This window comes from Nyctibius grandis, chromosome 2, assembly GCF_013368605.1.
Source record: "Nyctibius grandis isolate bNycGra1 chromosome 2, bNycGra1.pri, whole genome shotgun sequence".
NCBI classification, from domain to species: Eukaryota; Metazoa; Chordata; class Aves; order Nyctibiiformes; family Nyctibiidae; genus Nyctibius; species Nyctibius grandis.
This window is the reverse complement of record NC_090659.1, coordinates 15,656,426-15,728,514: the sequence shown is the minus strand read 5'-3', so window position 1 is coordinate 15,728,514 and position 72,089 is coordinate 15,656,426.

Genomic DNA, 72,089 nt, shown 5'->3' with positions numbered 1-72,089 from the left:
AATTTTCAGACTGAAATCTCTGGATTTAGGTGACTGAATCCATTTTAGGCCCTCTGTTTTCTGTATCCAACATGAGCATAATACTTCCCATAAAATCGCAGAGGTGTTCTGCATTATACAGAACTGTGATGTATCCAGCTTCAGTGATCGTGTGGACCACATCATAGCTACGTGTGATAGGCTGGCCAAGGGGAAAAAACGACAACAACAAAAAAAAAAAACCCAAAGTGTAAAACAAATAGTATTGATCATTCAGTCATTACCGATTTTCACTCTACCCCGAAGACCATTGAGGTTAATAAGAATCTTAGACAATTTCTATTATGGGATGTTTGGGAGTGGGGGTTGGATAGTTGCTTGTTGGGAGGGGGCTTATGCTGAAAAACAAGGCAGTGAACTCACATGAATATGTCTCTAAAAAAAAGCAAAAATCAGAAGAAGGCATTTTGATTGTGAAGTATGAAAGCTGACACCAGATAAACTGATTGAAAGGGAGAAAGTCAAATATCTCTTACCTGCAACTCAGACTTCCTAAGGAGATCAGCATAGGGCAAAACCAACACCCAAACCAAAACATTTTTTTACTTCAGTGAGCTTGAAGGTCTCTCCTATCTCTTAGAAACCTCAATCCTACAGACATAGGGAAAAGGTCAAAATAATTTAGATACTGTGGCGTTCTCAATTTGCTTAGCATTCAGGTCGGTTTTTCCTTAGCTTCAATCAAAGACAAAGAGATGTGGAAGTTGATGGAAGTGGAAAAATACTTTCTGGCCTTAGGCATTTGTTTACTAATCATATGGTGTTGCTCAGTGAAGTGATTCACTTTTAATGGGTTGCTTAACTGTGTAGACCAAAGGAAAATGAAAAAAACTGAGAACAGTTTGGGTTATAATTACCCCAGTGGCTCCATGTGAAATACTCATAGACAGATACTCAGCTGATATAGACTGTGATAATTCCTGTGAAATCAAAGGAGTAATGTCGAATTACATCATTAGATTATTATTTATCATGAATTTATTATAATTTATCATAAATTTGGAGGAATTCATAAATAGGTACTATTAAGGGTATCAGTACGTGGCATCTACTGTAAAGTTATAGATCTGATTTAAGCACAGATGGTAATTTGGGGTACTTAAAGAAAAACTGAATCAGTTAATTTTGAAAAAGCATGAAAAATCCCACCTTTTTCCTTTTCTGCACTAGGATATACACAGAGAATGCTGAATTTTTGCCTTGTTTACAGTTTCTGTTGAATGGGGGTTCCTGGCTTTGAAAACACTTCTGTACTAAAGTATTTGCTCTCATTGTCTCAACTCATGTATTTTCAGTTACCTTGTTCGTGCCCTCAATGGAAAATGTCAACTTACTTTCAAACAAAAATTCAAAAATAATTTTCAGTCCTTTTTTGAAGAAGAGTTAGAATTTTCAGTGAAAATCAATATTTCCCATTAAAGCTTTTTTGTTAGTCAAAAAATCAACCACATGTTGTTAAATAATTTCAGTTAAAAGTTTACCATGACTTGACCATGATAAGATATATAAACATAAATGAAGGGCAATTTTTCATTCAATAGACAACATGGAAATACTCATTTTAGGTTTGAGGAGGTATCTTTGTCTTCCTCTTTTTCAGTCAGAGAATACCTCATTTCAACAGCTTTAGTTCTCTTTTATTTCTGTTGGTTTTGTGATTAAATCAATGTCACCTGGAGAACACAGAGCTTTACATCTATTGCATTTTCTAAGGTGTAAAATCTTCCTTATTTTATTCAGTTTTCTTAATTGGATTATTGAAGTTCATATTTTCATAAGTGGCATCCCACACTTTTTTTTTCTTAAGCTTTGTTATGGTGAGTTTAATTTATGTTTTTTAATAGACGTTAATTTTCGTTCTTGGCCATTATATAGTTGTATTGTCAACACTGGCTTCATGATGACTGCAACTGATTACATTTTATGGACAAAAAAAGAAAGATCATTATTCCTTAAATGTTCTCTACTAATGGGATGTGCTGAATAGATCTTATAATGATTATAAGGAAGTTTAGTAATATCTCAGTACAGTGATGCTTCTTTTATAGTTAGAGGAAACAGAACGTTTGAAAAAAAACATGAGAATTTAAGCTTCTGTGTGGAACAGAAGGTCACTTTGTTCATGGATGATGGAAAAAGTATAATTGAATAAATGATTTTGCTTGAATTAGAAGTTTTATATATGTATTATAATAATACATATATATGTATTATAATAATACAGCATTATCAGCAGTTAGCAAATACGATAAAAATCCCTCTCTTATCTTCCTATGAAAAATAAAAGAAACAACTCCACAATGTGCAGTTTCTTTTTTTTTTTTAATTTTGTTAAGTTTTTATATTTCACATATGTGTTTTGTTGATAGCTGTATGTAATTCTCCAAGTGTCTGAAAGCTATTGTATAACTACTCTGTTATTTAGGTTAATAGTCTTCATATGGTTGGTACTGGTTCCTTTCAATTTTTGATACCTCTGAATGCAGGGCATGGACTGAAATTCATTAAAATCACATGGGGTATTTAATTATATAGATATAGATATGTATTTTATTGCTAAGAAATTTAATGGAACATGTACTGAAATTCAGAGAATGCTAAGTTTTAATGTAATGAGATCAGTTATGATAAAAGTAGAAATTAAAAGATCAAGGGGGGGGGGGATGTGTCAAAACAGAAACTTCCATAAGAAGCTCCAAATATTGAAGATGAACCTGTTACAAACAAGTTCCTTTATTTCTATAGCTGTGTAACAGCAAAAAAAAAAAAAAAGCTGATGTTTGCTTTTTGAAAGCAAATCAAAAAAAAAAAAAGGAAAAATATCTGATTATTTGAAATTCTCAGGTGCCACATGCTACATATGACAGAATTCCATAAGCTAACTCTAGTATATGCTATCCCCCAAATCCAAACATGTTTATTAATTCTATATTATCTAAATGTCAGATATGCTTGTATTCATTTAGATTCTCAGAATAAAGACTGCAATTTCTACTAATATCAATAATAAACACACATGGACTGTAAATCATGTAATGTTATTAAAAACTTCCGATATTATGAGTGGAATTGATCTTTAGCACTATTTTCTACAAAACTAGATTCTTTTTTAAATTAGATTACACAAAAATATTATGGACCTTTCTCATAATGCTAAAAAGATTTTTGCATCGATAGCTGATGTTCTGCTGTCTAGAGACTTAGTTCAGGAATATGACAATTTGGTACTTTTGAAGCTAATACACCAAAGAAGAAAACAAAATGTGACAAGCAAGGCAGAAAATACTGATTATTGTAGAAATTCAATCTGAAAACTTGGTACTATAATATTGGTATTTAATGTCTTTAGAAGCATAGTTTTTGGTTCACAGAGGAAGCTTTGAATGATTTATTGAGCAGCATTACTATTATTGTCGTGTCAAAACAAAATGGTCGTTTAAGTACAATACTTTCCCTCAAGGAGTACTTACAAAATGTTTTGTTACCTCAGATAAAGGATTTTTTTATTATGTTCTATGACAAACCAAAAAACCCATGTTCTGCCCTATATTGCCAAACTAATACAGGCATCTATTTTAGAACTGTAGAAAACATACACTTCAACAGAAGACTCATGATTGAATTTGTACCAACAATTGAAACTTTATAGAAAAAAGCACTAGGACACTGAAAGGTTTTATTGTAAGGGATACAAAGGATTTAAAAAGTAACAGAGACATCATCCTAGCTAAAATGATCTAAGAATATTGGTGCTTATTAAAAATATATTAATTGCAAGTGCTTGTACTTGCAGTGGGGAAGCACATTCTATGAGACTATACTTCCGCAAAAAATGTTTGGAAAGAAAGAAACTTTTTCTCTAATGAAGAGTGAAATTTGCACCTACTTAACATTTTTTTTACACTGTGTTTAACTTTCTGCATTGTTGCTATACTAACTGTAAGAAGTGTTTAATTCAACAGTGTGTTTCCATGCTTCAAAATCTGACTTAGGAGAGCTGGAACATGCAAACTAATTTCTCCTGCATTTTTTTAACTCTAAAGTTACAAACAGGTAAGTCAGTTACTCATGTTATTTAAAGAGGGCACTGCACTGAAGCACTGAAGCTGACATTTTCTGATTTTTGAGAAGTGTTCACAGTGTAGTAGGAAATGAAGTTTACTACTTCTGTTTCACATGTCCCTGTAATTCAGGCACCATAACACAGGCAGCCAGACCACAAGAAGCTACGTATAATGGACTAGAATGTTTTCATCGTCTGGAAACATACATATGTAAGACTGTATGACAACAAACCCCAAAAATGAGATGGCCTGGGAGTTCCTTATGAAATCACATTTTCAAATTAGAATTAATGAACAAAGCTTAATTAGAAGCTAAAAATATTTTAATTTTTATTTTATTTCTTTTTATATTAAGCACAATTAAAAAAAAATTATCAAAAAATATTAGTATTTCAAAGTGAAGCGATTGAATATTAGTAAAAACAAGAATTCCCCCCTCAGCATATCCATAATGACACATACTCCAATTATACTGTCACATCCTTCATTTTCCACAGGACTCCCAAGCTATAGCAGACTGTATTCATTACAGCTCATTTCATTCCGGTCCATTGAGGTGGGAAACAAGGATAACCACTGCAGACATGAGCGATCTGGTGTCCAGCCAGCACAGATTGGGTTATGTACTGAGTTCTTGTTAGCTATCTGCAATATTAGTGTAGTTAGTGCCTGAGGTTATTTACACTGCAAGTGTAAAAACAAAAACATGGACTGATTTTTTTTTGTGTGAATGACAGAGAGAACAAAGGTGTAAAAGTCCTGCTGAGCACCAGCAATCATTCATGTTCAGAGGCTTTATGAAGACGGCAAATGTGCAGTTGTATAGGAAACTCTGAGAAATATCTAATTATGTAATGAAACTTGAAACTCTTTTTGAGAACGTGTATCAATGTAATTCTAGACATGTATGAAACTACATTTAGACATCTTTTAGCAGAAATGAAAAAAGCAAGCCTCTAGGAGCACTCAACACTACTACTCACAAAGTTAAAATATCATTGACAAAGTATGGAGGGTCTCAGTTTCCAATCATGTGTGCAAGATCTATTTATTGATTGGTATGAACAAAGCAATGCATTTTTTCTAATCCTGTTTTGAAAAGAATGAATATATTGTCTGAAAATTTAAAAAATCAGTCTTAGCTGAAATGGAAAACATCAGCTGAAGTGCTCTATGTTTTGTATATTTGTAATCATCTGAAAACAAAAGCTTGTAATGGAAAGTGTCAAATAATCTTAACTGCCTTTAAAGCATTATTATTTAACAGCCTACAAAACTCTTATTTTGGGAGAACACATAGCTCTTTTTAGAAGCAGCATTGGTTTGGAACACTGAAGAAGTAATGAACACTTAAATAAGGTGAATAAACTTGTATTATTAATCTCCTTTATTTATATTGTATGTGGATATATGGATCCACATATATGTGGATCCTTGCAGCATTATGCAAGCTGTTCCACAATCCTCAGATGACAAACATGCACGAGACACAAAGCTGACTTTTGACCACCTTCACAGTCTCTGTTTATTAGCCACTTACTATCTAGTTTCAGGCAGGATAGAGAAAACCCCACTCTTCATCAAATGTTTGTACCGTAGTAAAAGAAGGTAAGTGAACAGACAGAAGTAAGAATGAAAAATCTACTATCCACAGAAAAAAGGTTGGAAAAAAAGTTTTTGAAGGATTATATTACATACTTTGTGACATACTGCCAAAGAAGCGTGGTTTACATGGAAGTCTACTACCAAGGAAGAGAAGGGAAACTCAAAATTAGAGCTACTGGCCAAGAATGGACACTCTTGGCAAATTGCCTTGGCATCTGAAAATGCGGGTGGCAACAAATTTTGCGTGGGAGCTTACCACACTCTCCTAAGTGAGAGACAAATGCAGTTACTCGGTACCCTAACAAGGTAAAAGGAAAACACTGGAGAGGGTATCTTACTGAAATGCTCTTTAATACAAAAAGTCTCATCAACATGGGACGGTCTGCATTGCACATCCTATTTATTAGATAAGACTTGATAATATCATAATCTATCTTTTGTAAGTTAATTATCTAATTTCTTAGAATATAGCCAAACTTAAATTTGGTGAGTTGCTGTAATTTGTATGAAATTTACTAATCATATTGCTTTTTAACCAGGGGAATTGCACATTTTATTGTTGAGGCATCATATTAGTTAATAGTAATTATTTCAAATGAATACTACTAATTCCATTTTTCCATAGATAAACATATTTTTATAGCCATGAATAGGCACAGCTCTTACTTTCTGCTGACAATTTCAATACTAATGGGTCCCATATATTAGCAACTGATCTACTTGTAAGTGCTGAAATACAGCACTTAATGCACTATGCACAAATACTTAGAAAGTAATTTGTTAAAAGCCAAGTGACACATATTCAAGAGTTTTATATGCATTTTTGCAGGTTTTTTATCATATGTATCTATATAGACACATACACATACATCTAAAACTTAGACAACATAGCATTTTTATCACACATATGAAGAGGAAATTATCGTATAATACTCAAGTAGAATTAAAAGTAAACTTTATAAGTTATGCAGTAACCTCAGGAAACTAAATATAGCACATTTTTTCTGCACTGAAATGCTAAACTTTAGAAAGAGAAGGAATTAGTATGTTTTTCTTTCTTATTCAGAATTCCTGTTAAAGTCAATAGAAATAAAAGAAGGTGAAAAGATTAAACAAAAAAGGTGATTGAAATAGAAAACAGCTGAATGTATTACTGTGTTGTTACTACTCGGCACAAAGTAGCTTTCACTTCTTCAAGGTCTTTTGTAACGTCTTAGACTTGTCAAATTACTACAAAATAATTTTTCATTTAACTTACAAATACACAAGCAGATATACTAAAAAAGACTCTGTAATCAGTTGTTACAATGCTAGGTTATACTCCTGAATCCTGAATAGCATAAATTTGCCTAACATAGCAATGAATTCTTTTGGTTTTTTTTCTGATCATACCAGTAGCACAATCCTGCCATGTTGCTGGTACACTGTCGTTTGACTGGTTTGGAGTTTTCCTTTGAAAGGCATGCCAATGTGACAGAAATGGAAATAATTCATTGTAGTATCTTTGCTTTGGTACATTATTGAAGATATACACTGGGTACTGCCATCCTGCAGGATGTACTGTGTCTTGCCTGAATGGTCCCACTCTCTACACAGTCCATACTGAACACAGGCTGTGAAGGGGCGAGAGCTACCCCAAAGCACTGCCCAGATACGTGAGTACACAACTAACTAGATCTACCTAACTCTGACTGAGTAGATCCAATTGGTATTAGACAGAAAAAGAAACAGCAACAGGCAAACACTATGTAACCACTGTTAGCTTCAGGCTTCTGCGGCATATTTGGGGCGAGAGAGCACACAGAGACTGGGTAACAACTGCTAATTTGCCTTAGATATAGAAAAAGTAATGAGACTCCAGAGCTTCTAGCCTGTACATGCAGGACAGAGGTGACATGCAGTCTGTACCAGCTTGGCAGACCTCAGCATGCTAGATTGGACAAGAGATGAGCAGCTCAAAGAGCCTGTTGATCTTAAAACTTCAAGGACATCTGGTCTATGAGCCAGGGTAGCTTGCTTGTGCATTTTTCTTGAGGCCAAATGGACATAGATCCTGAGTGCTATTTTCACTGCTTGTGTTTCTGAGAAGCACAGAATAGTAGTTTGGTATCTTATTGCCTAATGTATTAAATATTTTATTCTGAAAATTCTGCTTCAAATTTTATGTTGCATTATAGCAGAAATTTTCACCATTTGGAAGTAAATAAATTTATGCAGCTCTAAGCGGCTTGCACATGAAAATTGTCACGCCAATATTGGTATTGACTGATGAGTCAGAATCACTCATCTATTAGTTTCATATTCTCTTTAAATTAAATCCAGTTTAGTTATAGACAGCTTCTCAAGTTTCCTGTCTTTTTTGACAAACCTGGGCAGTTCATTTTTCAGTTGTGGAGCTTATCTGAAACCAGGAAAAGCTTGATCCTGATAGCAGGACTACACTGACTATGAAGATCTTGCCAGCATAGAATCCTTAATGTCTTCCATAAATAGCTTTGTTCAGCCAGTTGACATATACAGGAGCACTATATAGTGCCATGTAATACTCATTTAGAAGCATACTCTCTTCAGAGACATCATCTTCACAGGCAACTGATGATCTTGATGCCTACTGCTAGCAGATAGGATTGTTCATTTGAGAAAGGACTGGAGAATATCCTGATTGGTGCCTTCTCTTCTCTTAACATGTCTGTGAAGCAACACTTGTCTCTGCTCAGTGTGACACTCGGATGAAACTGCAGTCCTGAATGTCCCTCCTGATTTCTTCCTCTACAGTCGTATTTCCTCTCTTGCAGGAGATATTTAGTGCCTATCCCTCTCTGCATGACTATGATCCTGCTTGTTTTACCTTTTGCCTTAGTTATCATCACACTGGATAGACCCCCCGAGTTCCTTAGACAAATTCATGGTCTCTGAAATTGTTTTTGTCTCCCTAATCTTGACTGAACACAACCTAGGGTTCCTCTGGTTCCTGACTTCAAAATCTCCTTAGATTCCAACAAGTTTTTATGTTCAGCTGAGACCCAGTCAACCAATACCTCAGCATGAGAGCAGGCCAGTGGATGCATGCAGGAAAGACTCCATGGTCCCCAACAACTTTTCTTTCGCCAGCCATCTTCAAGAAACTCCCTGTGCAGCTTAAAAAAAAAAAAAAAAGTTTATTTTGCTGTTGTTCAGTGGTTTGGGTTTTTTTTTACAGACACTGTTTTTCATATAGACCCACACACTCCAAGGAGTTTAGCAGGCTTTGTACTACCTCATCTGTGCAGTACTCCAAGAACCACATGGCGGCAGAATCAAGCCTACAAACTCTCATAAAAAAGATCGATACAAGGTTTCTTATTTCCTTTAGTACTAGTTTGCATCTGCTTGACTCCTGTCTTACCTATTTAGATTATTCTGGACTGTTGCTATCTATGTGACTTCATGTATTTGTGCCTCACACAAAAACTACACAGTATTCTCTGAGTCCAGTATACATTGCTGTCAAATAAATAATTGATAGTGACAGTCCAGAAAAAAACAAAATAATCTATCCTTTGTTGATTCAGAAAAAAGATGACAGATATCTTTTATATCATGAGACACTGGGACCCAGGAATACAAGGACAAGTATTTATATTTGCTTTAAAGTAGTTTTGATAGTCAAATAATTAAAAGTGGAAAAATATATATTTTAATATACATAAATACCTGACAGATACACAGACAGTCCCTGTTTGAAAAGTTGGTCTTTGCATTTCTGTATGTGTTGATCTTGTTCCAAAACTGCTACTCGTTTGAGTTAAAGCTCCTTTTTACCATGGCCTCTTTGTTATGCCAATGGCAAATCACCATGCATATTAGATAAAATTTTTACATTCTGCCACAGCAAGTTTAGAAATAAAAAAATACATTTTGTGTGTTCTTTTTTTTTGTGTTATGTTGCATCTTTTACCTTGATATAAAAAAAAAAAATAAGTTTATAGTGTTTCAATATTGCAATAATTTTTTTGTAGTTATAAAATATCTCAGGTGTGCCCCAGCATAAAATAAAACTTAAAACCCATTTATAGTAATTCGGTACATATCATCTCTTAAACATAAACTGCCTGGGGATTGCTTCACCTTGCACATCAAACTCATTTATACTCTCTGCACTACAGATTGAAAATTTTGCATTCAAGTAACATTCTTGCTTTCTTGAGTTATATGGCTTGATTTCTTCTAATGTAATGACAAATAACTTTTGGACTTGATCATCTTAAAGGTCCTTTTCAACCAAAACAATTCTATGATTCTGTGACCCTTTGATTCCAGATTCCCTGTTAATGTAAGTAACCTCTGACGTATTTATTATGTGGAACCATTAAAGACAATTAGCCCTTCTTTTGAGATTCAAAAGATGTTTGGTTTTCATTTTTTTTCCAAAGATTTTTATACATGAAATAGAATATATATAATTACACATACATGTATGTATATACACAGTATATATAATATGCTACATATACATGTATATACAATATAAACTGTATGACTAGATACTAATTACTCATAAGTTAAGGTCTAATGCTTTCCTCTTCTTTTTCAACCTCATCTCCTCCAACACAAATACACCCAGAATACTGTATGGGAGACAGTGTAAGTATTTTTAGAATGAAGTCACTTATACACTCATAATATAGAATCACAGAACCACAGAATCATTTTGGTTGGAAAAGACCCTTAAGATCATTGAGTCTAACCGTAAACCTAACACTGCCAACTCCACCACTAAACCATGTCCCTAAGAACCACATCTACACATCTTTTAAATATCTCCAGGGATGGTGACGCAACCGCTTCCTTGGGCAGCCTGTTTCAGTGCTTGATAACCCTTTCAGTGAAGAAATTTTTCATCATATCCAATCTGAACCTCCCCTGGCACCACTTGATGCCATTTCCTCTCGTCCTATCACTTGCTACTTGGGAGAGGAGACCGACACCCACCTCGCTACAACTTCCTTTCAAGTCTCCCCTGAGCCTCCTTTTCTCCAGACTAAACAGCCCCCGTTGCCTCAGCTGCTCCTCATAAGACTTGTGCTCTAGACCCTTCACCAGCTTCGTTGCTCTTCTTTGGATGTGTCAGCGTATATTTGTTTATACTTTATATACATACAAATAAATATGATTATATATAAACTGGTATACACTACTAATATAATTGGCCAGTACTTTTTGAGAGCTAGAAAAGAACACCATGATTATATGGTCTGATGTCTTTAATCAATTCTATTTGATATTTTGCATATCAAAATTATAAACTCTATGTAAGCTTTACCATTTTGAGAAGGGTGTGTCTAAACGCAATACAAGTGATGAAAAAATGTGCTCTATCCTTAGCTAAGTCATTCCATTTGTTAATTTCTATCATTCCTAAATAATTGTATCTTATTTCTAAACAGAATTTTTTAGCAGTAAATTCCAAATAGTTATTATCAGTATAGTCACTTTTTTTTCATAAGTACCGTGCCTCTCTTTTGGGCACTGAATTAACAAGAGGACTAAATTGCCAGGATAGTGGCAAGGAAGCACTTAAGTATCTTAAAAAATTGTAGTTACTCATAATAGGTGGATTTAACTAGGAAAATTAACAGACTTTTTTTTAGGACGTATAGGGGAAAGAACTGGTGTGGAGTTTTTTGAGGTGGAGTTAGTATTTCTGACGAATAATTTACATGGCATGAGGACATGAGAAAGAGCTCACTGAGTCATGAAATCCTTATGAGTCTTTTTTCTTATGAAAGACTAGTCCATGTAAGATTCTTTAAAGAAGCTGTTAAAAAGGTATTCCAGACAGAAGAGGATTGTAGGTTTCTGAACAAGCGCAAATCCTGTTCCATTCACAGATGTGCATCAGGCTAATTATCAGAAACTTCATCAAACTTTTGCTCACATCAGTGGCAAATCTACTTAGTTTAGAAGAAATTCAGCCCTGGCTTGTTTTGTGGAAGAACTGCTGTGGAAAGCATGATAACGCCACAGAGATCTATCAAAAGACAGACCAATATCTGTTATGAATATTTATGAAACAAACCATCAAGATGCATTTGCTAAGCGATTATTGACTTATTCACTCAGAATTTAGGATAAAGGGCTTTATAACTTGAAAGGAAAATGCTTTTACTTCTGCTAATCTCCTTCAGTGGAAGTCATTGAGCTTTGCCATTGACTTTGCATAGGAGCAAAAGCCATCCCTCTGAGAGTCTCTGATACCTAATATTGCAAAGATGTAAATTAATAAATGAGCATTTATAAAAGCCTTCAGTTATTAACTGCCTTCACTGAAATGTTGAGTTCCCCTTGACTGACAGGTATGTACCCAGAAAAAATTACCACCTTATTAAACTTTAGAATAATTAATTACTCTTATTTACAAATGCTTCAAAATGAAGTGCAAAGTGCACTATACTGTTAAACAGCATAAAAGCAAACATGTTGGGTTTAATGAGTTTAAAAGGCATTTTGTGAGGATGCAGGCAATCATTCATAATACCAAATCTAGAGAAAAACAACTTAATGGATTTACTGACCTGTGAATAAATCGTGAAAAAAAAAAAACTTTTAAAATTTGTCATAGATAATTTTGTTTTCAAAACTTTCATTTTCAGATTCTGTTTTGAAGATATTACCGCTTATAGAGCTTTTTTCCCAAGGAAGATTTCACCATTTTGCAGCTCTAATAACCCAGGGACAGAGGACTTTTAAACTTCTATATCTGAGTGTGTGCCATCATCTTGCTTAGGTTTTAGGGCTAATGTAGCTCCCAATGTTTAATAGAAAGGAACAAAATGAGCATTGAAGCCCCTGCTGAGCAAGTCAGCAAAAGTTAAAGGTATCTGAAATTTTAAGTAGCTATGAAAAGTGATTGCGAGTTAAAAGCCTGCTGTTTTCTCTTAACACACTGCAATAATGTGTAAATTAAGCTGTATAAGAATGGGATAACTCTTAAGAAGAAGCTTGGGTTCTCTCTACATTGAGATGAATTGCTAAGCCATATTGGATGATTTTATATGGAGGAGAGAGAGGGAGAGAAAGACCAAAGGAGATGTCAATTATTTTATAGCATTAACTCATTAAAGGATGGTTTTCGCTATAGTTCCTTGTCTTATGGAATTGTACATACCACCATTAAATAGTACACATAAGAGTAAAATTAATGACACACAGAGCTGCTATCTATGTTTTCCTACAAGAAGCACACAGAGGATTGGACTAGCAGGCATCTGAGTCTTAAACTGGTTAGTTCCATTCATAGCTTTGAAAGACCTGAGGGAATCCCAGTACAAGCTGAATAAGGGATTTGGCTTTACTATGTGCTTATAACGATAGTCTGGAGGGCTGGGATTTTCCAGCCCCTTTGACTAACTGACAAATAAAACAACTATCTAAAACTCTCTACAAAATCTGTAATCTAGTAATATTTTTTTTATTTATATAGAAGTAACTTTTTTCAGTCACAGGTTATATTGATGTTGTATCTCTGTGTCACTATGTTACTGTGGTCTATGAAGGTTTAAACTAAGATATTTCAGGATTCTATATAGATATGTTATTTGGAGCAGAAACAATTCTTCAGCAAAGATATTAATTTAACTCTTTTCCTTTCACTTTGATGTGGTTCATTGCTATTATCCTACTCTTGTATGATGTTGACACTTGACACTTGTTTTGTTCGTCAGGTAAGCAAGTGTGTAAGTGCAAGTAGCTTCACTGAGTTCTATTAAAAAAATTAAAAATAGAGGAATTTTGAGTTCTGTTGTGATTTAATAATCATATACATATTTACTATAGCAATTCCATCTGCTTTAAGTCAATGTACTACACATATTTATACTTTAATTTTGCATTTCACCTCACGTACTAAGATATTACATTATGTTGCTGACTAAAGCTCCCATGAGATCAAAGTATAAGAGCTCCTAACATTATGTTTTCAAGATTACTATGGTTTGGCTGTCTTTGAGTGCACCCAGAGTTCTGACAACAATGCCATACTGCCAAATCAGACGTGGAATCTATACAGAGGAAATAAAACTGAGTTACATGGGAATATACAGAAATGTGCTTACTAAGATTTTAGTTGATTGTGTTTAAAATGGAAGACAGATTTTGTTAGGGTATATGGTAGGATTTATTTCCAAGGCTGTCTCTTTAAGTTTTTTAGGAGAAACAACTATTGTCCTTAGGCACGTAACTGTGGGAAATAAGGCTGCAGAAAACTTGTGGATAAAATCATAATACATTGAACCCGATGGTACCTCACTCAGTAACTTCCATATTACCATAATTTTAAGCTGTAAGTTTGACAACAAAAAGAAGGAAGGTATTAGGACTGCCTTTTCAAGCTTCCTTTGAATTCAAAATTTAAAATGTCGCAAATGCTACTTTTTTAATAGGTTAATAACTGTTGTAAGTATGCCAAAAGTGAGTCTCACATGAGCAAATGTTTTAAAGGAACTGCTCCCATTTTGCTATCCAAACCTTATGATAACTTTCTTTTATGCAGTAATGTTGTCTTTTGCTTAGTTACCTTTTCAATCAAGTTCACAATTACTGCAAGATTCTACGCAAGCAGGTCACAGCTGTGATTTTTGTAGAAGAGATCTGTGTTGGTCTGAAGTATCCTTCTATTCTTTTCCTATCAGAAAGAAAATCACTTAATAATGTTCACAGGAAAACTGAAAGAAAGAAAGGGATAAATATAAAATAGAGACTTGATATCCAGATGAAGAAAGTAATTTACCTGGTATTACAGTTTTTTTAAACCTGACATTTCACTCATAATTCCTAACTGCATAGCTCATTTGTAGATAAAAAATATTACTAAATCTAGATAAGTATTTGGAAGAGGGAACAGAAGGAAAGAATATGGTCAAATACAGAGGAGGTAGAGTAAAAATACCTCTCATGTCTCCCTAACAAAAAAGCACCAAAACCTAAGACTGAATAAAATGAGGAAAAAAGAATGAAAGTGTAATTAAAATGACAGATAAGAAATTAGAAATAGGAAATATGTAAATTAATATTGGAGAGAGTGATCAAAAAAAAAGTCGAGTGTTACTTTAATAGTTTCATTGCAGAATGTGCATATATTCGTTCATTTTTGTTTCATTCTTATTAGGGGATTGCTTTCAAGAATGTAATTTATCACAATTTTATTCTCTCCTTGTCATCATATTTTTCTTCCTTTTTTCTTGTCTTGAATCTTTTACAGAATTGTTATAATATTCCCCGTTATGGGAATCTGTATGCATAAAGCAGCCTCTGCAGCTAAGGCAGCTGCGTGGGAAGCTTTTCAAGAAGCTGATGGAAAGATTTTAGATTACTCAGGTGCATTTTTAATCAGATGTTAAAATTTAAAATCAATGGTAGGAATTAGAATTTGGAAGATATTACTTTAAGTCTTATCCTTTAGCCCCACTTCCTTTTTGTATCTTTAATTGAAACAGAAAATAAATTTCATAAGAGGACATACAGCAGATGCTCTCAACGTGATGCATATTCAGTGCTGTTAAAGTAAAGCAATAATTAGTATACCTAAAGACTTAAAATAGGTAGAAGTATAAGGATTATTAAGTAGAGTATATAATTGAATCTGATAAGGTTCATTTATCCAAATACCTTGACCTTAGTCTTCTTTTGGACATTCATAACTATTGCATTCATTACCTATTCTTCTTAAGTTTTAATTGAAATCTAGAAAGGATGTTATCAAAGAAATCGCTAATGTTCTTTTGGTGGTGGTTTTTGCTGTGATTTTTCTTCCTATACAACAACAAAATTGGTAGTATGGCACGTTTCATTGAAGAGCTAGTGATATTCATTAAAACAAATGCAATTTGATCCATCTTTGAAACAAACCTGAAGAAAAGTATCAATATTTTCACAACTTCCTGTTGCTTTTAAAAGCTTTCCTTCTTTGACAGTCTGCTTTGCACACTTTCTTTAACGGGTTACTATGGCTGAAAATGCCTGTGAAGTAAACAGTCTAGCATTAGTGTATAAAGATGGTGAAAATATTGAAAAAAAACTTTAAAAATTAAATTGGCAAAGGAAGCTTTTTGAAAAAAAAAATATATTCCATATTTCTCATTAAGTTTTTGTTTTAAACTTATTACTGACTCTTATCCATATTTAATAGCAGAAATATCACATTTGTGATTTAAAAGAGAAGAGTTCAGCAAACAAAACTGAAATTCGGATGCCTGGATAGCAATTTCTAGAGAACCTCACTCAGACATGCATGTATGCCTGTGTTAGGTAAGGGTTAAACAACACCTGAGACACTCCACTAAGGAAAACATAGAATTTTAATGCTTGCTGTAGTCATGTTTTCTTGTTAATCTGCCCCTGCTTCGCCTTCTTCCCATTCTCCGTTAATAATGCCATTATTTTCATCTGATTCTTTCAGTTCTTCCATTTTTCCAAGAATAGTTGTATAAGTCTATGGTTAATGTATCAGGGCCTCAGAATCACGTTAGCACAGTGATTTAACTGATTTTTCAAACAGGCACTGATTCGTATGCAGACATTTGATCCAGCTCTTCTCTAAATTTCACTGATTCCCATCTGGTACGATCACAAAAGGGACTGTAAAAGGTTTAGAGATGGTTCTTTGAGACCTAATGGGCAATTCACCTGTGTAAGAGAAGAGAAGATTACATAATTACAGCAAATGAAATTAATATTAATTGAAAAGGGTCCTTGTCAGATATTAAATTAAATACAAATTAAAAAAATAAAGATAAGTTTTCACCATCTTATTTTATTTTGCAGTAATTTTTTAGCTATGTGTGTAAACATGCAACACGATATTTGAAGAAGTACCTTAAGAAGCTCTAAAAGGAAGAAAATGTCATTGAGATAGTTTGTTAAAAAGTTAGGAGATATTTAAATACGTAAGTGTTTAAGTAAGATAAGTCAGAGGAAAAGAAATCAGAGTTAGCCCAAATCTAAATGCAATCATTCAGTCTATAAATTTGTTTTTAGGTAGTTGATTATAACAATGCAAGTAGATAAGACTGATAGAAGCAGTGGCTAAAATGCATTTACTGGTGTTTTGAATGATAATTCTGAAAAACATCAATCTCCAAAAGGACACAAAATATTCTATCGAATTTTTACTTATCAGGTATGTGTTGTAATAGGGAACATGGACCCTTCAACAGCTGAGAACAGTCTGTGGATCTAATTGCCATCTGGCAAAATTATATAAGATTGTAACATAGAAATAAATATTTAGGTCCTTGCCTCTCAAGCAGAGTAGGTCTGAAAAGAGAGGTGAATGACTATGAATCCAGAGATACAAGTAGTTGTAGAGGTTTCCTCTGAGAGAACTTGGAGTGTGTTGCTTCTAAATGCAAGGCAGGGTCAGAGACATGTAGAAATCTTTTGGACTAGGGTTAGTTTATTTGGTGGCAGGTGTGTGTTTTCTATTAACTGGGTACAGTTAATCTAATTTTTTAAAGTGACAAGACATATTTAGAAACTTTACATCAGAGTGACTGTGGCACATGTTGTCCTGACTAGGGTACTAGTATTGGTTAACACCGAACCGCACAGCTATCCATCCATGGCTTTTTGTTGACAGAGAGGACCTTCATACAATACCAGGTGGACTCAAGCTCTCTCAGGGTAATAAGAATGACTGTTCTCTGTATGTAAGATAATAGTGCCCTTGAGTTCTGAGAGGAATGAGGCCTAATTAACCTCTACTTATTTTTTCTTTGTCTTCTCTCAAGTAGCCATCTGTGTGACTAAAACTTGATTAGTTTATGCTTTCCTGTACAACAGTAAAGCTTAGTCTGGGTAGCACATTACTGGACCTTCTGACATTTATGTGCCTCTCACAGACAAGATGAATTTAGATGGAGTTTCTCATACATCTGTTTTCACTAAAATGCCTTTTAAAGCCTAAGCTGTCAGCTGTTAACATGAAAAATTAAGAAGATCGTCCCTAGCTTCTGCTTACAGCTTGGCTGCTCTTATGTTGCCCATGGCAGTGGGTATGATGAGGAAATAATTGCTTAATTTATTTGCTTATGTATGCAGCCTCTAGGTGATGGTGTGCATTTGGCCGTGGTACCTCTCTTATTTCATTTCTGCAAAGAGCACAACACAGTCTTACTAGGTATGACATAGGATATCTATGATCACTAAGAAGCATTTGTCATCTTCAACCACATCACGTATAAAGTGATAGCAGAGTCTGGTACAGCTACAGGCCAAGGAATTAACATCAATTAACATGTAATGATACACACGTTTTTGAAACTGTAATTCTTCTACAGATGTGAGCTACAGCATACTACTTTGTGAAGTGCTAAAAATTACTCTAGTAGTATGGCATGTTGCCTGTGTAGCTCGCTTGGACCATGCACTCAAAGACTGTAAGGAATAAACAGGAAATTTCTGACATAGTAGCCAAATGAAAAGTTTCTCCTGCATCTTCTGGCTCCTGGAAAAGTACTTTTAAAGACACATTAGATGTACTTTGTGATTCCTAATGTATAGCAGTCCCCCAAAATTAAGAAGCCTATTATTTTAATATATATCTCCCTATCTGTCCCTGCCAAGAGACATGCATATCAAAGATGGATGTTTATCCTGGCTAGAAATGGGTGTGTTGACTGAAGATGCAACACATGAGACTATTGATGACAGCTGTAGTGAAGGGCAAAACTTATTTTGAGTTTGGTGCAACTCTGTAAGAGTTGTTGACAGAGGCCATGGAGGAAGATTGCAAGATGTAACAGAGCACAATGCCTGTCCTCAGAAGACTCTTCTATGTGTGCCATGGAGTGAAAAATGGTAGCCTCTTGTTGGTATCCTCTTGTCCAAACATTTAACTGAGATCACTGAAATGGGTTTGTAGTACTGCCACCATCAATGATTGTAACTAAAAAGGATTGCCTTCAGCATCCTGAATGTGAAACAACACTGGTCCCGAGATGCCCTGGCAGCATAAAGACAACTCTCTGCCTCCTAAAACTGCTACAAGGTGATTGCACCTCTGAGAAATGCTCAGTCCTTTAATGGAAAGCTGCTTCTACATGGAAGTCTGCTCAGAGACATAACTGCTCCTCTCTTGCACTACTTCTGTGCTGGGATCTGGAACATATCTACTAGGAAAAAAAGGACTGAAAAGAGATAAGAATGAGTTGGGAGGTGAAGAAGGGATTGTTAAAGGTCACAAGTAGATTACAGGAGTTTAGGAAATTTAAGAAAAGATAACTGGAAAAGATGAACAACTAGATGGTCAGAATAACACAGAAATAGACTTTTGTAAGGGTCTGGCAGTTGAAAACAAAGGGAGGCTGTAGCACCTGAACACTTTTTTAATATGAACCACCTGAAGAATCTGGGATCTCCTAAGGATCCCAGGGACAGCTGGTGTAAATGGGTGGTGTGGGGGTACTGGGCACATGCTGGGGGGCTTTCTGGAATGCACACAGAAAGTTCCCTCCAAAAGGAATTTAGACCAAATGCACCAAAACTGCTTTGAGACCAAAGAAATAATAGAAAGCAACCAAAAATCATAAGGGGTTTCTCATCAAAAATAATTATTGCTCTGAGTTAAGTTGCTAAGCTACATGTATTCTGAAAGAAATACAGACATGGAAGGAGAGCCCACAAAGTGAATTGAAAATGTTGTTTGAATTTAGAGTTCTAAAATAATTAGCTAAATTTTGAACTTATGTAAGTGACCAGCTATTAATTTAACAGGAACTAATCCATATGTAAAAAGAAAATTAAATTAGGAAAACATCAGGTGTGGTAACTACTGTGTGAAATGAGAGAGAGCAGCATGATCCAACACAGGCCTGAAAAGGCCCTGATACAACAATTCCTCTTGAAATAGCTGATGCTTTAAAGGTGGGAAAGGAGATAAGGTTTTATGTTTTGCATAAGAAAAGTTTGTCTTTGAGACAAAAATAAAGGGAAATGAAAAATACGGTAGATTGTTTGTTATATTCCAAGAACTATGTCCCTTTCCCTCCTCAAGACACACCATCAGCGTTTTTTTTTTGATTAACCAGCAAAAATTTTGCAATTTCTGAAATAAATATTTTCCATGAAAGCTAAAATTTGATTCCAAATAATCATTCTCTTTTTCTCTCTTGGTATATATGGTTGAAAATGTATTTCTTTGCTAACTAGCAAGTAAGACATGAAACTAATTAGCTTCCAGCCAAAGTGAATAATTAAGAAATCTTGGTGACAATTACTAATAATTGGTCATAATGAATAATTTTCCAGCTGTATTTCTTACTAATTGAATTTCATGAACAGACTATTAATATATAGCTAAAATAGTGTTCATGTTACAACTGTAGAAGGAGGCCCGTGTTCTCACTCATATTGAGGTAAGTCATCTGATATGCAGTTAGCTATTCTCAGTTTATATTGGCATACATGTGAAGTATTCAATATGGCTGTCAGAAAAGGTGAGGTGCAAAAACATCATCAGATGAATAGTAGACATCAGCTCTGGCATGCAAAGATAAAGTTCTACTTTCCACTTAGTAATGCTTCCACAACCCAAATACGTGACTTTCACTCTGATTTTCTTTCACCTTTTGCAGAATTTGAGGGTAGTCAGATTGTGAAGATGGATCAGGGGAAGAAGGGGGAAAAAGACAGAGATTCTATTACTTTGTTCTTGGAGAACCTTCATATTTCTTTATTCAGCAACATCTAGATTCAGCAAAAGATTTGACCATCTGTGAGAGACACACACATAGTCCCTGGAGATTGTATTCCCTATTTTGGGGCTTTCTACTCTGTGATTTGGATTCATAATAGCTAACAGTTCTCAGCTGGGATATGGGGAAGCTGAACAGTATGTAAGTCTTGAAATTTTCCATCCTCTAGAGGAAAAAACATGTGAAATGCCAGTTCACCAAATGAGCTGACATGTGATCTTTGGAAATATTATCTTGGTCCTGTAAGTTGAAGGAAGGAGACACCAACAGGCTGAAGAATGAAGGTGACCTTGCTGGCCTGCCTCCTAGTCAGCCATTACTATTACTTCAAGGGCGTGGCACTTCACATTGCAGTTCTGAAGCGAATCTTAAATCTAGTCTTGAATTATTTTACATTTAAGTACCTAACACCTACTTTAGTTGCCAGAGTTTTTATTGGAACTATTTCTGGATCTGTGTAGCTGGCTGGGTTACAACTATTGCCTCTAATCTGATCATAATAGAGTTTACTCTGCACCTATCACCTAGGAGAATCCTATAGAGTGGTTGCACATAAAAAATTAACATGTTACATTTTTCACATGTTGACAAGATTTTAATTACATTTTAAGTAATGTTAATGTTCATCAAATAAATACAGGTTTCCTGAATGACTTTAAAGAACAGCCTTTTGGAAATGTTAAAGCCTTTGTAAGAATGTCAAGAGTACTGAATATTAGGATAACATCTATTTTCAAAAAGGATGACAAGAGAGTCACACAGTTAATGGGTATACTTGAAGTCATGTATTTATATGGAAAAGGAAGCCAGCAAAGACACAGATAGAATTCAAAGGCTACTGATTTTATTCTCTTTACTCAAAGGAAATGTTATTCTGTTCCCTTCTTGGGGGAAGGGGGAGAACCATGGAGTACAGTTATTTAGAAATCCTTTATTAAAAATAATGCTGTATAAGGTAAATGTGCTTAAAAAGAACAGACACAAAACTAAGCAGATTACTGTTTCTTGCTATCCCTGCAACTCAGAAGGGAAAAAAGTGTTGAAAGACAGAGTTTTATTAGAGTGTGATCTCGCTGATTTACCCTATTCAAACATTATTTCCATAGTACACAATAATATTGTTATCACTTACTTCCTGATATCATTTATACTGAAGATAATGGTAGGTCCTCTTCCTTCTAGAGCTGGTTGTCTACAGAGGTCTTGGATTTTCTTGGGAGAAGGCTTGGCAAAAAGTGTGCCTAATGCTGAAACTCTACTCTTCCTTCCCACTCTCATCACAACCGTGGAATTGTTATTGATTCGTTCTCTTTTCCTCATTCCAGAATTTATTATGCTGTCAACAAAACACAATATAGCCTGTATGAGTATTAGTTAGGCTGGAAACTAATATTTTGTTATTATAAATGTGAAGAAAAAATGGGTTTTCATCTAAGACATGGGAATGGCAATCTGGTTTCATTTCTGACTCCACAATTATAGACATGGTAATTAGGACCACATACATATACATATTTAGGCACCTAATTCTGCAGATAGGCACCAAGGCTCCAATCCTCAAAGATACTTAAATCCCACATAAAATTAAAGGTAAGCATTTAAAATAATTTAAATATTTATATAGAAATTAATGGAAATACCTTCTTATTTACTCCTGAAATATCTTGTATCCTAACCAGCAGCACCCTTGGCTTCCTAAAGATTCTTAAATTCTTAAATGTTTTGACTCAACTCCATTCTCAAAAATGAGGGCAATGGTCCTTTGATCCACATCTCTTCTGTCAGCCTGTCTATTAAGATATAGCTTCATATTGCACAAGTCCATAAGCAATACAAAATGCCAATAATAATTCCAGTCAAATTTATGGAACGTGTCTGTTGATATTGAGTTTGGGGGGGTGTGGGTTCAGCTCCAGCATGTCAGATAAGCAGCAAAGGAAACTGCTCTGGAGAATCTTCTACCGGAATTATGAATCTGGCACTGAATCGTGAGGTCAAGATCACACTGAGCATATTTTTTTTTTTTTTTTTTTACTTTGAAATATTTCTGCTTCTTCCTAATCTAGTGGGGTTTATGTTGGATTAATAATAATCATTCTGAATTTGGCACGTACAAAGTTAGAGACTTGTACAATAAAAAGAGACGTTATTAATAATATGAAAACATGAGAAATGTAAACTGATACTGAAGCTGCAAAATGGTACATATTCATTACTGAAATGTGGATGTGGATATGTGTGCCATATATGTTTGTCAATATTACTGTGGCAAATACAAATTATTTGCTACAAACAGTCAGATAAAGAGGTCACAATTGTTTACTTTCAGCATGCTGAGGACACTTTTAGCCCTGACTGTCCTGTTCCCAGTCCCCTCAGGGATTCCCCCACTTGCCCATGGCCCAGGACCCTGTACCATCTTCCCAGGGCCGTCAGCTCCTGCCCCAGTGATGATGCAGTGTGGCCAGTTTCCAGCTCCTCACAGCTCTGCCATTCCCGGCCATGATGATGCAGGCCCACCTGAGGGTCCATGTTCTGGCCCAGCCTTGGCCTGTCCCCAGGGAGGTATCTGATGGCTGGGGCTGCCCCAGTGCCTCCTGGCTGCCCTGCTTCTGGCTGGGCCATGGGACGGACCTTGCCTGCCTTGGCACAGAGGGAGCCACTTGTTCTTTTGGTACCTTGACGTTATTTTTTTTTTGCTTTTCTTGTTACAACTCAGAAAGGGATGGCAAGCATGTAGTAGATTGGCTTCTTTCTTGGAGTGCTGGGGAACATTTGTGTGTCTGAGCAGCTGCAATATAAATTTCTCCACTGCTCACTTTTATTTGCCTCTCACAAGCACTTCCATTAAGTTCTCTCTTATGCCTAAAATAGATTTACATAGGCAAGGACACTATTCCTTGAATCTTGATGTCTACAGTAATCACATCTGTAATAAATTGTTAACTGAAAGTAGCTAGGCATTTTCATCACTTATTTCTCTAAATCTCTGTTATTGACTTTTGTACCCATAGTAATACGCAGTAAGTTTTCCAGCTATCTGTATTCTCTATTTTCACTTCCTGAAGGAAACCTCCATCAATATGCTCCCCTGCTTGCAGTGTTTCATTTATTCACTTTGCAGTGTTTCTTAGTTCATCTCTTCCTATGTTCTTACAGTATGCAGAGCAATTCTTAATCTTGATAGGAACTCCTTATCTACTGTATTTGTCATAATAGATACTAATTTCATGCTTTCTTCATATTGCATTGCACTCACTGGGGCAGAAAAACTTTTAAAAAGTTGCTTCTGTTAGGGGGAAAAATATTATTAGAGGACAGAATTTAAGCCCCAGTCCCATAGTAGTCACTCTGGAACAGCAATAATAAAATTTCAGATTGATACTGGGCTTGCATTAAAGTCTGCACATTTAATTCCCAAGGAGGTAGACTGATTACAAGTCTAATGTAATATGCATGGTACATTTTCATTAGCTTATTTAATAGGCACTAAACAGAAACCTAGATAAAAGGACTACAGACAACTGAGAAGAAAGTGAACAAATGTCTTTAAGCCATATTCTTAAATCTGTTTAGGATGGCACCTCAGTGCACCTGAGCTCACAAAATGGTAACTGAGAAACAAGAACTCCATGTGCTGCCACAACAGCACACTGATTTGCTTCTTTGAATCATATTAATGAAAAATGCATGCTCCCATTTTCTTCCTAGTCAATTGATTATAGGCTTCAGGCCCAGAGTGGTGGTAGTCTGGGCATGGAGTTGAGAATGGGTCAAAGTAATACTTTTAAGAGTAAGAAAATCAATGTTGATTTAGTCAGTTCTGCTAGAATTTCTGCAAAGCTTCACCTGTAAAGAAGCAATCAAGTTTTAAATTAATTTGTGTGTGATAGTAATTGTTTTGAACACAGAGAAATGTGCGGGCACAAAAAAAAAAAAAGACAAAGTTATTAGATGATAGCACAATATGTAGACCAATGAAAAGCTGAAGATATTAAAAGGATTGATCGCATAGCCTCATTTCTGTCATAATAATCACTCTTAAGAACTACTTATGTGACAAAATGGAGGAACTGTATTGGACAAAAATTCATCACTTTTTTTGATGGGCTGGCTGAATGTAGATTAATTATTACTAGAGTAAAAAGTTACAATGATCTTGTTCTTCAGTAATATGGTTCAGAATGGCCTTTATACAATATGTCAAATCCAAAATACAAAGATACAGTATTAGACAAAAATATATCCAAGAGTGCCCCAAAGCTATTGCTGTAAACAGAATAGCACAGGCAATACTATCGTTGCTTAGTTGTGTCAATAATTTGCACTCCAATTTACTGATGTTGGTATGAAATAACATCTTGTATTTCTGACAGTGATGTAATTCAATTGAATGATGTAGAGAGCTAAATTTTCTTTATCCTTTTATCCCTAATCATGCCAACAGTGATTTATGAATCTGAAAATAAGAAAAAACTAAAAAATAGTGTGTGTATTTCAGAGGACTCTGAAAAATACTGAAAATCTTTCTTCTTGAGAGTATGCTCAAAGACACCCCTCTATAAGCTGAGTTTTAGCTGATATCAACATGGTTTCATTGGTGAGACATTCAATATGTATTTGCTGCTTATGGTGCATATCAGGTTTTTAGTTTATTTATACTTCTAAAGCAGTATCACCACTACCTTATCAGCTGACTAATGTGAAGACCTCTTGCGGCTCATGTCTAATACTACAGGAGCAGATGTTTCACAGGAAATGTGGGAAATTTTAAAGCACTTATTTGGAAAAGAGCTTAATATCTAGGTTGAGTATGGTAGGTATAGTGCCTGGTGTTTTCACTACACTATCTTACACCTGAAGGTGAAAGCTTCCTCTTCACTTTCTAGGTATGACTCCAATTAACTAACTGTAATAGTATGTTCATACACATATCTAGAGATAGACTTGAAGCCTTAAATCATTTTTACTTCCCTTTGTATATTCTCCTTTAAGCTGTCATCACTGTTACTCTAAAACATTTCAAGTGATATGGTATACTTTCACACCATTGAGAGGCTCTGTTTTAGAAACCTCAAACCCTTCACAGTCTATCAGTAGTCAGTCAAGAGAAATATTATGCCAGGTGCTTTATTGCTGCTTTCTCTTTTTATTTTACTAGTGTTGAACAAAAAAACATGGTCCAGTAGTTTCAGGAAAAATGTGGCATTCAAAACCAGGACCCCTGCAGGGGCCTTCGGTAAGGACTGGGGATGAGTGAGAGGTGGGTAGAGAAGGAGATTGAGACTGTAACTGGCAGCCTCCCCTCCTGAAAAAAAAAAAAAAAAAAAAAAAAAAAAAAAAAAAAAAAAAAAAAAAAAGTGGACCTGGAAAGTAAAAAGAAATAGGAAATTAGAATATATTGAGGATTAAAATTAGATAAGGGAAGTCAGGAGGAAAGGAGAGCAAGTTTTGACAAGAAATGGGTGTGGAAGGAGAACTGGGTTTGCCCTCCCAAAACACTGAGGAAGCACTGAAAGTTATGTAAAGACTTGAGATAGGAAGGCTGAAGCCCAGGGGCATGGAGGACAGAAGCCAGGGAGGGGAGGGTTAAGGGTAAACTGATTGTGACAAACAAGATTCTTCTGAGAGGCAAATAGTGCTGGAACAGAAAGCCGGGGGTGAGAGACAAGGGAGGAAGAACAAGACACTGCAGGGACAGCAGGAGAAGTAGCTGCTGGGGCACAGCTTTCTCTCCCCGACCTGTCCCACAGGCCAGTCAATGGTCCTTGGGGAAGGCAGGACGCAGCTGGTTCCAGGCAGCTGCAAGGGGGTAAGCGAGGTGAGGTCTCCCTTGGGGCTGCTGCCGCGATGGCTGCTGCCAGCTCCAGCCTTGTTCTTGGGCCCAGCCATGCCTCAGCCCTTGAATGCAGAAAGTATCATTCTTTGAGACAAATAAAACCAGAAGAAATTGTTCAAATGATGATATTGACACATGTCATTGCTTGCTAGCCTTCCAGTACCACTTGATTCTTTGAGCTCCTCTCCATTTTCCTCCTTTCTTCTGTCCTCCAAAAATTAGGTGATTAGATTGTTTACTAAGCATGAACCAACAATGTTGTTTCTTTGCAATGCTTATTATTTACTTTAAAATAATCATGATAATATTATGCTTGTGGTAGAGAGGATTTGGAAGCTGGAATGCAAAGAAGTGAATTTTTGGGCCTGGGGAAAGCAGAATGGGTGAAATCTGAAGTGGGAGACCTAGGCCCAAATGAACAACTGGTGGCTAAGGAGATCACATTAGTACCTTTACTTGGCTGTTTGTGCAGAGTCAGGAGCTGATTTATAGTGATACGATAGAAATAGGAAAAGATTTTTTTTCCCATAGGATATCTCTGCCATCCCTCCACAGACAATAATATTTTTAAGAGACTTAAAAGGTATAGACAGTTGTTATTTCCAGTTAACATGCATGGTTACTGTTTAAAAGATGTGTCAGTTTCCTCTTTCTTTGACTGTTTTCTTGACTTTGTTTCTGTTACTGAAGTGGTTAGAATTTGGCAATATATGCTACTACTCGGTTTTGCTTAGGAAACTTTATGTCTTGGTTTCCCTTTAAAGACTTTAAACCCCAGTTAAAAAGTAGTTGCTGCCTGTGCACAATTGTTCCCAAGACATACAGCTATGAAAAAACCTCCAAACATACTTTAATAACTAATTATTAGATTCCACAGAAATCAGGAGTTAAACACTAAAGAACACAACTAAGAGCTCACAATGACACTGTAGCTTGACCACAGAACAATTACAAAATTCATGGTCAAATAATTCAAATTCAGCAAGGATACAAGAATATTTAAAAATTAAAAGATGAGTTTCCCACAGTTTCATGTAAGATAGAATATATTTTACACACATACATGCTGTAAGGAGTAATTAGCAAAGTTTTCCATGAATCATGTTCTCAGGTACGTTAATATTTTGATTAACTTATAGGTAGATTCAGTAGGTCACAGAGTCACAGAATCAACTAGGTTGGAAGAGACCTCTGGGATCATCGAGTCTAACCTTTGACCTAACACCACTGTGTCAACTAGACCATGGCACTAAGTGCCACATCCAGTCTTTTCTTAAAGACCTCCAGGGATGGTGACTCCACCACCTGCCTGGGTAGCCCATTCCAATGCCCTTCTGTGAAGAAATTTTTCCTGATGTCTAACCTAACAGCTATGAAACAGAAAGTTAAAGCATGTGCAAGAGCAATGAGCCTTTGGGCTCTTACAGGCATTCTCTGCTGGCCCTCCCTGCCTGCTCTGTCTCTCCAACAAGAGGCTACAGCTGTAAGGAGGAGGGATGCCAGACGAGATGAAGAAAGGAGAATGATTCTTTCTGTCTTTACACCTGTTTTTTTAAAGAAACCTCAGCATAAGGGTGGGGTAATCTTTGTTATACATACTAATTGGGGGACAAGAGACTGGAGACTGGCCACACAGAAAGAGATCCTGGGGGTTTGGGTTGATGGTGAGTTGAATATGAGTCAAGAGTGTGCCATGAATAGGAAAATGAAAAATCAGTGAGTTATAATTAGCAGATATTCAAGAGAGTTAGGAATTCTGCAGAAGTTCTAAGACTGTCAGAATAGAGACTTGCCAGGGTCCACAACCTCTCTGCAGTTCAGCTATTTAGCTACCCAACAAAATTAGGGAGAAATCTAGACTAACATGTGAGGAAACATGTCTGGAACTTGCTTTTTACAGAAAACTTATAATGGGACATGAAGTAAAGATCTAATAACCATAACATCCAGGCATAATATACTCTCCAGACTTTTCTTATTGCTAACTTAACCACTAAATACAGCTGCAATAGCTGCATTTTAAATAAAAGTAACTGAAAATCAGAAAATTCAGTATATTTTTTTTTCCTCTGGTATATAAATGTATAGACCTGATCTACCTAAGATAGCCAAATTACAACTAGAACTACTTGTCCCTTGATTATGAAAAAAATAGAATGAAATCCTGGCTATATGAAAGTCAGTATGACTTGTAATTATCTTGCAAAGTTGTGAAATATTACAGAGCTAGTCTATGATATTTCAGCTACAATGTTGATACCATAACTTCATTACATATGTCCTCTAAATGTTTGGAAAACAGTAAACTAATATGTGAATAATGTGAAATGATCCTGTTAGATGTCATGACTCTATAGGGCTAGACTCCTGATTTTAAATGCTAGGAGCTGCTCCTAGTACAGAAAAGGTCAAAAAGCCTATTTAAAAATTGGTGTCAAAAGTTTTTGTAGGCCCTTTCACGTTTTCTACACTCCTGAACACATATGCAGACCTAGGTGTTTTTCAGAAGTCTCTGCTTTAATTTAAGGGTTTTTCTTTTTCTGGTTTGGAGTTTGGTAAGTCTGGCTTTCTCCAGCAATTTTCAGGTTCTTCTATCGTTTGTGTTACCAAGAGATTAAAACTTGCAGAAGGGAAATTGAGAGTCCTTTCTGAGCACTTTCTGAGTCCTCAGCAGGCAGCCTCACCTGACCTTCTCAAACTTCCCTGTATCCTTTTCAGCTTTTTATTCTTCCCTTCTTTAAGAATGAAAAACACCCTAGAAACTTTTAACAGTCAAGAATTATTTGACAATTATTTCCATCTAAAATATTTAAAAGTAGGGTAACTAAGGCAAGGAAGATTGAGAAGAACCACAAATAAATAGTAATCCCTATGGGATATACACTTTATATGCAAACACCACTTCAATTAATATTATGTGTGTTTCAAGATTAAGAAAAAAATTATCAAAAGAATTATTACTCACTATAACAATTACTTTTCTTTTCTCCTTTTTGGAGCTGGTTGCAACACTCCTACTTGGTTGCTTCTGTTTACGTAGCCCCTTAGAAGGTCTTTCACCTAGATTCATGTCTTCCTGATGCTCAGGAAGACGCTCAGGCTCCAGCACCTCACACCTATTCTTCAGGGGCATGCTGGGAGGGGAGGAAAGTCGGGATGGGATTCGCCTGCCACCCCAAGCAGGGACCTGCCTCCATTCCCCCCCATCCCCTAGGTCTCCTCCTGCTCCTTGTGGAGGAGGAAGAGGATCCTCCACTACCCGGGGAGCATTAGGCCCGTCTGTTTCCCCCAAGGAAGGCAGGGAACAGCACTGCCCGCCAACCTCTTCCTGGGATGCTCTTGTGCTCCTTAACCTTTCCACCTCCTCCTTGAGTCGTGCCACCAAGGAGATCAGGTCATCGACCTGTTCACACCTCACACAGGCGAGGTCTCTGCTACCCTTGAGTGCCAGGGCCAGGCTCTGGCACTCCCTGCAGCTGCCGCCTGCAACTCCGCATGCTTCCGCGACAGCTCCATTTGGGTTGCCATGTCCTTTCTGGCACCCACAGAGGACTTAGGGCCCCGCCGAGTGGAAACTATTCCTGGACTGTCCTCTTGCCCCGATGGGAGGGAGACCGCACCTACCTGCCTACCTGCCTGCCTATCTGCCTACCTTCCTACCTACCTGCCTGCCTGCCTGCCCTGCTCGCCCCACCTACCTGAACTGCCGCGCAAACTGCCCCGCCCCTGTTTGCGCCCTCTGGGCCGCTCGCGCTCCCCAGGGGCCCTTCAAATCTCCTGCGGTGCCTCCGGCTCCGCCCCCTCCTCACCTGATTCGTTGCCGGGAACTTCCGGGTCCGGACGGGCTCAGGGCTGCTGCTCGGGGGGGCCCCGAGTACGGAACCCGCCTGGTACAGCCCGATCTCACCCTCGCCCCATGCTCACCTCAGTCACTGTCGCCGCTGCTGCCGACTCACCATGTAGTCCTGTAAGTGTCGTGTAGAGCAGAATAATCACTTCTCGCGTTCTGCCAGCTCTTTTTTCTGCTGATGTATCCCAGTGTCCTGTTTGTCTTCATCACTGCAAGAGTGTACTGCTAAGTCATATTTAGTTCATTGTGACTTTTGTCGTTACTGGAAGGACACAGGTTTGGGACTGCACATTTCAAATTCCAGGGGGTGGCTGGTCTGTTCTTGGCCTGAACAGGGCTGAGATGGGTTTACCAGGTTCCCCATGGGCAAGTGCTTATTGCCCAGACCGTCTGAATTTCATCTCTGTGAGTGCCAGAGGGGAAAGGGGCCGACAGCCTCAGGCAGTCCCTGTGGGACAAACAACCCCTGTGCAATACTGGGTATCTGTGGGCAGCTTTCACCCCTTGCCTGGGAGCAGGGGAAAGGGAGTAAGATGGAGTAAGAAAACATAAAAGTCGCCTCAGGCACCTGAAGACTGATGAGGAAGAGACACCTTCCATGACCCTCATACTCTGGTAAATACCTCAAGCTGCTGACCATTTTCTCACACAGCCTTCTTGAGCAAGTCTTAAACTGTCAATGTTGGGAAACAGAGTGATATTGGAAAGGTGAGCATAACATCAGAGAAAAAGAATAGACAGTAAGAAATCAATATAGAACAATTTTATCTCTTTAAGGCTTCTCAATAATTAGATCATTTGGATGTAGTGCTTTGTATCATTGTAAATAAAGTAACAGTAACTATTTGCTTTATTATTTAGACTCTTAAATCTGACTACCAGCAAATTCTTAGCTCCACATATAATTTGCTCTCTTTTTGCCCATAACAAGAATTGCAAGGTAATACATCTCTCATTGTTTTTAACTTCTAATGCTGTCTCTCCACACACACACACACACACACACAAAAAAAAACAGACACACAATGTTTCTATAATACTCCTCAACTCTAGCCTGTCCATACTTCCTCTTTGGTACACTTCTTTTTTGTGCTTCAATTCAGTTAGGAGTTTCATCTTTCGTGACACTGTCCCCCTGCTACTATTTCACTGTCCTGCACTTTGGAATGGATTATCATTATTTGCAAAGGCTGTCCTTCAAGACCTGAAAGCTTTCCCTGTCTTTTTACCCTGTACTGGTTCCTGCCTACCAGTTCCCTGAACAATCTGAAGCCCACTCTACTGAAATTCAAGGTCATTATTTTGTTGACTGTCCTCCTCAGAAAAAAGACAGCCATAAGACTGCCTCGATTTCAAAATTAGGAAAATCATACTTCTTATCTTCAGTGGAGATGTGAGTGTTAACTTCAGATAACATATGAGTGTTAATGGATGATCCACTCATTGAGCTACATATATCTATCCCAATACAATCTAATATATGAAGAAAGCCTGTTACATATTTCTAATGCTGCTTCTCTTATATAAGATATAAATTTGTCATTGTGAATTGAGTTTTGAACAAGGGAAAGTTAGTAGATACTGAAGGAATCATCATACACCATGGAAATGGGAGGCAGAATGTTATGTCACAAGTTTTATCAGAGCAAACATACTGCTGTAACCATGTGAATACTGCAAATATAGATGATACACATGAAATATTATGTTTAAATATTTTATTATTATATTACTAATACAGGGATTTTAAAGGTCACCTTGGTAAAGGCTTCTTGTCTCCCAGCAGCTGGTTCTTCTTTTCTTCAGTAGCTTTCCACTTATTTGGGGAACACTAGTAACCTTGAGAAGTCTCTTTTACCTGGTATGCAATCTTTAAGTGAATGCATGTGCATTTTCTCCATCAAATTTTTGGGAATGTGAATAACATTAGTGCAGTCTAGAAATAATGGCAATGGTAAAGTTATGTAGCAGTATATGTTAAATACATCATAGATGAAGGTTTTTATTATAAGAACTACTTTAAATATTTAAAATCCTTTTGAAGTTTGATGCATGTCACTACATTGCGAGTTTTCTTGAAGCTTTGCTTTCCTTTATCAGATGGATACATCTTTCTGCCAAACTTCTGATCTCTTTGTAGTGTAGTGAATATGGTTCTTTCTAGTGACAAACATCCAAATATATAAGATGTTTCTCCATAAGGTTCTAAACATACTCTGTTATCCATGTAGAGAGTGCATGCCCTCTTGCTGTAATCTTGCAGAAAGGCTACAGAGAGGTGAGGAAAAGCAATCATATTTGTCTTCTAAAGAGTCTAAGTGATTCTTTTAGTCCAAAGAGGCAGATTTGGATTGTGGATCTCCTTCCCTGTTAATTTCAAAAGTTTCTCCATCCTCAGATGAGCTAGAGGCTCCCAGCTCCCTCCTGCAAATCTCCTTTACCTTCCACATCCTTCATTCTCCCCAAACGTTATTTTCTTTAAGCAGGATCAAATGATTCCGAAAGGAGGGAGAAACATCCCTCTCTCTCCTGCAAGTTTCACCTAATTCCATCAGTCTGTTGGTAGAAAAACTACCATGCAGACTGAGAAAACACAAATAGAAGCAACACTGATTGCCACGATGCTCATCTCTGAGTGAGGAAGGGAGAGGAGTGGAACAAATTGCTACAAGAAGCAACATTAGCATCTTTGTGAGTAGCTACCGAGTATTGACCAGTGTACTCTGTCCGTGACTGCACACCTAGTAGGTAATGCCACTATTGACTAGCAAAAGGTTTGGCAGAGTAGACACTTGTGTAGTAGTAGGTTATAGTGTAGATGTGGATAATAATAATTTGTTGAATTGTTTTTTCGTATTTCTGCTGATTTAGTGGGAGATCAGTGGAGACCCACTGATAATGAAAGAAGGTAGGAAAATAGACTTATATTTCTATATCTGAGCTGCTTCATTTTTAAATACTTGCAGGTGGGAAGAACAGCATGGAGACTGCTAAATACATATAATATTTTTCACGTAATCCATCACTGTTCCTCTTTTTCATTTCCTACAGTAGTTTGCTTTTGAAAAGGATATGCTAGGTGTTCAGTAACATCTAATGGCCATTTGGCATCTCTTTTTATCTTTTTGTCTTTTTCTCTTTTGTTATTCAAAAGTTACATATAGGAACTAAAGAGAAAACAAGACAATTCTTTTGACATTTTTCAGGAAAGGAAAGAATGGGTTGTTGCAAAAAAAGATGGATGAATATAAACAAAGTGAATTTGTAGTGGGAAATCAGTTATCCATTCATTTCATAATGGAGAGGAAATGTTATACCTTTAAGTGCACCTTTTTAACAGTAAACATTTTAAAAAATGAAATATTTAACACTTCATTAAATTTTTTTGAGAGCTGCTTTTATAGATATAATGGAAACAATATTAAGAGTTTTACCATATTCATTGCTGCTGACGTCATTTAACGTATAGTTATCATAGAGGTAATTATTATCTTTCTTATATTATCATTTAGAACTCCCATCTTATTTATATGGAAAGTTATCTATAGATATGCACTGTGAAACTCTGTCTTGTTACAGGCAACTGTGTATTTATGAAAAATATAAATTAGCCATTAGTCATTTTTTTCATGTTGTATAACTGTAGTCAGGCAGTAGGTGTTCTTTAAGGAAGAAAAATAAAGAAATCTATAATGTACAACTGAGTATTGGAAACATTATGTGCTGTTTTTACATCAAGACTGTGCAACATAAATTCACAGTGACAAATACTTTCTTATATAAAAAGTCTTAGTGACTTCAGTGTGAGCAGTCATATGAGTAAATGAACATGAACGAGGGTTACGTAAGGTACACTTCTGTAATTATATTGCTCAGCTTGAAAAAGGACAATCGGCTTTCATGAACAACTGGTTCCTTGACAGAAATACAAAAGGCATATTCAGATCCATCAGTATCCAGAAGGGATAGTATCTTAATCCATGTGTCATAACAGTTGTAGGAAGCCTCTAATAGTTTTAAAAAAGCAATGAGCCTTTTATGGATAAGGCATATAGTGAGTCTAAAACTGACATAACATCTGCAGGTATATAGACACACTTCTTAACATTTGAATGCCTAACAGGAGATACAATATGGTTAACAGCATAGCTCAAAATAGAGACTAATTTGTCATACAACTGGTCTGCTGCATGTGGTCAGTTTCATACTTCAGTGTTTTGATTATATTTTAATAGGTGAAAAATAAATCTAGATTTGTGTACAAGATAAATTTTGGTTTAAACTTAGGGCAATCAATTGGTAGTCATACAGGTGAGAAAGATGCCTGTATAAACTTCTTGAAAAATAAATTGGAGTAAAACGTATATTCCAGTAATAAGAAAAATATTTCTTCTGTATGTGTAATCTTAAATGAAAAAAATATTGTATATAAAACATACTATAGAAAAGAACTAAAAGAAAATGAACTTTCCTCAGTTTGGGAGGTCTTTTATCAAAGTCACTAACTTCAAAGGTTAGTGATAGATTGAATCAGAATTGTTGTCAAATACAATGCAAGGAAACTATACACTTTGTTTTCTTCTTTCTTTCCTGAAAGAGATTCGAGAAGGCTTATTTCATGTAGTATACTTCTATATTTGCACTCGGTCTAGTGCAACTAGTCCGTGAATATGTTGTGCGATATTTTGCATTCGTCCCTTGATCCCATCTTTAGAATTGTACTTCTTTGTCTCTATAATAGTACCTGGGGACAGAAAGAGGAGGATATACCCTTATTCTTTTGAATTTAGTTTCAAATAAACATTCTGAAACAATAGTAAGGTCTAGAAACTGTGAAATTATAATGACTTAAGATTTCAAATCTCACAAGACAATTTACAGTACATAGTGGATTTCTGTACTGTTCAGTAAAATTCTAGAGGGTGTTGAGCATCCATAACATTCATTAAAGTAACAAGGATGTTTGAAGTGTTCTCACTACTCTTCAGGAAATTATAATTGCAGCACCAAATTATTGGTGCTGTTAATAATGCACTATTTAATGTTTGCAAAGTGTTTTGGAATTCAAGGTGAAGGTTGTTATGAGAAGGTAAGTGTTATAAGGCAGATAGTGTGTAAAGTATTTTCTTAAAAAATAAAAATTCTAGCTGGATTTGTCCCAGTTTTACTCCTCAGGGTATTTTCCAAACGTAATAAAAAGGACACTTATGAGATTTGTTACAACATTTTGTCTTATTTTTTTTTCTTCTTGTTTTTTGTTAGACATTTATATCACTAGATTATATTTTGTGTGGATTGCTATGAAAACATCAAAGAAATTTCAACTGAAAAGAAAAAAATCTAGCTAAAATGTGAGGAACAGTGTATATATGTGTGTGTATATATATATATATATATATATATATATATATATATATATATATATATATATATATATATAAGGTTTTGTCCATAGTTTTAGAGAGAAAATTTTCCTTCAGATATTGCAGTGCAAGATAAAAGCCATCACACCCTAATTATGGCAAATCTCAATCTGGAATGTGATTTTTATAAAAATTCTCATCAGGGGGTATTTGATACACATTTGTATAGGTCGTATATATGTCATAAAGGAAAAGGTTAAAAGAAGAATTTAACAAAAATGAGGTAAATCAGCAATACGTACACCTGGTTGTTTCCCACCTCATACCCTTAATGTTTAAACACTCCTTGTGTTTTAAATAATGGACTCCACCTGCTTGACCTGTTTTGTTGGCATTTCCTGTTTCTCTAAAGGTCATTCAAGAATAAAACTTTTCGCCTTCAAGCAAATTTCCAACTTACTGGCAAAATACTCAAATAATTCTTAAATTTTATTGTCCCCAAAAGACAAATTTGAGAATAACATAGTCTAAATAGTTTCTTGAGTAGATCTGTTGCCTGGAGAATAAGATTTTATTCCTCTTATGATCTAGAAATGATAGAGCTGTGTACATGTTTGTATACAGTTTCTTTTTCCCTTCAGGGAGAAACATAGGTCTTTACCAGTTTCTGAAGCAGTTCCAAATCACAATAAATGGATCAACTGAAATGGGAAATTATTTTTAAGTTCCTTATGTTACTAATACTTCTCTTGCTCAAACTGATTGATGAATTAAACAGAAATATGTAATAATATTACTAATTATTAAACCTTCTCTTTTATGAAGATATGCAAGTATTTTTCTCCAGGCTAACTAGTAAAACAGCCTGAAAAAGTTAACTTTAATATTTGTTAGGTAATCAAACAGTTTAAAATGTTGTCTTAAAAATATTATTTTCAAAGATCAATTTATTTTTGTACTTTCATCCCAGTTCATAATATTCTTTCAGAACACTGAAGATACGTAACATTTTTTTAATGCTAAGTATTTTTTAACTTCCTTGCAATAAAAGATCAGGCACATTATCTTACCCATCAGCAATATTGTGGCTCTTTTCTTGATTTTAAGTAGCAAATATTCTACTCTCACCCTGTCACGGTTTAAAGCTGGGCCGGCTATTAAACCTGTGGCAGACGCTCTCTGTTAACCCTCCCCCCCGCCACCCGAAGGGAAAGGGAAAAGGGAGAGAGACTTATGGGTTGGAAAGTTAAAACAGTTTTAATAAACTATAATAATGAAAAAGAGTATAATAATAATATTGGAATAATCAAATATATACAAAACCAAGACTGAGAGCTTGGAAATCCTCCTCAGGCAGAGTTGCTCCCCCCAGCACAGGCAGAGGGGAAAATGCAGTAGCTCCCCTGCCATCACACCTGCAGGCTTTTAACTGGAGAATTGGCAAAGCTGGTACCAATCAGTGGGAGACAGGAGGGCCCCACCTCCAGGAGGCAGTGGGTTAGTGATAAATAGGAAAGTGAGAATGACATGTATGGGATGGAATACCTCGTTGGTCAATCTTGGGTCACCTGCCCTGTCTGCTCCTCCCTGCAGGTATGACCCCCTTTCTGCTCTTCACTCCTAAGCAGTGAGGAATTTAGCAGTGACCTTTGGTTTCTCTAAGACTAATTGCCTGGTTTGGGCCAAACCAGGACACACCCCCAATAAATATAAATGACATGATTATAAGTGTCATCCTACATAAGTTATTCTGGAGTTGGATTGCATTTTTGTATATAAATATAATGAAAAAATATAATAAATTATGATTTGCAATTGAGTTTGTGTGTTTATTGTATCACTATCATATCTCAAATGAGAGTAATGGCAATTTAGCTGGGTAATACAACAAATTGCTCTCTGTAAGTCCTAAAAAATCATAAATCACTTTTCAGAAGTTTATTTCAAATAATTTAACTGGTTTAATTAACGCCAAAATAAACACACTAATTAGGTACTAGTGAAAGAAAAATTGAGACATGTTGGGATAATAAAAAGAGTGGCAAAGAGTGATTGAATTATCTTTAATTTCATGTTTCAAGGGAATCATCATAAATAAATCTTGTATTTATAATTTTTAAAAAATACTTTAAAGTAGATGTAACTACAATAAAAATATCCATGTGGACAATTATTTTGCCTCCCTTCCTCCCCGAAAACCTCACAAAACCAAGGCAAAACAGAAAATAATAAATGACCAGTAATAATACAGAAGTCATGCCGTGAAACACCAATTCATGGAAAAGGCTTTGTTCTCGAAAAACATTTAAAACATTGCAAGCTTGTTGCACGACATTAATCAATACATTTTAGGAACTCCTTAGAATACAGACAAAATTACTGACTGTCTCACATTCACCCAGCACTGGTAAGCATGCACTTTTAAGGAATTAATTAAGGATTTTATATCTTGTAGGGAGTCAAGAAATTATGAAGGAGAAGGTTTCAGGCAGCACCATGCATATCAGCATCGTTATCATCCCTGTTCACCCCATCACCATGACTTAATCATTCTTTCACCTCAACTAGAGGATAATATTTCAAAATTATTTTTCTGCCTTGTCTGAAGTTTAATACCTTGCAGAGAGGACAGATGCTCTAGTTTTCATGGTGGTTGAGTTCAAAGTAAACAGAATTCACAACGAACATATTTATTTGCAGGCAGTTCAACAAACTCTGCATATGGACTCAAGGTGTAGAAGAATTTCTTGTTGGAGAAGAAACGCTATTCAACATTAACTGAGGATATATTTGTATATTCAAGAGTCTATGATATCTATTGAGCTAGATCCTCATGAAAATAATGCGTTTCCACTAAACGTTCATTCAAGCAATGCTGATTTACTATGGTCGGTTATCTCTAGCTTTCTAGTTTCTTTGATCCTTTCTTCAAGATAACTAAACAGAAAAATTACCTCATGACAATATTTTTTTTTCCTGAATCTTTCAGTACAAAGCTGAAATTATGCTAACAGGCAATTTTGGGAAAAATTTCTTAGTGCTCCCCATGGTAATCCTCATTTGTGCATATTTTCTTCAAATATTAATTTATTTATTTGAAGACAAAAACTCCAGCTGACCTCGCTAACAAGAGATGCATTTCCTGCATGGAGGTGCCATTTAGTGTATACATAAACAATAACGTATTTTCTAAACATCAGCCTTAATAGCTGAAGGAAAACCCAAAAAGATTAATTTTTTTCCATACATTTATTTCTTCTATAAGATTCAGGTTTAGAAGTGTAGATGTAGAAGTAGTGGAGTGGTATGATTTGTTTAATTTCATTCACTGTCTTTTTGTGCTGAGGAAAAACAAACCAAACAAACCAAACCTACACCAAATGAAAAACAGTAAAGTAACTCTGGAGGTGCAGAGGTAAATAGTTTTTAGGTTAATTAAAATTGATAAGATTGTATTCAAGTAAAAATACAAATAAAATGAGAAAAATTAATGAGGAATGAAAATAAGGTGAAATAGCTTGTAATTTAAAGAAAACTTAGAAAGATGGTGCTTCAGTTCCTGCACTTCCCTCAAGCCATGATGAAGGTAAAAGTTAAGTACTGTAACAAAATTACTGCAGAAACCAAATTGAAAACACTTTTAATGTTTAAAGACTTACTTTTTTTGTCAATTTTAACTTCTATAGTGTAAAATAAATTTAGTCTCAAGGTTTCAGACAATATTGAACTAACTAGGAAATGAGCAACAAAGCAATTTAGGAAAATGGCTTAGAAACCAATTTTTTAAGCATATGTTAAGGTGAATTCTTGAAGGAAGAAGAAGAGACTTTGTTAGAAACTTTAAAAAGTTAAAGATTAAATTTAAAAGCTGTCAGGTTTATCACCTTGTTTCATGAAAAGGCAGCTTTTTTTTCTAATTGTCAAGTAATCATGACTATTGTTATTTTAAAAGTAAGAGAGAACAGAACAAGTTGTTTAGTTTTAAGGATGAAATTAATCCTGTGCAGAGATGCAAAATAGAGAATGTGAAAAACCTTAAGTTTCATGTAAGCACAGATTCCTGAGAAACCTTGGTAGAGCTTACTTCAGCTGGTGAATTTCATCTCTGAAAAAAATATATGTGATACTGCTTATATGATCAGATCTGTACCTGAAACAGTCATCCTAATACAGGTATTTAATTTGTCAAAACACATAAATATATAAGTGACCAAAAGATGAAGGAAAGTAAACTGAAATTCTTCACTGGATTTGGTTGTTGGATTTTGCTGCATACAGACTACAAACAGATCCAAATGTTGCAATTGTTTTTTTGTTCTCCTTCTCAGTTTACATTTTACCTAGCCTGACTTTTTTACCCATAATGAAAAGACAATGCAATACACAACTACTTTGTACCTTTCATGCACTAAAAAAAGAATAAATCCATAGTTTGTTTAAGAAGCACCCATGCTTTAGATAGGGCTGCTATATGTCATCGCAAGAAACAGCCACAGGGTAAACCAAACATCAAATAGACTGTGGATCTTCTTCCTTTACACTAATATACTACTTAGTGCAAGGTTGTATAGATGTCATAGGGTTTTTTTACTGAAATACTTCTGGAAGCAGATGTGACCCAATGCAGATCTGCAGAGCAAAATGGGTCAAATGTTTCAAACCAACAAGGATTGGTTTGAAAATCTATTGAACTCAGAGTAAAAGCATTCATTGTGATAGTAGGAAAAGGATGTTTTGCAGGGGAGTAGAAAAACAAGAAAGCTATGTTTTTCTTCGTTCTTTGTTGATTTTATAAATGAAGTAAATATACAACTGAATTTATTGTCAGAAGATCTTGAGGTTCTTGGTCTTCTTAACTTTTAGACAAATGTTCAAATCGTCTTGCCATGCAACCTCTTACTGTACACAGAACCCAGCTTCAGCTTCTATTTTGATAATAAAATATTCGCATTCTCCCCCCTCCCAAGACCCCTTAAGCCCCAACCTCCCAAGAAACCCTTGCAAAACAATGTCAGGTTTACAAAGACAAATATTTAGAAGAGAGAAAACACCAGGTCAGTTACATTATTACAGAGATCATGTTTACATAGTCTCTTACCCAAAACCTTTTTCAGAACATGAAATAGACAGTCCTTATTGAATGGGTGAATTTATTATAGTTTTTTACCTTGTCATTTAATATGGATGCCTACATCACAGAATCACAGAATCACAGAATCACAGAATGTTAGGGATTGGAAGGGACCTCAAAAGATCATCTAGTCCAATCCCCCTGCCGGAGCAGGATTCCCTAGATCATATCACACAGGAATGCGTCCAGGCGGGTTTTGAATGTCTCCAGAGAAGGAGACTCCACAACCTCTCTGGGCAGCCTGTTCCAGTGTTCAGTTACCCTCACCGTAAAGAAGTTTTTCCTCATATTTGTGTGGAACCTCCTGTGTTCCAGCTTGCACCCATTGCCCCTTGTCCTGTCAAGGGATGTCACTGAGAAGAGCTTGGCTCCATCCTCATGACACTTGCCCTTTATATATTTATAAACATTAATGAGGTCACCCCTCAGTCTCTTCTCTAAGCTAAAGAGACCCAGCTCCCTCAGCCTCTCCTCATAAGGGAGATGTTCCACTCCCGTAATCATCTTTGTGGCTCTGCGCTGGACTCTCTCCTGGATTTGGAAAGCCCTGCACAGAATAATGATCTGTTATTTCCAAATGAGTTTTTTTCTCAGGTGATTTTTTTGTTTATTCTCAGGGGTTTATTAATTGGCATTAATGTATGTATTTACATGATAGGAAAAGTAGTATTGATTTTCTTGAACAAATATGAAGCACAGATTAAGGTCAGAAAGTATCAGTTTGTTGGAATGACCATTTGAAAAGAGTATGGTTGGGTATTTCAGATAGCTCAGTATTTTTTAACACATTCAGAATACAATAATATTCTGTTAGTGACGTGCCCAGAAAATCTGAAAATCAGACTCCATCCTATATCAACCTAGGAACCAGGAAAGAAGAAATAGAGTGGATGCTTACGGTTCTTTGTTTTATCTTGTGAATAAGTTATCATCTTTAAAGGTTCTCACATCAACCAATTATGCTGTAAAGTCAGCTAGAATTCAAACACTGGTGGGACCTATCTACCCTTTTCATTGTTCTCTGATCAATGCTTTCACAGTCCTTGTCACCTCTTGTTCCTTTTCTTCTGTTCTGGTTTCTCATCTTCCTTTTCCTATTTAAATTCATGTCCTTCTGCCTAACAACACAATCCGTCTTTCACAGTGTCTAGCTTTTTCCTTATCACTGCATTTAAGTGAAGAATCTCTCTTTTCTGTGTTGTCTGGTCCAGGGAATATTGAGAATCCAGAACAGATACTTTCCTTGCTACATTTTCGAATAGTTAGCACCATGGATGCTCATGATTTGCAAGACTGGCTTTAGTTTACTTTGGGTTTTTCAGGACATATGGGAGAAGTTTATGACAAAAAAAAAACATAGAAAGGATCCATATTTGGAACTGTTCTGAAGAGCTAGAGGTAACTTTTGTTATTTCTGTCAATCTAAGTCCAATGTCTAGTTTCCCATATACTTTCCTGACTCAAAGGAGGCTGGCTTTTTAGCAGATGCATATCTTACTCTTTAGGATTCAGACGTGTTTCAAGAAAAATGTGGAACTGTGGACCAGCAGAAATGCTATGAAACTTAACACATTGATAAATGGGAGAAGGGGAGAGGGTGCAGTGCAGGAACATCCTTAAGTTTGTTTTATGTAAACAAGCAAGCAAGCAAAAACCTTTGAAGAATTGTTTTATTCTGTCAGGGTTTTATATTGGTTGGAAATGCCATATTAGGAATTTTTTACCTTTGTCAAAGGAATTACCAACATAAATTTGCATGGATTTCACAAGACTGATTTGTAATAACATCAGAAAATGGGGAGTTCTCATCTTAATTGAATGTTCAGTGCAAATGAACTTGCAGAACTCCTATATTAAGAAGTAACTCCCAGTTAAATAAAATTCATACCACTTATACAATTTTTCAAACCTCGTTTAATCAGAACACATTGTCAACATCAGATAAATAAAGCCAAAAATGTTATGAAACTTTGTCTTAAAAGGAAGCAAGGACCAGATTAAGTCTGTTTTTTTCACAGTACATGATTTATAATTCCTCAAGTCAGTCTCCTGATTTTGGTGGGACTAGACCTACGTAAGTACTACGTTTCAAAAGAGCTGAAAGAATCCTGCTGTAGCTGATTTATTTCATTCTTACCCAGGCCTTGCAAAATATTAAGAAAAATTGGCATCCAGTCTAGTTGATAATGAAAAAATAGCTCATTTAAGTAATTCCAAATTTATGAAATGCTATACTCTACAAATGATGTTGTATCATTAGGTTAGCTTCTGCTCCAGGATTCGTGGTATTTTGAAGATGAATGATTAAGGATGTTATTAGTAAATCTACAAAGAACAGGACACACAGCATTTAAACATTACCCTATCATCTGTGCAACAAATGTTCAGCATCATTATGTTTGCACAATAGCAATTTACTATTGCTCTGTGGGGTAAGCAATCAATACAGGCAGGCAATGGTTTTTATATCAATAGATAGAGAGTACAACTTAGTCTGTTCCAGTCTTTGCAAAATCAATAAGCATGTCTCTCTCTATGGCAGACAATTAGTCTCAGTTGCAGATGAGAGTGACAAGGTAAGAGCTATAATTAACACAGGAAAGCCTTACAAAATGTTCATCCCTCTGTTTGTAAAATGTCATTCAACTTTTTACTGAGCATTAAACATAAATATCATTTATATCAGTCCCTAATGCATAAAGAGCTGCCTAGAATCCTAATTCTTTCACAGCAAAATAGTAGCCTCTAAAAATGATGTTGTTAGAATTTTTAGCAGAGTACACAAAGTGTGCTTAATACCTATCTGGATCTATGTATAGAGAATAGCTTTATTTTTAAAACACAAGATAAATAGATTTCAAATCACACACTGACCTCAATAGGACAAACTGCATATGAACAGTTCTGCAGAGAGTGGTTGCCATCTGAAACGGATAATTTCCTCCTTCACATTGGCAAGTTGTACTTACCAGTGCACTGAAGCAGTAGAGCCCACCTATTCCTTTCCCCATTCTAGTTGTCCTCTGGTCACTTCTAAGGAATCAGAAAGGAAAGACAATAGATCCATGAAAGTCCTATCAAAGCTGTTACCCATGACTCATCACCCCTTGTAACCTTATAAAACAAACCCCAACTTTTTCCTGAGTTTTTATTTAGAACTGTAATGTCAATAATGGTTAACTTCTAAAAATAGAATTTAATTATCATACACAATGTAGTATTTTTCATTCAGAGACATTTAGTTGTGGGTTTGAAAAAAACAGGCAGCTAAATTCCTTTTATTTTTTGTTTGCTTTTTAAAATACTTAGGATTCAACACTTTTCTCACATTCTTGTATAAAGGGGTCATCCAAACCTTATATGCAGATGAGTAAAGGTGAATTCAGTAAGATTTGTAATCTCACCACTGTGTTCAGCTGACTTAATTAATGTTCAAGGTCCTTAAAACCTCTAAAATGTGGTTGGTATAGAAACAAAAAGTACTTTCTTGAAACAAAACTTTATTGTTAATAACTCTACCTTCTATGTGAGGAAAAAAAAAAAGCAAGCACATCCTTATGAAACTTTACCTTAAAATGCATTTAAATAGTATTTGCATTTTTTCATTTTAAATATCATATTTCATGCTTGAATTTAATTAGAAAGAAGAACCATGTTATGAGCAAGAACCTCAGGAGAGTTTTTTTAAAAAATCACTATTTTTAAAATCACTTTTTAAAAAATCACTATTTTTAAAAAGAAAAGAGAAAGGGTAGAAGTGCAAACACATTACTGACTGCCTGTATCCGTATATTGTTCTATCGCTTCTGATTTTCTAGAATAGTTTTGTCTTTTATACTCCTGATAAGTATTGTACCTCTTTAACCAGTAGTTAAGCAATAACGTTTATGATAATACAGCTTTCAACTAGCTCTATCTAAAGTTTTTGTGATGATTTTTCTAAACATAGCATTTTAATTGTTTTTTTAAACTAAGTTTTATCTCATCTTTCTGACATTTTTATCAATAGTAAAGAAGTTGTCAGTAACATTCTTATCTGTTTCTCTTAGCCTTTTATCTTTTCTGCTTCTAACATTTTCCTATTTCTAATAACCCACCCTCCACTCTTTTTTCTGATTCTTTAAATGCTAGTCAATAATAATCTAACTGCCTGGGATGACATTCACTGAACGTTAGTTCTCTTTTGTATTTTTAACCACAGTAATATTTTGACTGGGTCCTTGAGTATCATGAACTCATGGACTGGAGTCTTTTGCCTGGATGGTGTCTCAGTTTGCATACTGATCCACCAGTGCTGCATTCAGAGAGATAAAAGGTTGAACTCCTTCCAGACTTAGTTCCTTATAGCTACAGAGAGAGCACTAGTTCCCTCTAACCCTTGAACTGGTCATAATTTGTTAAAACAGCTTTAATTCCTTCCAGGTTCCCTGTAAAAAATTGAACAAGCAGTGTCTTCACGCCTCTATGAAAAACGAAGTACAGAGGAAACCCATCTCTCTAATGGTACAGAATTCGTTGATGCATAAATGACATGTCACATCTCTTCCAGAAGCAATTTAGAAGAGTGCTCTTTACTGACTTTTAGCCCATGGCCATGAAACATCAAGAGTTACAGAAGATTTAAAACATACTTATAGGTATAATCTTTTGAGCTCTGGTAATAACCTGGCTATTCAGGTCTTCTAACAAGTATTTCAAAGATCTGCCTAATCGATCAAGAACAGCTTTGTTTTGTATTGTGTTTCTTCCTTTTTCTCCTTCCTGTGAAAGCAGGTTGGACAGTACTGTACACGTGTGTGCTTCTGTCACACTGTTGGATTGGTGGAGTCTTTAGACCACAGTCCACACTCATTCAATCGAGACTGGACATCACCTTTGCGTTTCTCTTTTTTTATTGCATGAGAAACCACTTCAATAAGAGAAGGCAACCCTTGATTCTAAAAGCCATAGATGTGGTTATTGTGTACCACAAGGAAAAGGAGATTTTACAGTATGTATTCCAAAGAAAAAGGGAAGATGATAACCCATTTGGGAATTAACATACCCCATATCCTTTCGATGATATGGGCCTGTGTCTCTGTAAAAAGTAGTCATATTACTTGCATACTCCAAAGGGAATTTGAGAATAAAAACATTAAATGGTGAAAACTTCAGGTGCTACTATAGAGATGGATTCACGGCATTAATATGATAAGCTCTTTAGGCCAAGTTAGGGTATTATATATTTCTAATAGAAATATCAACTTGTGATTTTAAAAACAAACTATTTCAAAGTTTTCTAATTAGGTGGTTTTGTTTTCTCCTATTTTGCTCTTTCTCTGTGCCAAAGCATAACTGACTTAAAATAGTGTTTTATTTTTTTTCATGTGTATTGAACAGCCCCAATCCCATTCTATAGCTAAAGAACATTAAATATAGCTCCAGGGCAGGAGACACCTTGCAATTCCTGATCGTGAAGTTAAAAGACTTTTGGTCTTTTTTCTTAGCTGTAAGCAGACCCAATAGGTTGTTAAGTTAGTAAGGATTAGTCAGGCTTAAGGGATTCAAGGCACATGTCTTAAAATATTTTCAGACATGGAGCAGTGCAGAACTCCTGTGTGAGCTTCTTACCATTCCAGTAAAACTGTCCGCTTCGTGAATTCTGTGCTTCTTTGCTAAAATAACTACAGACTCTATTTTGTGCTGCCAAAGTACCTCAGAGCTGTCTCAGCCTGCGGCAGAATCAGCCCCAATCCTTTTTCCTATTTCATTATTTGCCATTATAGTTGTCTCAACCTGCAGCAGAATCAGCCCCAATTCTTTTTCCCTATTTCATTATTTGCTACTTTATAATTTAAAATAGTGCCAGCTGTGCATGTCACTTGAAAATGAAATGAACATGATCCGATTAAGTTTGCCTTACTGGGTGAAAGAAAGCTAAACTGAAAGGTGGGTGTTAACTCCTATCTCCAGATTTCAGACCCCTACTTGATGTTTATGACCTAATTCTTTTATTGATGACACTAATTTAAAGTGAGTGACCAAGTATCCCACTGTGATCAAAAAAATTTCATAGAGTAATCGAATGTGCAACTATTCAATGATTTTTACTATCCAAAAGACCAGTTAAGGCAGTTACCATGCACTTTTAAACAACATCAGACTTGTTCTGCAGAGAGACAGTCTACAAAAGTTTTAAGTGTTTCTCCATGCAGTATTTTTAAGATGTGCTTTGATGAAAAGAAAACTATGCATTTATAATAATAGTTGCTTAAATCTGGAAATACATCTCATTATATTAATTCAGATATCTCTGTAACGTCACTTCTAGGAAAAATAATCTGAAACTCTAATTTGGATTTTTTTATGAGATATGTTTTAATTTTTGCTTATTTCAATAACCTCAGGAAGATGGTAGCTTTTTCCTCTTTTGATTTGTTCAATGTGGTGTAATTTTGTATTTACAACTTGAGTGAGATCCCAATCAAAAGGTGTTGTCTCTCTTTTTGAATCAATAAAAGAGACAGACTTGAATAAATAATCTTTCAATTCTAACAGATACACGAAATTGACAGGATATTAAAATATTTGTCTACTTATAAGAGCGTTTAGTCCAATTAGACTTAGAAGATTGATTACATATTTAAAGATAGGAATGTATTTTCTAAATCAGGACCAAGTTTTTAAAAATAAATATATTCTAAGAATGTGTGAGTCATTGTCCCTAAGAGTTTAGTCTCTCAGGTGCTGTGGAAGTTATTAGAAACTCAGTTCAGAAAAGCCCTTAGGTGAGTGAGTTCAATTTTTCCCCAAGAATAATGATCTTAATAATAAAATATATATTTGCTGGGTTTGTCACGCTAACTGATTCAGATGAGCTTTATTACAATGTGTATGTGTTAGAAGGGAGTAGGGAACTACAGAAATGTCTGTGAGAGTCTGAAGAAAATTAGGAAGCTTGAAATAGGTGGTTTCACAGTGTCATTGGAAAAGGTCTAAATAGCTGTGAGAGATTACCGAAGGATTTCAAGCGCCAATGGAAAGACACATAGGATGAGAAACATTTGCAGAACCACAGCATTTGAGTGGTCTGGGTCTGTGGAATGATGGCAATGAACTGAAGAGCAGTGGAGAGCTTTTTTGGGGAGAGAAAACAAATCATTAAAATTTTCCTAAAATTCTTTTAGAACTAGCTATGGGAGAGCTATCTGTTTCAAGTGGGATAACTGAAAGACAGAAGTCTTCAGTTACTGGATGAGAAATGTGAAGTTATTTCATGATATTTCCAAAAGAAATTCAAATAACTTCAGACTTGAAGTGCAGAATATTTTTGGAAACGTAAAAAATCCACTGAAAAGGAAAAGTATTTCCCATGACTCATTGTTGAATGTTCTCAATGCCTATTTTTGTCCTGTATTTGTCCCGTATTTTACACATAGTTTCTATTAGGCCAAGTTGGTGCTTCCTGTTTGATCTGAAATGTCTCTATAGTGTCTCCAAAACCAATTTCTCTGTCTTCTGGGAACATTTTGAGAAAAGACTTGTTGACATGACTCAGTTGTGGTCTTTCCAACACTCTGCAATGCACTTCTTAAAAAACTGGTTGGATGAGATGTGGTGCTATGGCTCCTATAACTGGAGTGTTGGAATGGAAGGATACAGGCTCTTCAGGAAGGAAAGGCAGGGGAGATGAGGAGGGGGTGTTGCCCTCTATGTCAATGACCAGCTGGAGTGCATGAAGCTCTGCCTGGTAATGGAGGAGAAGTCAACCAAGAGTTTATGGGTCAGAATTAAAGGGAGGGCAGGGACAGGTGACATGAGGGTTTGCTACAGGTCACACGATCAGGAGGACTGAGTAGATGAGGCCCTCTACAGACAGATAGGAGTAGCCTAATGCTCACAAGGCCTGGTCCTCAGGGGGGGACTTCAACTACCCTGATATGTCTTAGAGGGACAACGCAGCAGGGAATAAGCAATACAGGAGGTTCCTGGAATGTCTTGATGATAACTTCTTCTCCAAATGATAGAGGAACCAATGAGGAGAGGTGCCATGCTGGACCTTGTTTTCACCAACAAGGAGGGGCTGGTGGGGAAAGTGAAGCTCAAGGGCAGCCTTGGCTGTAATGACCATGAAATGGTGGAGTTCAAGATCCTTAGGGCAGCAAGGAGGGTGCACAGCAAGGTCCCTAGCCTGGACTTCAGGAGAGCAGGCTTTGGCCTCTTCAGGGACCTGCTCGTCAGCGTACCATAGGATAAAGCCGTGGAGGGAAGAGAGGCCTAAGAAAACTGGTTAATGTTCCTCCAGGCTCAGGAGCAATGCATCCCAACAAAGAGGAAGTCAGGCAAAAATGCCAGGAGGCCTGCGTGGATGAACAAGGAGCTCCTGGACAAACTCAGACACAAAAAAAAAGGCCTACAGAAGGTGGAAGCAAGGGCAGGGTGCCTGGGAGGAATACAGGGAAACTATCTGAGCAGCCAGGGATCAGGTTAGGAAAGCTAAAACCCTGATAGAATTAAATCTAGCCAGGGATGTCAAGGGCAACAAGAAAAGCTTCTATAGGTATGTCAGTGATAAAAGGAAGACTAGGGAAAATGTGGGCCCTCTCCAGAAAGAAACGGGAGACCTGGTAACTTGGGATATGGAGAAGGCTGAGGTACTCAATGACTTCTTTTCCTCAGATTCACTGGCAAGTGCTCAAGCCACACTGTTCAAGTCACAAAAGGCAAAGGCAAGGACCGGGAGGATGAAGAACCTCCCACTGCCACTCTGCTCTGCTCTCGTGAGACCCCACCTGGAGTACTGAGTCCAACTCTGGGGTCCCCAACATAAGAAGGACATGGACCTGTTGGAGGAAGTCCAGAGGAGGGCCACGAAGATGATCAGAGGGCTGGAGCACCTCTCCTATGAAGAGATGCTGAGAGAGTTAGGGTTGTTCAGCCTGGAGAAGAGAAGGCTCCAGGGAGACCTTCTAGCAGCCTTCCAGTGCCTGAAGGGAGCCTACAGGAAAGCTGGAGAGGGACTTTTTACAAGGGCTAGTAGTGACAGGACAAGGGGGAATGGTTTTAAACTGAAAGAGGGTAGATTTAGATTAAATATTAGGAAGAAATTCTTGACTGTGAGGGTGGTGAGACACAGGAACAGGTAGCCCAGAGAAGCTGTGGCTGCCCCCTCCCTGTCTGTGTTTAAGGCCAGATTGGATGGGGCTTTGAGCAACCTGGTCCAGTGAAAGGTGTTCCTGACAATGGCAGGGGAGTTGAAATTAGATGGTCGCTATGGTCTCTTCCAACCCAAACCATTCTATGATTCTATGATCCAGCGCCTCCTAGCACTCTCTGATGAGGTTCATTAGCCAGTCAATATATACGCTCTGAGAAAACATGGCAAAGAACATCCACATCTCTCAGACATACCAAATATCAGAATCTCACCTTCACACCAGCCAACCTGGACATCTGGGCCATCATATACTCCCATGGATAAGAGCAGGATGTTTCATAAGTCACAGACATGCCAATATGTTCCTCAGTCCTTTAGCTTCCAGAAACATAAGGTGCACTCACTTGAACTCCTTGTTCTTCTCTCTTCTACTAAGCAGAGACTACAGTGCCCAGATCATGTAGACATGTCAAAGCCTAAGATGATACCAGTCGATTGCAGAAGAACTTATTGACCAGTGCCAAGTCTTTGCACAAGTCTGAAAAATGTGTAGACAGAAGACCTTTGCCCAACTATATTCTGAAAATCAAAATAAGCCATTTGATCACCTTCACCATTTCCCAGAGTAGCTTTTTCATATTTGGCTGTGATCTTCAAAGGTGAGACAAGATTGTGCAGCTCCTCTGGACATATATAGCCCTGACCATTACTGGTGGAAGCGAATCATCCATGACAAGTAGATTATGTACTTTCCCTTCACATCATTACTGATGTGATTGCTAGCTCCCATTTTTTTTCTTATGTGCTTTCAGAGTTTGTATTTGAAGAAGGCACTTGAAAAGATATCCAGGAACAACCCATTGCATTTCAGACATGAGATACTCTTCCCTTTCAGCCTCTTTCTAAGCTGCTTCTAGCCAGTAAGTACATAATTTTGGACCCATATCTCCAATAGTTTCCTGAGCTGCTGGCTGTTTTTTGATTCTCTTGCCCCTTGCTTATTATTGTTCTGCTGACTTCTGTACTAAACTTACTCTATCATGCAGATGGAATGATTTAGATATTTTCCATTATATTTCTCTTCCATGGAAAGAAGATACACAGATGCTTAAAATTGTCAAACTAATTTAAAAAAAAAAATCAGAAAAAATCGTAAGTGCTGGCACATTCTACTTTCCATCCATCCATCCAACCATCCTTTCCTTCTTTAACTCCCCAGTGATTTCAGGAAACAGCTAAAATACTTTCCCACCTGCTTCTGAAATGCCTACAGTTCATCTTTCACACTCTCTTTTCTACTTTCCTATTGTTCAACCAACGTTTTCTCCTCTCGCCTTTGAACAGAGGGCTGCAGGTTAGACTGAAGTGCACCTTATATTTCATTTTGCTAATAGTCCAACCCACACACTGTCAAGCAGCAGAGATGCACTCTGACAAATGTGTCCTTCCAAAATAGAACTGACCCTGGATACAGCTGCTAATTCCCTTTTTATATACTCGATAAGTCACAATGAAAAATCAATCAAACGTCATCATTGCATAATTAAAAAATGAAATGCAATATATCTGAAGTCTGAGGGAAAAAAAGAGACTGAAGTTAAAATCACAAACTGTAGCTGTAATTTATGACTTAATTAAACTCTGCATTGATATCCTTATTTGACAATGCTTTTTTTTATCTTAAATTGTTGCAGTGGGAATGAATCACAAGGGGTATGACTAACCGAATCTCAGGAGGCAGTAACCAATCAGATAGGAAATGGGAACAGATTTATTGAAGAATTCTAATGTTCTCAACTCCTTTTTTCTCTTTTCAGCATCTTTGCAAGATGCCATCTATCCCAAAGTTGTAGAAAGTTTTGAGAAAAAGTCATACAAGGAGCCTAATTACTGATTCTTTGCTCTAAAATAAGAGTTATGACATAGGTCATCATGCTTCTTTGTTTGATTTGGGATGTTTGTTTTCAATAGCAAAGTCTTTGTCTCTTACAGAACGAAAGAGGAGTTCATATTAAACAATAGTGCTACATCCAGATCTGACACTGCAGCATTGTGCCCTGGTGAAGGTGAAATCCTATGCATACGAATTATCCAACTATAGATATTTTGACTACAAAACCTAATATAATATTTTATATATAACTCATTTTATATTATATGTATATAAATATATTTAGATTGAGGTCATAACTATTTTTAAGTCTTGTTTTGCCTCTTGCTCTCAAAAGCAATGAGTAAAAATTGTGGGTTGAATAAAAAAGTACTCTTTTTGTCAATGATTGCTTCTTTTTAGGGGCAAACAGACTCAGTCATCCAGTTAATCTTAACATGACAGATAACTTAAGAATTAAAGTATTGCCTAAATTAATTTTAGTGGCTTAAAGAATATGAAATGAAAGAGTTCTTCATTGAAAATTAAAAAATAGCTGTATTGCATCAGCTAACTTTGATACCAACTTACTAGAACTTCAGCTCTAGGTTTGCATAACTATATGTCTTAGTAATTTTTACTCATATGTTTTTATTTAGGACTCATTTTATCTGTGGAATACATTATACAAATACAAAATATTAATTCTGTTGATATGGCAGCAATGCTTCTATATTGATACAGAAATTTAAAAATATATGTCCATTCTTTTGTTTGCTCTTACTGTTATTATGCTAGTTTAATATAGAGAGTATTCCAGAATCCATGTACTGCAGAGAAAGGCCCTTCACTGACTTAAGAATACTGAGTGGGTTATGTCTGGAGACTAAAAGTTGTTTTTGCATGAACTGACTCCCAAACAGTAATTTTTAATCCAGTTGAGAATGGATCTAGTAGGATGCTGTCATAAATTTATCAAAGGCCTTGCTTCTTAAAATTAATACACAGAAATAACCATAAGCAAAGACATGTTCTAATAACCACACTTCATTGACCAATATATATTTCTTAGTATTAACTTGATGTTAACATTTTCTATTAATTATTATATACGAACAAAAATGTACAAGGCTACTAGGTGTGGGTTTGTTGTGCAAAAACGTTCTATGTCTTGGTATGGCTTTTTTAACAATATGCCGAAATGCAGTAAAACTGTGTTTGTTAATTTTAAATACTGGAAACTTTTTATGCTTTGAAATTTGACTTTATTATACTACAGAAACAAATAAGAGCAAATAAAAATATAGAACAACTGGCATGATTATATGACTCTTTAATATGAAATAAAGCATAAGCAGTCTTCTAGAATGTGCTGGTTTTGGCTGGGATGGAGCTCATTTTCTTCATGGTGGCCAGTATGGGGCTATATTTTGGATTTTTGCTGAAAACAGTGCTGATGGGGCAGAGATGTTTCCGTTGTTGCTGAGCAGTGCTTGCATGGAGTCAGGGCCTTTTCTGCTTCATGCATTAACCCACTGGCGAGTGGGCTGGGGGTACACAGGGGGTGGGGGCAGACGTAGCTGGAGCAGCTGGCCCCTGCTGACCAAAAGGATATTCCATACCATGTGATGTCACGCTCAGCATATAGAACTGGGGTAGGAGGAAGGAAGGGGGGGTAAGTTTGGAGTGATGATATTTATCTTCCCAAGTAACCATAACACATGATGGAGCCCTGCTTTCCTGGAGATGGCTGAACACCTACATGCTGATGGGAAGTAGTGAATTAATTCCTTGTATTGCTTTTCTTACATGCACGGCTTTTGCTCTACCTATTAAACTGCCTTCATCTCAGCCCATGAGTTTTCTCACTTTTGCTCTTCCCATTCTCTTCCCTATCCCACCAGGGGGAGTGGGAGAGTGGCCGTATGGGGCTTAGTTGCCAGCTGGGGTTACACCATGACAAGTCATATCTGTAATCATTTTATGCAACTCTTATACAATCTCTTATAAGATTCTTTTTGTCCTGTTTTTCTGTTTTCTGCTTTTGCATTTAAGGGATAGAGGCAGTGTCAGGCCTTAAGTGGTCATTTTATAGCTGTGTCTTCTGGACAGTATCTTCCTGCTCTCCCCCAAATAATTGGTCTTTGGCTGGCTTCTCACCTCATCATGTTCTTTATTTGCAAGGGAAATAAGAAGCTCAACATGACCTGACAATGTGCACTTGCAGCCCAGAAGGCCAACCATATCTGGGGTTGCATCAAAAGAAGCATGACCACCAGGTCAAGGGAGGTGATTCTGCCACTCTGCTCTGCTCTCATGAGACCCCACCTGGAGTACTGAGTCCAACTCTGGGGTCCCCAACATAAGAAGGACATGGACCTGTTGGAGGAAGTCCAGAGGAGGGCCACGAAGATGATCAGAGGGCTGGAGCACCTCTCCTATGAAGAAATGCTGAGAGAGTTAGGGTTGTTCAGCCTGGAGAAGAGAAGGCTCCGGGGAGACCTTCTAGCAGCCTTCCAGTGCCTGAAGGGAGCCTACAGGAAAGCTGGAGAGGGACTTTTCACAAGGGCAAGTAGTGATAGGACGAGGGGGAATGGTTTTAAACTGAAAGAGGGTAGATTTAGATTAGATATTAGGAAGAAATTCTTGACTGTGAGGGTGGTGAGACACAGGAACAGGTTACCCAGAGGAGTTGTGGATGTCCTCATCCTGGCAGTGTTCAAGGCCATGTTGGATGGGGCTTTGAGCAACCTGGTCTAGTGGAAGGTGTTCCTGCCCATGGCAGGGTGGTTGGAACTAGGTGATCTTTAAGGTCCCTTCCAACCCAAACCATTCTATGATTCTATGATAAAATGAAATTATGAAGGAGCAGACCATGTCATAGGTCTTATGTTTCTGAAATAAAGTTTCAGGGAGTTGAACGAGATATTTCACCAAAAATCTCTCATGACTGGAATGGTTAAAAGAATAACAAGCAAGAATGTCTGAGCTTCAAATGGTATCATGGAAGGGCATTATGTTATAGCAGCTGCTGGCTGAAATGGGGAGGAGGAAGGTACGCCTATAAAATATGAAAACAGCCAATGCTCCGAAGCCATTCAAACCTTAAAATAAAGATGCTAATAAAGACATTACCAAGAAGTTTCCCTTTGCATGACCATGGAGCAATATAAAACATAACTGAAGGATTGTGTATTTAACCCTGCTTTTGGAGCATTGCAGAACGTGCGAGAATTTACTATATTATTCAACCACATAAAGGGAGTGCAAGAGAATAAGATATTTCAATTTAATTCCATAAACAAGAACCCACAAGAGAAATGCCTTCTTTAGAAAGAAGTGAAAAGATTTTATCAACTTTTGATATAGCTAACATAAATGCTTGCAGAAGTTTACAAAAGGCATCTCAATCCCAAGTCAACATTGCTTCAAATGGGAATAAGAGAAAGAAAACAAAATTAATTTTCATGAGAGACACCTCTCCCCAAAACACTTCTCTCTATTTCTTGACTGGTACTACTTAACAATTCAATGTATTACTTCATTGGTAGGATGTTGCCAGTATTTGAAATCTAGCATTTTTGTTTGCTTGCTTGCTTTGTTTCTTTTCTCCCTCCGGTCTTCCAAGTAATTTTACCTTGCTTTTCTCCCCCCAAAATATCTATGCCTGAATTCCAATGTTCTTTTAAACTCTTTCAATACCTGCAAAATCCGTCTGCTTCAGACCATTTCTGCTACATTAGAGAATGAAAATTAAAACAACTTAATGACTCACTGCCTGTAAAATTATGTTAATTTTATCATGAATTGTAGTACAGCCCTGTAGTGGGTACAGCTTCAATATATTCTGTGTTTTTTTTCTCTGAGTTTAGGATTTTAACTAAATTAAAGCCATGCCTTTAGTCAGAAACTGTGTATTAATCTGCAGGAAAGTTCATTTGCAAAACATAATACACTGCTGATCACTTGGAAAGTTCCAGTCCTTGGTCACTCCACCTGATGCCTGAAAAATATAGATTAAAAAAGTAGTACCAGGTTTAGAGGGCTTTTTAAACTGATTTGTGTTTTTTTGCTATTTTTTTCTGTATACTCATTAAGAGCTGTTTGATTATTACACTAGCACGCTTTAGGAATCAACGTGCAAATATAAATTTAGGAGTTATCTGTGTTTAGGAACAGACCAGAATAATGCTTTAATCACATCAGTTTTGGCAATATCAAACTAAAGGAGACATCAGCTTGAACAATGTGTGATATTTAAATAAAAGCAGCCTTTGTTTGCATACAACACATGAGATTTTAAAATCACTCATCTTTTTTTCCCGATTTCCATTACTGAACTGCTCCTTCCTAATTTTTTGGTCTACCTTTAGAGACTACAGAATATTTCCTTACAATATCCACCATGTTGAAAGACAAGGTGAACGGAACCTCACAAATTAGCCTTTTAGAAATTGAACAAGTGGGAATTATACCATGGATTCGGTTCTGGTAATAGGTTTTTCAAAGTGGGTCCAGATTTTGTCCACTTCTACTTGGCAAGATTATTTTTACTGTCTTACTTATCTCACTATAGAGGACAAAAAAAAAAAATCTCAGATGTCTTTGGTTTTGCAAAGAAGTACTTGAATAGCTGTTTTAATTTGGAGTGAGATTATTTTCTCCTGTACTCAAATTTAATTTCCTGGTTCATTCTGCAAGAAGTCAATCTGTTCATTGCATAAATTGAACATACTGCATAATACAGCAATAATTGTGTTCAACTGTATATGTTCAGATGAAAATTGCTTAACATTAAAGCACTGATTTGTATCTGACTTTGCAATAAGATTTTTTTTGTTTCAATATACTGTATCTAAAATAGCCTTAATAACAATTTTCCCCTTATTTCTTCAGTAAGATGAGGCCAGTTGTACTTTTCAATCTAATGATGCTGACCTTTATCAGAATCATTAATAAAACTGCTGTTGGTGCAAGGATTATTCTTCATCTAGCTTTAACAAACAGAGAAGCAGCATTTTCTCAGAAAAGAAGCATTTTTTCAGCTCCTACTCTGTCAGCCAAACAGGCTGATATAAATGAAACTGTGCCGGTAAACATCCAAGCAAGTAAAGATTAAAGTTTAGTTTGGACCAACAAAACTGGAAAATTGTAGCTCCCAGACTCACTGTTGATAAACTCAACCAATTGACTTCTGTACATGCTGAAAAGGTTTGAACTCCAATTCACAGTAGTTATGGCTGTGCCTAACTACAAATTACAATAAAGATAGAATCATAGAATCATAAAATAATTTTGGTTGGAAGAGACCTTTAGGATCATCAAGTCCAACCGTTAACCTAACACTGCCAAGTCCACCACTAAACCATCTCCCTAAACACCACAGCTACGTGTCTTTTAAATACCTCCAGGGATGGTGAGTCAACCACTGCCCTGGGCAGCCTGTTCCACTGTTTCATAACCCTTTTGGTGAAGAAATTTTTCCTAAGATCCATTCTAAATGTCCCCTGGTGGGACTTGAGGTCATTTCCCCTTGTCCTATCACTTGTTACTTGGGAGAAGAGACTGACACCCACCTCACTAAAGCCTCCTTTCAGGTAGTTGAAGAGAGTGATAAGGTCTGCCCTCAGCCTCCTTTCCTCCAGAATAAACAACTCCAGGTCCCTCAGCCCCTCCTCATAAGACCTGTGCTCTAGATCCTTCACTAGCTTCATTTCTCTTCTTTGGACATGCTCTAGCATCTCAATGTCTTTCTTGTAGTGAGGGGCCCAAAACTGAACACAGTATTTGGGATGCAGCCTCAGCAGTGCTGAGTACAGGGGGACGATATCTTCCCTAGTCCTGATGGCCACACTGTTTCTGATACAAGCTAGGATGCTGTTGGCCTTCTTGGTCACCTGGGCACACTGCTGGCTCACATTCAGCCTGCTGTTAACCAACACCCCCAGGTCCTTTTCTGCCAGGCACATTTTCAGCCACTCTTCCTCAAGCCTCTAGGGTGGCTTGGGGTTGTTGTGACCCAAGTGCAGGACCCGACACTTGGCCTTGTTGAACCTGATACAAATGGCCTCAGCCCATTGATCCAGCCTATCCGGATCCCTCTGCAGAGCCTTCCTACCATCAAGCAGACCAACACTCCCACCCAACTTGTTGTCGTCTGTAAACTTACTGAGGGTGTACTCGATCCCCTAGTCCAGATCATTGATGAAGATATTAAAGAGAACTAGCCCCAATACTGAGCCCTGGGGAACACCACTTGTGACCAGCCGCCAATTGGATTTCACTCCATTCACCCCAACTCTTTGGGCCTGGCCATACAGCCAGTGTTTTTCCCAGAGAATTGTAAACCCATCCAAGCCATGATCAGCCAGTTTCTCCAGGAGAATGCTCTGGGAAACTGTGTTGAAGGTTTTACTAAAGTCTAGGTAGACAACATTCACAACATTTCCCTCATCTAGTAAGCAGGTCACCTTGACATAGAAGGAGATCAGGTTAGTCAAGCAGGACCTTCCTTTCATAAACCCATGCTGACTGGGCCTGTTTACCCAGTACCCTGTATGTGCCATATGATGACACTCAAGAAGATCTGCTCCATAATCTTCTACAGCACCAAGGTCAGACTGACAGGCCTGTAGTTCCTGGGATCCTCCTTCTGGCCCTTCTTGTAGATGGGCATCACATTCGCTAGCTTCCAGTCAACTCGGACCTCCCTGGTTAGCCAGGACTGCTGATAAATGGTGGAAAGTCACTTAGTGAGCACGTCCGCCAGCTCCCTCAGTACCCTTGGATGGATCTCATCTGGCCGCACAGACTTGTGCATGTCTAAGTGATGTAGGAGGTCACTAATTTCCCCTTGGAGTATGGAGGCTTCATTCTGCTTCCCGTCCCCGTCTTTCAGCTCAGGGGGCTGGGTACCCTGAGAACAATTGATTTTGCTACTAAAGACTGAGGCAAAGAAGGCATTAAGCATCTCAGTCCTTTCCTCATCCTTTGTCACTATGTTTCCCCCCACATCCAATAAAAGATGGAGATTCTTCTTAGCCCTTCTTTTGTTGCTAATTTATTTATAGAAACTTTTTAAATTGTCTTTTAAGACAGTAGCCAGGTTTTATTCCTTTCCCCTTTCAAATCTAGTTTAAGATGTTTCGATGAGCCCTTCTAGCTCCTGCACAAAGATACTTTTCCCTGCTTTGAGACAGGTGTACCTTGTCTGTCGCCAGCAGTCCTGGTGTCATGTAGAGCGACCCATGATCAAAAAAAGCCAAAATTCCTCTGGTGACACCAGGCTCAGAGCCAGGTGTTGATCTGCTGACTCTTCCTGTTTCTTGCCTTATCATTCCCTGCAAATGGAAGGATAGAGGAGAACACTACTTTTACTCCTGATCCCTTAAGCAGTTGTCCCAAGGCCCTGAAGTCTCTCTTGATAGCCCTTAGACTTCTTGTTTCAGCTTCATCACTGCTTACCTGAACAATCAATAATGGATAATAATCTTAGGGCCACACCAGGGTAGGAAGCTTTCTTTTCACATCTTTAACCCGGGCCTCAGGGAGGCAGCAGAATTCCCTGTGAGGTGGGTCCAGTCTGCCTATCGGGCCTTCCATTCCCTTCAGAAGGGAGTCTCCTATGACAGTGATCCGTCTTTTTTTTCTTTATGGAAGCAGTTTTGATGCAGTGTGTAGGTCGACTTAACCTCGGCAGCACCTCCAAGCTACATGAACCACTGTCCTTGTCATTGTTCGGTTCCATTTGCAGAGCTTCATACATATTATACAAGGACACCTGGGAAGGTGGGGTAGTCACAGAGGAGATGCACCTCCTGCTTGCCCCCTATCCCTTAAATCACCATGTTTAGCCAGCTGGAGAGAGGATAGGGTATCTTCTGTATCATATGGCCTGCCTTCCTGTTGGGACTGTCTCAGGGAAAGTAGGGTGTGATTCCAGTAGTCTGTCAATAGTTACAATCAGTATTCGCTGACTGAATTTTTATGGAAACCTGAAGACTGAGCAATGACAGGTCTGTGTTATGCTAGTCACTGTAGGTTTTTGGACTGTATGGACATGATACTAATGGCATTTAAGTTATCTAAAGATTTTGGTCTGAACTTCTGTCTTTAGTCTGAAAAGAAATTGGTGAACACGAGAATTTTCAAAGGACCCATATTTTTATTAAGTGGTAGTAACATATAGGGCAAATATCAAATGGAAAGGAGGAGAGATTTCTGTGGCAGCATTGAACAGCAGGTTTAAGACTGTGAAGGTAGGTGGAGAACTCTCCTTTGAAGAGTTTTGATGGGAAAACTGCTTTTCATAAATAAATAAATAAATTTAAAATAAATAAATTTTTTTATAAAAACACAAACCAAAACAAGCAAAACAAAAGAAAGCAAAAAAAACCCCTAAGCAATACTCAAAACCTTCTGAATCAGTGACTGTAAGAGAGAATTTTTAATTCTATTTTTAGTGCAACATTTCAAAGACCAGACCATAAAGCTGTCAACAAAGATACTCATGGTTTCTAAGAAAGCATTTTCATAAGGACATCAATAGGAAAAGAGAGAGTAAAGATGATGAAAGCAGTGACATCCGAAAGGAGTATATTTGAGATAGAAATATTTCAACAGCAGAAAAGGTCTAAAACAAGATCAGTATTCTTCAACTTATGTTCAAGTTGAATACAACTGTTCAGTTTAACCTGTTTATATTAATCAATGAGACAATTTGAAACAAAAGGTGATTACTACCTGGGGAGAAGAGGTGGATGACAAGAAAAGATGATAAGCTCACAAGCCCTCATGGAAAAGAAGGAAAATGACAGGAAATTATGGTCCACAGACCAACAAAGAGTTTGTTGGAAAGGTATGGAAAACGATAGCATATTTAGATTCTTAGTGACACATTAGGATACTTAGTCCTCAGGAGTCAAAGCTTTCATTTTGGCTTTCTACACAAATTTGGTTTTAACGTAGGTACCTAGAGAATACAACTGTTAGAAGAACCTTCAGATGTTCTGATTTGTGTCTGTCTGGTTCCAGTCTTCACAAGCACACAAGAAGGTCAATGGTAATCTTAAACAGATGTGGAAATGAAATTTTCTATACTGTGAAACCTTTTGAGATTCAACAATTTATTTTCCTTATGTTTTTACCATTTTATTTTACTTACTTCCTATCTGTTATAAAATTCCTTGAATAGAGAGACCTATTCAGTCAGTCCAGCAAGAAGTGCAAGCTTCTATTCTTGTTCTTATTGAGTTGGTGTTTTTTTTCATGTTGTTGCCATGGTTTCCTTAACATTTTTCACTCTTCTGCAATCCTTGCTGGTACTGTTTGCAGCAAATTCCTGAATTCTGATCTAGTCAATGATATTCAAACAAGGTCACCAGCACACACTGTGTTGTTAATATTCATTCATTCAAATGTCTTATTTATCATGTTCTTGATTCTTCTGCAGATTGTTATACTTTCTGCATCTGTGTTGAATAGTTACAGAGATAAAGCATGCAACCTTGGCATACATCTCTCTTCATGTTACACTGTTTAGCAGCTTCACAATCTGTTTGTATTGCTGCTTTCTCTGCAAGTACACTTTTTTTTCATTAGCTGCATGTTTCATAAATCACCATTATATATTCAAAACTATGTATTAATCTGACATATTGGGTTTTATCAAGAGCCTTTTCAAAACGAACAAAACATTAATGAGCTTTTCTTTGAACTAATACATACATGTACCATTATTTTGTTTCTTACACCTAATTATATGTAGAATCCAAACATACAATATAATACTTGTCTCAGTGTCTTGATAAATACATGTGCAGAGGACTTTTAACAATACTTGTTTTTTAGTGAATTTTATAGTTTGAAGTTGTTTATAGTCTTTGGTGAAGGAATAAAGATTAATTATTTTAATAAGTTTGTATATATGTGTCACGGTTTAAAGCTGGGCTGGCGATTAAACCTGCAGCAGACGCTCTCTGTTAACCCTCCCCCCCCACCACCTGAAGGGAAAGGGAAAGGGAAAAGGGAGAGAGACTTACGGGTTGGAAAGTTAAAACAGTTTTAATAAACCTATAATAATGAAAAAGAGTATAATAATATTGGAATAATCAAATATATACAAATATATATACAAAACCAAGATCGAGCTCCCCCGATGTCAGCAACGTCACCACCGGCACTGCAGGGCAGGCTCCGGGAAGGCCCAGGCTGGGCCTAGCGACGGTCGAGAGCTGGATTCAGGGATGCACAGATCAGGATCGGGGGCAGCAGGAAAACAGTCGGAGTCCTCCTTGGACACTGGCCATAGCAGAAAGAGCAAGAGCGAGCCAGAGGGGCGAGACCCTCGCGATCCCCCCGCTCTACACCGAGAATGACGTGTATGGGATGGAATACCCTCGTTGGTCAATTTTGGGTCACCTGCCCTGTCTGCTCCCCCCTTCAGCTGCGACCCCCCCTTCAGCTTTTCACTTGTAAGCAGTGAGGAATCCAGCGGTGACCTTGGTTTCTCTAAGAAAAAAGTACAGCAAGAGCCTTACTGCACAACATCCCTACCGGTGCCTCAGTGATAACTACAAACTTCGAGCGTTATCAGTCCTGGAAGCAGACACTGTCTGCAAAAACATGCAGTTAGTTTCAGAAAGTGCAGTTATTTAGAGGAGACTTAGCTGAAAGTAAAAATCACTGAAAGGAAAATCGGCCTGGTTTAGGCCAAACCAGGACATTCCACCCCTTATTCCATACCATTCACGTCATACTCAGATCACCACTAACTTTTCATTTTAAAATATATACAGATAACATTAGTTTATGATTCATTTCTATACAGAAAAAAAAGTTCATCAAGTTCATTTAGTTCAGGATTGTGGGTTTCCATCTGGCTAGGAGTCTCTCAGGGCAGGATACATGGTATGAGTTTTGTCACAGTTCATGCCCACGGGTTGCAGGTTAAAGATGTCAGTCTCGAGGAGGTTACTGGACGCCACTTGCAGCTAGCTCTGGTCTCGTCACCATTGTCTTAACCTGAAAGACACTTATGAACATTGTTAGTATTATGCAGCAATTAACATCATGCAGTTCAGAATTAAGTATTCTCACCCAAGATCAGATCACCTTCAGGGACACATCGGACTCCGCCATCCTGCAGCATCACCCACCAAGTACATCCAGGTCCTTGAGCAAAAGCAATCCCATGAATGGGTTTACCTTTGCCTGTAGCAGGAAGAACCCAGACAGTTTTTCCCAACAGATTCCTTTCATGCACCACAGGGACTTTATCCCCTTCTACTGTATGTAAAAGGTCTGACTGAGCAGGGCCAGCTCGGTTGATAGATCCCCTGGTGTTAACTAGCCAGGTAGCTTGTGCCAAATGCTTATCCCAGTTTTTAAAGGTTCCACCCCCCATTGCTTTCAGGGTAGTTTTTAACAGCCCATTGTATCGTTCAATTTTCCCAGATGCTGGTGCATGATAGGGGATATGATATACCCACTCGATGCCATGCTCTTTGGCCCAGTTATCTATGAGACTGTTTTTGAAATGAGTCCCATTGTCCGACTCAATTCTCTCTGGCGTGCCATGTCGCCACAAGATTTGCTTTTCAAGGCCCAGAATAGTGTTCCGGGCAGTGGCATGGGGCACAGAGTATGTTTCCAGCCATCCGGTGGTCGCCTCCACCATGGTAAGCACATAACGTTTACCCTGGTGGGTTTGAGGGAGTGTGATATAGTCAATTTGCCAGGCCTCCCCATATTTATATTTCAACCACCGCCCCCCATACCACAAAGGTTTTAACCGTTTGGCTTGCTTAATTGCGGCGCATGTTTCACAATCATGGATAACCTGTGCAATAGAGTCCATAGTTAAGTCCACCCCTCGGTCACGAGCCCATCTGTATGTTGCATCTCTTCCTTGATGACCTGAAGTGTCATGAGCCCACCGAGCTAAAAATAGTTCACCTTTATGTTCCCAGTCCAAATCTATTTGGAACACTTTAGCAGCCTGATCTGCTTGTTGGTTGTTTCGATGTTCCTCAGTTGCCCGACTTTTAGGTACGTGAGCATCTACATGACGTACCTTCACGACTAGTTTCTCTAGCCGAGCAGCAATATCTTGCCACAGTTCAGCAGCCCAAATAGGTTTACCTTTACGCTGCCAGTTGCTTCGCCTCCACTGCTTTAACCACCCCCACAAGGCATTTGCCACCATCCATGAGTCAGTATAAAGATACAGCCTTGGCCACCTTTCTCGTTCAGCAATGTCTAAAGCCAGCTGGATGGCTTTTACCTCTGCAAATTGACTTGATTCACCTTGTCCTTCTGTGGCTTCTGTGACTCGTCGTATAGGACTCCATACAGCAGCTTTCCACTTCCGATGCTTTCCTACAAGACGGCAGGATCCATCGGTGAACAGGACATACTGCTTCTCATCCTCTGGTAGTTCATTATATGGTGGGGCTTCTGCAGCACGTGTCACCTCCTTTTCTGGTGGCATTCCGAAGTCTTTGCCTTCTGGCCAGTCCATGATCACTTCTAAGATTCCTGGGCGATTAGGGTTTCCTATTCGAGCCCTCTGTGTAATTAATGCAATCCATTTACTCCATGTAGCATCAGTTGCATGATGGGTAGTGGGAACCTTACCCTTGAACATCCAGCCTAGTACTGGTAATCGAGGTGCCAGGAGAAGTTGTGCTTCAGTACCAATTACCTCTGAAGCAGCTCTAACTCCTTCATATGCTGCCAGTATCTCTTTTTCAGTTGGGGTGTAATTGGCCTCGGAACCCTTGTATCCTCGACTCCAAAATCCTAGGGGTCGACCTCGAGTCTCCCCTGGTACTTTCTGCCAGAGGCTCCAGGTAGGACCATTGTCCCCAGCTGAGGTGTAGAGCACATTTTTAACATCTTGTCCCGTACGGACTGGTCCAAGGGCTACTGCATGCACAATCTCTTGTTTAACCTGTTCAAAGGCCTGTCGTTGTTCAGGACCCCACTGAAAATCATTCTTCTTTCTGGTCACTTGATAAAGAGGGCGTACAATCTGGCTGTAATCTGGAATATGCATTCTCCAGAAACCCACAACGCCTAAGAAGGCTTGTGTTTCCTTTCTGTTAGTTGGTGGGGACATAGCTGTTATTTTGTTGATCACCTCTATCGGGATCTGGCGACGCCCATCTTGCCATTTAATCCCTAAAAACTGGATCTCCCGGGCAGGTCCCTTGACCTTGCCTCTTTTTATGGCAAAACCAGCTTTCAGAAGAATTTGAATTATTTTCTCCCCTTTGTCAAAAACTTCTGCTGCTGTATCTCCCCACACAATGATGTCATCAATGTATTGCAAATGTTCTGGAGCTCCACCCTTTTCTAGTGCCGTCTGGATCAGTCCATGGCAAATAGTAGGACTGTGTTTCCACCCCTGGGGCAGTCGATTCCAGGTGTACTGGATACCTCTCCAGGTAAAAGCAAACTGTGGCCGGCACTTTGGTGCCAAAGGAACAGAGAAAAATGCATTAGCAATGTCTATGGTGGCATACCACTTGGCTGCCTTTGACTCCAGTTCGTATTGAAGTTCTAGCATGTCTGGCACAGCAGCACTCAGTGGTGGCGTAACTTCATTTAGGCCACGATAGTCCACAGTTAATCTCCATTCTCCATCAGACTTTCGCACTGGCCATATAGGACTATTAAAGGGTGAGCGAGTCTTACTAATCACTCCTTGATTTTCTAATTGTCTAATCAGTTTATGAATGGGGATCAGGGAGTCTCGATTGGTGCGATATTGTCGTCGGTGCACTGTGGTAGTAGCAATTGGCACCTGTTGTTCTTCAACCTTCAGCAACCCCACAACAGAAGGATCCTCTGAGAGGCCAGGCAAGGTAGACAGCTGTTTAATGTCCTCAGTCTCTACAGCTGCTACACCAAAGGCCCATCTATACCCTTTTGGGTCCTTAAAATACCCTCTCTTGAGGTAGTCTATGCCAAGGATGCACGGAGCATCTGGGCCAGTCACAATGGGGTGCTTTTTCCATTCATTTTTAGTTAGGCTCACTTCGGCTTCCAATACAGATAACACTTGAGATCCTCCTGTTACTCCTGAAATACTGATAGATTCTGCCCCTTTATGATCCGATGGCATTAGGGTGCACTGTGCACCAGTGTCTACCAAGGCTCGATACCTTTGTGGTTTTGATGTGCCAGGCCATCGAATCCACACAGTCCAATAAACTCTGTTGTCCCTTTCCTCCACCTGGCTGGAGGCAGGGCCCCCCTAATCAAGAAATGGATTTGTGCTGCTCACAGGGACTGGACCTTCATTTCTCCTATTCACACTTTGGAAAAAGGAATTTGAGGCCCATCTACCCTGACTGGGGTCCTGCTCACTGGTAACTGGAGCAGCCATCCTCCTAGAAAAATTCTCTCTGGTATTTCTTTTAGCTTGCAACTCACGTACTCGTGCCTGTAGGGTACTGGTAGGTTGTCCATGCCATCTGTTCATGTCTTCCCCATAACCACGCAGGGCAAACCACAGGATACCTCGTGATGTGTTCCGTTTCCTTTGAGCTGGTCCTGTAGGAGGGCGTTTTCTCTTAACAGCTGCAACGCGTGCCAAGATCGAGCTCCCCCGATGTCAGCAACGTCACCACCGGCACTGCAGGGCAGGCTCCGGGAAGGCCCAGGCTGGGCCTAGCGACGGTCGAGAGCTGGATTCAGGGATGCACAGATCAGGATCGGGGGCAGCAGGAAAACAGTCGGAGTCCTCCTTGGACACTGGCCATAGCAGAAAGAGCAAGAGCGAGCCAGAGGGGCGAGACCCTCGCGATCCCCCCGCTCTACACCGAGAATGACGTGTATGGGATGGAATACCCTCGTTGGTCAATTTTGGGTCACCTGCCCTGTCTGCTCCCCCCTTCAGCTGCGACCCCCCCTTCAGCTTTTCACTTGTAAGCAGTGAGGAATCCAGCGGTGACCTTGGTTTCTCTAAGAAAAAAGTACAGCAAGAGCCTTACTGCACAACATCCCTACCGGTGCCTCAGTGATAACTACAAACTTCGAGCGTTATCAGTCCTGGAAGCAGACACTGTCTGCAAAAACATGCAGTTAGTTTCAGAAAGTGCAGTTATTTAGAGGAGACTTAGCTGAAAGTAAAAATCACTGAAAGGAAAATCGGCCTGGTTTAGGCCAAACCAGGACAATATGTTTTGTAAAAGTTTAAGAGGTTTGTAGTTTACTTTGAGGGAGCAAAATTTTTCAAGTTTTTAATACCATTCTGACAACATATTCTTTTTTGCATGGTACTATCTAGCTTCTGCCTAGATGCCATTTTGTAAGTATGAGAGCTTCACATTTGTAGCTTTATCTTCAGATTTATAAGAATCACAAAAATCATTCAGATATTGGCTTTTTGTATAATAGCCCTTTATTTCAGAATTTGCATAGTCATAGAGTCCACATTTATGTCATTAGAGGATGGGTTATAATTAGATATTTCAATATTTTTTTATTTTACTTTCCACTTGTGCCTAGGCTGGTTTTGGATATTATAAACTACTGATAATAGATGGCAGTCAGTGTGAACATTAAGACTACAGGCAGCTTTAGGGTCAGAGTCACCTTCTGACATCGATCTCTCCAAATAATGTGCACTGCTTTTCTGGACAAAATAAGCTAGATGAGTGTGATGGCACTTCACTTTAAATCAATGCATGCTGGGTTAGCTACTTTAAACTAAATGATTTGGTGCCAGAGACAGTGTGCAGGTGGAAATGATAATTGCAGTCATTGCTTTATATAACTGTTGTGAAACAGAATGGCTTGGGTCTTGCTTGCAGGTTCCTAGAAGTATTTATTACATGAGCTGAGGTTTAATTTGAGGACAGGCTATCAGGCTATTTGAAGAAACGTGTACCTTTGGAATGAGCAAATTTCTGGGACCCAAAACTCATAGTGACTTTCCATGTTTCGCTTTTCCACTGAGAATACTATGTGCTTTTACTCTGTCCTTTTCATTTTCTCTGTTAAGCTTGAGCCACAAAGAATGAACTTTGGGGTTTTTTTTCCTAGGTGCAGCATTGAAGCGAAAACACCAAAATAAGGATATGAGTACTGTGCAGACTACATTGGTTTTGAAACTGTACCTGAACTGTTCCAGCCTAGCAAGCTCAAGCCTCAGAAGCAAGACATCTGGAGGTGACACTAACCAGAAAGTTTCACTTTATCTCACCAGGCTTTGTGGCTTGCAATGCAGAGGTACCCACAGACTCTACTTTTCCCCGCTATGAAAGTCTCAGGTGTCAAAGCTGAATGAGGAAATAGTGTTGGCAGATACTGTATAAAAAACAGAACGTAAAATTTGAGCTCTGTCTGCTTGGTTCTTGTTGCAGCCTGCTAGGTACATGATGCAGAACCCTGAAATTTCTGCAGAATGTCAGCCTGGTATTATCACAGTATTGAGTTCATTTAAAAATGCTTCATTTTAGATGTTTTTGCTAACATGTTTTATGTTGTTCTCAATGTGACATGCCATAGAATTTAAGTGTTGGCTTTATATAGTCATACTGTGAAAAAATAAGAGAAAAATTTAGAGCCTTACAAGGTCATAACAGCTGATTTTATCTTCTATGTGTATAGAATCTAAAAAAAAAAAAAGATGTTTAGTAGATTAGTTTGAATTTTTAAATTATTTTTCTCTGTGTATACCTTCCATGTTTGCTTTTAGTGCATATATTAGCAAGACAGGTCACTGCCAGATCACTGAAAGCTTTAATCAGTTAGACTATTTGGACAGAACAGATATTGTATATGTTTAAACACATGTGCCAGGGCTCTATCAAAGCAACACTAATTCTGAATTGTTAAAAAAATTGCTCAGACAAATGGTCTGTTAAAATATTGGGTTTTGTTATTTTCTACAAATGGTTTAATAGTTTTCATCCATGTGGCCTTCACTTGGGAACAAAAAACTCTGGGTTATATTTTCACTTCAGGGTAATAAGAAGAAAAAATAATAGTTTTTTTATCATCATGTGGAAAACTACCTTTGCATGCTTCACCCTCTTACTTCATGGTAACAGCTATGTGGCATGCTCACATATCAAATGATAATGATGCAGGCTAGGGCATGATTGCAATGAAGAATATAAGGACATCTTCAAACAGGACCAGAGAGACAGGAAAAAGGTACCTATCCTAGGAATTGTTCTGAGCCAGGGCCAAACAAATGAAAACAGGCCTGATCGGGTTGCTGCCACAGCTGCTATTGCTCCTACTGGAGAAAAAAATCACTGCAGGTACTGGGAAATTACTAGGAAAAGACAAGGGAGCACCAGTGATGATGCCACAGGCAAGACAGAGTAAATGACAGACCAGAGTGGATGTGGATAAAGAGGATTATTTAAGAACGAGGGCAATGAGAAGTTTTACCCTGCTTGATTATATCTCACATACCCAGTCACTCGCTCCCTTGCAATGCTATGTTCCCTAGGGCTCGCCATCTCTTCACCACAGAGAGGTCACTGCTGGCCCAAGGTCTCCAGAAAACCAGGATGGTTCCTGCTGTGCTGCTACTCATCATTATCCATCTTGGGTTTGTCGGCCAAGGTCCCCGGGTACCCCTTGTTTTTTATCTCCATACAGCTCCCTGATTTCCAGGATCTTCCCCCACCTTGCAGGCTCTTTCCTCCAACCAAAATCTTCACCTTCTTTTCGGGATCATCTTATTTCCAAGGCCACTTCTTATAGGAGTCCTTCTTTTCAGTGCAAGCCCTTCTTTCCCAATGCCCAGTTCTCCTGTTTTCCCAATTTAAATAGCCTATATGCTGAATGCAACACATGATCAGACTCTTAATTAATGGTTCTGTCTTATGTCTCTTTATTAATTGGAGGATTCAAGACACATCACTTTTGTTTAATCCAGATGCTGCCAAAATTTACAAACAGACCATATCTGTCACTGCCAGCAAGTAGCAAGCTTCTGCTTGAGAGTTGAAAAGCTCAATTTTGGACATTCACCCAGCCACCCACCCATCCACATACACACATATATCCAATTAGCTACTGTCTGTTGGTGTTCCCAGCGTAAGCTGTTGTTTCACCTATGACAGCGAGTAAAAGATCATTCTGTTAGGGAGCAAACAAAAAATATCCAAGTGGCCAAAATGCGTTGCTGTATGTCTGCCTATAAAAGCAGAAGAAGAAAAAAATCACATGCTTATATACTCTGCGATGTGGCTTGCCATTCTACAGTAACATAGTACATTGTGTTGGTGATGATGCAGCATTGCAATTGTGAAATATTTTCAAAACCTTGCTCACTTTGATGGGAAGGTTTTTTTCTTCAGCTTATGAAAGAAGATTGAGTCACAAGGCTATAACTGTGACTTTAACTCTACGTAGTTAAAATTGAACTTGCTTACAGTCAAACTGGAATTAGTTTTGGAGGTAAAGACAGGCAGACAAAAATAGAGGAAGAGAAAAGAAGAAGAAGAGCTGGAGTAATTTGATGAACTCCAGCTCAGAATGTTATCTGAGCCCCTTTAGTCTCCATCCCACACACCTTTCTCTTAGACATCTGTCTAGACTGCATCTCTCATAGTTGCTGACAAGGTCGCAGACTCCTATTACTCTTCAGGTCCACTGACATACGTTGCTTTATTATCAACATTGACAAGCATTTACAAGAAGACTAAAAATTCTGTAGTTTAAAAATTCCAGGAAGTTGCATTAAACAATATCTCTCTCTCTCTCCCTCTCTCTCTCTCCCACAGCTTTAGTCCTTTGTAAGTCTTTAATACCAAAGTGCAGGCTTTTTTCAAGTAGTGTCATTATCACTACAGAAGATTCTTGTAAAATCTTTGTTTTTCCTGGTGTATTATCAAAGAAGAAGAAATATATGAGTTGAAAGAATAAGAAAGAAATCAAGCAAGAAGGTAATTTTGTGAAATTGTGATTCAAAAGCTTCCTTTTGTTATACAATTGAAGGCACATTTTAGTCTTCACTTTCATATCATAATAAACAGTGTCTTTCAGAGTTGCATGATGACAGCTTTCTCACTTCCAGGCAGCATGTTAGCCCTGCCCTTGGTAATGAAGGGATCATACTTTTTTTTCTGGATCACTCAAAATAGGTTCTACAGAGCTACTGCATTCTCTGTCACTGTGGCACGGTGACAAGCCAAGTGAAGAGCGTAATAAAATTTAAGAAATCTGCATAGTTAACTCCTGTTCTCATCTCTCTGTTTTCCCCAAGGATGCTTATTGCTGAAGCTCCTGCAATGTTAAAGGATAAGACACAAATTTGCAAAAAGATATTTAATTTACTGAAACCATGGATTTCTCAAAGATTTGATCCTATACATGAGTACTTTTCTACTAATCTCAGAACATTCAGCAAGACTGTTTAAATGGAACCTGTATGATGTTGTGTGTTGGATTTGTGACCAAAGCAGTGTTGACTGATAGCACATTCTTTTAGCTATTGCTAAGCAGTGCTTACACAACATAAAGGCCTTTTTTTTTCCCACTCTGCCCCTCGCAAAGAGTAGGCTGGGGGTGGGCAAGAGGCCGGGAGAGGACACAGCTGGGAGAGCTAACCTCAACTGACCAAAGGGATATTCCATACCATACGATCTCATGTTCAGCAATAAAAGCTCAGGGAAAGGAGACAGGGTGGACATTTTGGGTTATGGCATTTGTCTTCACAAGTAACTGTTACAGTTACTGAGGCCCTGCTTTCCTGGAAATGGCTGGACATCTGCCTGCCGATGGGATGTAGTGAATGAATGCCTTATTTTGCTTTGTTTGTGCATGGAACTTTGCTTCACTTATTAAGCTGTCTTTATTTTGACCTGTAAGTTCTTATCACTTTTGCCCTTCTGATGCTCTCCCCCACCCACTGCAAGGGAAGTGAGTGGATGGCTGGGTGGGGGCTTAACTGCCAGCCAAGATCAATCCACCACGCAAATGAAGTAATACAAACATGTTAAAAGATGGTTCTGATCTTCAAATTTTAATGACAAGGCTTTCATGAGGATACACTGGATAAGGCTTACACTGGATAAGAATCTGTAGAACTTGATCTTGTCTCAACTAACTTTCATGCAATGGGATCAAGCCTCTGGCAGTTCAAGCTTTTTGTTCAAAATATGCTCTATGTAGTAAATTTTGAGTTAGCACAACCAATCTTAGCAAGATATCCTAATACACAATTCTTAGACATCCGTGTTACCCAAGTTATAGGAAAAACTGAAAGGTGTCTCTATTTTTTTCTTCCCTTATCCCCAGTTCTGTCAGGATTTAATTCCAACACCCTTCATTGTAGCTTTTTCAGCTTTCTCAGGGACATCCCAAGTTAGAGTGGTTAGTAGGTGGTGACAGAGCAGTTTGTGATAGTAGGGTCTTAATTCTGCCTCACTTCTACCTTCAGCTAGGTGATGAAAGGACGTAACACTATCCCATTAGCATGATCTCACTTGC